The following is a 72,089-nucleotide window of genomic DNA, read 5'->3' on the forward strand; positions in this document are numbered from 1 at the left end:
TAATCCTGTCCGCTTTTCTTAGACTTGAGGTGTGCAAACGGCGGACTACTCTCAGAATTTATATAAGAGATAGACAGACGTGAAGTGACAACAACAGGGATTTAAAGTGTTATACCACTGATGGAAGCTTCTTCTACAATATAACTGCCTCAGTGATATAATAATACTCAAGAAACGGCAGCTTCTCTCTATTAACTAACAAAACATTTTCTTCTAAATTTATTGAAGGCATGTTTAAGGTATGAGCGTTTTAATGATTGAAAACTGTTTGAAAATTGCAGGAAAGTATTCAGTTATTTATGAAAAACCTTTTACCTTAAGATGTACCAGTACATACAAAAGACCATTCAAACCATTATCTTAATTTCCCCTATTTTTTAAAAATGGGGGGGGAATTCATTAAAAAGTCCAACATAAAATATGTTTTAAGTTCAGAATACAAAACTACTCACTTTTGTATATTTTTTTCATAAAACAAAACCTGTCCATACATCTGGGAGGAATACACATAGTGAACATTGTCTACCACAAATCCTGGTGCTGACAACACCTACTCTGATTTAACATCGATTGCTGGTACATATCTGTTTACCAAAGCAATAAATCAATGAGGTAGAGAGGTTATGTGTCCTGAAAATCAAAACGCAGCTCGTCTGTGGCCCCGGAGTCCATTTTGTAATTGTTTTCTAATAAAACTATGATAGCAGACATCAGTACAGGAATAGTTAGTAAGAATGGCAAAAAGGTACTCTGGCCTTGAAAAGTAGTAGTTTCAACACAACTTGGTGTATTACCATCTTTATTAACAATTAATATATATTTCTTAAAATGCATTACTCATACCTAATATCCTTAGCTAATTTCACCAGTGTGCTGAGGCCATTTACTTTTCAATTTCCCATTTAAATTAATTTTAAAGCTTGCGGTGTCTCTTTCTGTGTGCTCTCAGTTTCAATACGACAATTTGCAAAGCAGGAATGTTGTCACAGTGGCTACATTCATCTTCAATAAACAGCTTCGGTGTGACAGTACAGTAGGTAAGATGCCGAAGTCTAACCAAAGATAAATAACTCCAATAACACTAAAATACATAAAAAATAAATTCCCTGGTCAACAGACAAATGTTTTAATTTTAAAAAAGAAAGAATCTGCACAGTACTTATCTCTTTTTCACAAAAGCAGAAAAAAACCCAGTCTTGTTGTAAGCGGATGCCTACAACAAAAAATGTGCAAAAGTTAAAATAATTTGAGTTGATGAGCAGTAAAATATTAAAATATGTTTCTTCTAAATCAACTGTAGAAATAAACTCACAAAAAATACAGGCAGTCTGATATTTTGCCCATCTTCCCTGCCACCTCTGATAATAAATATTTAATTTATGTTCTATTGTTGCACATTTTAGAAGAATACTGACCATGAAAGACAGAGATGGTGCCTTTAGTTTCTTTAAGCCCTAGGTTATGCCTGCAGGAACAACCTTCACCTATCAGAAGGTCCTACAGTAGCCGGAGGTAAAAACAAGGTCAAGGATTAATGCTTATCGACAGCTCGGTGTCACTTCAAAGGCGTCAACTTGAGCTGTATCTGTTCTCTGATAGAAACTGACTAAACTCGTGGGAGTCTACGATGCAACTGGGGATCAATACCTCACATCAAACAAAAGATAAAAGTCTGGGTGGAATTTAAATAAATGATGACTACACAGGGCAGGTGAAACAAGTCTATTATCTGATCCTCTGTAGATCAATCAGATAGTGTTGGTAAAAATTAACTGACCCAACTTAAATCTCAAAGAAAATAAAATACTAGATGGTTCCAGCTTCTAAAATACGGGAGTTTGTAACATAGTCTCGTCTTGTTCTGTATTGAATCTCACATTTTAAGATGAACAGCAGGAAGTTAAAATGGTCGTCTGTAAATAATAGTCAGCTGCAGGCCTTTGTACCGCACAATCTGTCGATAATGAACTCCTGTCCAGTCAGTGCGGCTGCGTCCCAGTTGGAGATTTATTCTAGTAGCTCCTGTCACAAGACAAGAAAAAGGGAGGTTGCATGAGAAGAGGAGGGTTACGGCTGTGTTGACTTGTGCTGGGGGACAGAGAAGAGTGAAAGCTACAGTGAGAGATGCCACAATGCACTGACCTCGTCTGACTCCTCTCCCACAGTGGAGGGCCCCCTGTTGCCATCTTCCTCTGTCACCGCCGACTCCTGATCCTCCATGCGCCTCAGCAAAGAGTATCTGTATGTCGCCTCACTGGAATGAAGTTACGTGACAGTACAGGCTGATGAGTTTCTCCTGCGTTAATGGTTTAAAATAATCCCGCCACGGCTCATTAATCAAGCCTGCTTACTTGACTGGGAAGCAGTATTTTCGGATGATCAATACGGCAGCAGCGACTGCCGCCGCGCAGACCAGGATCACCGATGCAATAATGCCAGGGTGAAGCCTTAACCCGGCCTAAAAAGACAAATGAATCCAATAAGATGTAACAGTGGGGTAGTTAAAGAGCCCATAAACCTAACAGCTCGGTTCATGATGTGTAGCACAGATAAAAAGGAAATACACGCAGGAGATATGACAGCTGAACAGCCATGGGTTATAAATCATAGCGAAAGCTCCGCAGCAGGGTTGTGAATCTCTGAGTAAGCACAAAAAAAAGTGACACTTTCTTGGACCATCACTAATCATACAAATCATCTATTATTCCTTGGTGTGTTTAAAGCAAGGGCTGTGCATGGGATCGTTTTGTAATGTGGACTTTGTGAGTATTAGGGTTTGCAGCAATAATTAGAAAGCACAGCGAGCGTGACCGAAGCACAACAGACCCTGCAGGAACAATTTATCACGTGTGGTGCCGTCAGACACGAGAAACTGTGAAACAAAGACGAGGCTGGATGGAGGTATGACACTTGTAACGCATCACTTAGCGTTGTTTTTCCAATTGGTAGTGTACAGGGTCTTGGAAAAATATTCGCACCTGTAATGAAGAAGTCTTAATTAGTGGGACCAAATCCAGAATGGTAACTTGTACAGATCTTTGAAAGAACCTTTGAACTTTTTAAGCACTGCACTTAGTAATAGATTTGCACTCAATAGCAATATGCACACTAGAAGTTTTAACCATTTATTGAATATTTCAATAATTAGCATGTAGTCTTTTGTTCCAGGCCCTGCACAGCTGCTCCTCATTAGGAAGAATGGTTGTCTGTGAGGAGAAAAGAATTGTTACTTGCAGCAAATAAGGTATAGTGTTTAGAAAAACCCCAGACAAATGTTTGTGTAAAGTCTAAAGGTAAAAGGGGAAGTGCAAAGAAGTTGCTTAAAAATGCTAGGATGTGATTACTCACCTGTCTTTTCTGTTCCTCTCCAGGGTGTTAAGACAAATGTTTCCCCAGAGGTCTGGAAACCATTTAAAGGTTCTGAGAGAGGCCATGGAATATGAGAGTGTGGGAAATTTCTGTATGTGGGTTTTATTGGCATTTCCATAAGGATGATGAGATGCAAGAATAAAATAAAAAATATTTTAAATAAGTAAAAGGTGGGATATTCATCAAAGTGTATGCTATGTTTATAGATGGAAAATGCAATTTGGTAAACTGAACCAAAGCATTTCCACGTAATAATGTTGCCACTACCATGTGTCACTGTGGAAATGGTGTGTTCAAGGTGATACATAATGTTAGTATTCTTCCACAAAAGCGTTTTGAAAGAAGGCAAACAGATATCAGTTATGATCAGCCCACAGTTTTTTGTATTTTTTCTTTCTTTTCCATCATTACGATATCCTCGCCAATCTCTGTGAGTTGTGAAGAGTAAAACAACATTGCAGTAGCTTACATAGATATATTATTGGAAAGCAGAGTTTTTATGAATTTATTTTGAAATGGTACAGCCAATGTTGTAATGTGATAGTGTGATTTTTAATTAATTGATATTGTACATATTGTCAAGTATAATTCAGTATATTGCGCAGATCTAGTTTTCACCTGAGAAGAGAAACTCTTTCAATATGTCTGCTTTGTCAGACCTGACTTGTGACTAATAATTCGCTACCAGTAATAATGGCAAACTAATAGTTAACTAATATTAACTAATACTAAATTAATATTTATTACACTTCACAACAATGATCCATTATATAAAATGTTAGTAAAACATACTGACATTTGTGGTTGAAAGGTAAAAAAAAAAAAAAAAAAAAAAGAAGTTATTTGTAAAGTACTTGTGTAAGATTAACTCTAGGGTGCAATTTTATCTCTATAGGGATTGTGTTTTTGTTCAGATAGAAAGTTGTAGGTACTTCAGAGATTATATTCTTGTCTAAACATACGTCCATAAAGCTTTACCATTTATCAATAATTCATCTGTATTTGCAGACAAATAATGGGGGACAGTAAACTGTGAGTATTTACCAGAAAACAAATTAGAAACAAATGAGGAACTTAGTGCTGGTTAAACATTACTTGATGTGTACCCTCTAATTCAATTGTGTTAATGATAGGCTAATGGTAAGCTAATTAAAAATGAAGAAGGACACAAATTAGGAATTAGGCTTGATAATTACTTAAACCAAAGAGCTTGCATAATGCTTTCGAATGGATCTGGACAAACTAAGTACTATCTTCCTGCACTCTAAGTAATAATATATAACTCTGCAAAGTCCTGATGCATACTAAGCAGTCCTTCATTACATCACTGATAACTTGGTCTTTAAAGCAAAGTGCTGCGTTAGAATGAGAAGCTGCTGTACGTCGAACCTTACATCATCATGACTGATCTACTTGTTAGACTGCAACTTGTATCTATAATTTAGACTCAACAAGTAAAATATTCCAATGCATGATTTAGTTTTCCCTTTTAGGTCTTACTAATTTTGTTGTCATAAAAGAGGCTGATCAAATTATGATGAAATTATGGTGTTTAAGCTTAGTCAGCGAGGCCATGACAAGTGAAGACATGGATTATTGGGATTTTATGCATTTTTAGCTGTAACGAAGCAGTTATTTTTCGCTAAAACACAAAAGAGCGCAAGGAAACTTCTATGTTGCGCCACTTCAGTTGAAGGGGTCAAAAATAAGGATGAGTATTCTCCGGAGTAATGAATTACTTGGTAACAGTATTATCAAGAGAAGAAGAAAACACTACTGATGTAGGGGTAATTATTAATGAGTATCATTAATACTTAAATGCTGCTCAACAGTAGAGTTAATGAGGAAGCTTACATAATGGAAGTTTCACATATTCAAGTAGTAATCTTTACTTAATGAGTGATTAATTTATTATCTTCTAATTAATTTCAAATTTACCTTTCATAGTAAAGCTTAACAGAGTATTTATCACCAATTCTGTAATTTGTATAAATCGTTGCTTATTTTAGCAACACATTTACCAAACATGCGAAGAATTAGAGCTTTAACAAGAGTAAACAAGCAGCTGCACTTCCTCATTTGAGGCTGTAACTTGTAATTCCTACATCAGAGTCAGCTAAAGTTGCAGAGGATCACAGCACTTTCTGTTTCTGCGCCTAAAAATAAAACTACATTTAATAACAGATCAGTCAATCAAACAATGACAAATCGGCGTATGATCGAGAATATTCTGTGGAAAGCCTCTTTGAGGACTATTTCCCCTTCATAGACTGTGGCCTTCCTTTCTAACAAACGACCTACACAGAAGTCAATACCAAACACTCTACTTATGAATTTAACGACAAAATATGCACGTCATTTGCTTTCAGGAGGAGGTCAAGACTTTAAAAGATGTACCTGTTGCCCTGACATCCTGGAGGACTTCAAAGCTGGGTTTTAAAATGTTGTCATCGCGATGTAGTCTAACTTTTTCAACAGCGAAAGAGAACGCCGTTCCAACAGTTTTTTAAAAAGTGTAAAACTAGCTAGCAAAAATGTTTTCTTTTAAAGTCTACACGTAACGTTTTCGAAGCCAGCCATCGTTGTTTACTTCCTGGTTCTGGTCGAGGCTCTCACCTGTTGCCACGCCCCTTAATGACGTCAGACAAGTTACTAGGTACAGACGTGCAGCTAAAAGTTTTACTCGAGTAAAAGTTGCTTTACGTCAATATAATTTTACTTAAATAGAAGGAAAAACATAAGGGTCCCAAAAAAGTGACTTAAGTAATAATTAAAACAACAATGTTGCTTGATCACAACATATGATTTAATTTGCTAAAAAGGATTTTATTGAGACAAATTGGCTACTATAAATAAGCTCAAATTCAGATATTTTATAGGATAAAAAAATAATGACTAAAAATAAATACAATCCAAACAAAAATACTTCAAAGAAACACATTTCCAAATTTAATTTTGCTCACAATAAAATACTTTTTAAACCAAAACGTAAGTAGTTCCTATTAGACCAGAGTATATTTTTTAATAGATGTGTGTCAATGTTTGCTGAATATTTGGTTGAAACATTTTCAACAAAGTAAATAATGTAGCTGGAAATCTACGTTTCCTAATCTCACAGGTGTAGACTTGTCCCATTGAGAAGACATACCATATACCATATACTTACTTGCCTTCTAAATGCCACAGCAGACTTGGCTGACAGAAAATAACCTGAGATCCAGGAACGTTCTGTCCAGGCCAGGATTCTTGCATCCTGTGTGGGTGTATCTGTGCATTGTTGGTCAAAACATGATTGTTCACTATCCAGTTAATTGACCAGAAGTTCGTACATTAGCCAAAAAATATTTTACAATAAGAGTTACTGCAAATAATATTCAGGAAGTAGAAGTAATTAAGTACTGTGCAGTAAAACTACTCTGAGAAGTACCCTTTGAAATAGAAGTAAAATATAACTGGCGAATTCAAACTCATTATTGACCTTCGGAACCACTTCAGTTGAGTTTTACAAGTATGCCATCATCGATGTATCATCTATATGATACATCTATATCATCTATATGTTAAACAACAATACAAGAAGTACCAAATACCAAATATCTAAAAAAAATTTTGCAAAACAAACACATGCAATTAATTTTCTGAAATATAAAATCAAAACAGTTCAGTCCTTTAAACAGATTCAAATTCATTAAGCTACATGCACAATTAAGTCCTAGTTATTACACAACAGAGTCAAGTTTATTTTGCCAAATAGTAAAAACGTTTATTATCACAGAAACCCAGCAGATTCCATCAAGTCGTGAATGTATGAGCATGTGGTTGTAATCTGGAACAGAAAGAAACCCGCAGCAGAACCCAGCTCAGTCTGAACACCCATTCATCACAGTCATACAAGCTCACAGAATTATGCAAGTGGTTTCACTTGTAGATGAAAATGTTGCCATTTATCAATTTTAACATTTAACAATGATAATTAGTCAAGTGTTTATTATGCATTGGTGCATGGTAGTTCAACATTACATTTATTATATTTCCAAATAATATGTACCTGTTTTTGTAAGTACCACTACAGGCAGTCAAGTACCTCCAGTGGCAGCAGTACCACAGTTTGAGAACCATGGAATATCATTATAATGACCCCCAAACTTATGCTTGAAACTAAGGAGGCCAAACTCACAGGTAATCCCTGGACATATCCCACTCAGTCATGAATTATGATATAAAACATTGAGATCATGTTTAAAATGTATGACTTGTAGTTAATTTATGACGGCTCCTTATGTAACATTCAGTGTCTTTTTAACATCCATGCTGCAGCACAATTTCCACTACCTGTATTTTGTAAGTTATGAGAGCATTAGAAATCAAAATTGCTGAACTCTGTTTCCAAGGTTTTGTTAGAGGTCAGGACTATTAACTTGAAACAATGAATTATTAAACTGAATATTGTAACCTGGATGTTGTGCTGAATATATTTCTAGTTGGAAGTTCACATGCAGTCATTATGGGCATCAAAGTCATTAAACTGGATCTTTTAATAATGGATTTTACCAATAATATTACGGTGAAATTATTATACAGCAATGATTTTTAAATACAGCAATTAGTTTGAATTTATTGTGGGTTTTCATTAATCCACACAAGATAAATAAAAACAAAACAGACAAACAAAAATTGCTGGCTCAAATACATACATGATGCAAATATTTAGATAGATGTCCATCAGCAAGTTGCAGAGAAAACAAACTGCTTATAATCATTAACAAGGTTTTGGAGTAGATGTTTGACCACACTTCTTATCAGAGATAGTGGAAATAATTTAAACGGTGTGGTTTTAAGGCCTGCTCCTGTTCATTTTAAATATAACCTCTGCTTTTTCAATCGGGTTAAGGTTAGTGCTTTTCCCAGAGGACCTTAACCTGTTTTTTCTCTACAAAAAATGTTTTATTTTACACATTCTAAAGATCATTGAATTATTTGTACACCAAGTTGTTTCCCAGTTTTAACTCAGTTTCCCTCAGATACAAGCAAACCGTTCATGTTATTTAACAATGCAAGAAATGCCAAGTTCAAAGCCTATTAAGTCCACAGCAAAATGATTTTAATACTAATACTTACTGATAGGAGGACCAATAGCAAAAGGCCTCCTCAAAAATTAAAAGAGGAATTGAAAATTGCAGCTGCCCATACGGACAAGTCAAATGCATTCTGGAGGAAAATTTTATGATCAGACAAAGACAAAGCTTGGCCCACTTGAACAAAATGACAGGAACTGTGTGAGGAGACAAAGTAAGTTTTTCAAACCCAGAATGACGTACAGTACTAACTGTAATGCATGACAACTTAGCTGGTGCTTTTCACCAAGTGGATGGAATCCTAAAACAGATAACTATTACATTTTTCAATCTCACTTTAAATCAACAACCCAAAAGGTTAAAACTGTTGGTGGAGAACAATAATGATTCAAAAAACAAAGAATAAAGCTGGTTTTAATAAAGCAGGTTGATGATTAAGATTGTGGAACTACACCCACCTCAACCGTAATGTAAATTAATGAACTTAGTAAAAATGCCTTGTCCGTGCCAGGAAACGGACAAATTAAATGAGTGCTTCCATTTCTGATTACAGGGTTTAGACTAGAATATTATTAAATTATGTAGCTAAAATTGCTGGAATAAACCTGAAGGACTTTACTGACATGTACAAGACTAGACCAGCTGTAAAAGAAAAATAGATATTAGAGCAACAGGATCACCCTCTCAATAATGACTTCCAGTTGCTTTCATCTGGATGCTGGTATCTTCTTCCTAGGTACAGAGCAAACAGATTAAAATCTCACTTGTTCTTAGAGTCACAAAGTTGCTTAAAATAACAATTGTGCACATGCTATCACTTTCTACTCAAGCTTATTGAATGAACTGAAGTGTATTTAGAACAGAATAGATAAACATTGTTTTTTTTTCATTTTTTGATTCATTTTGTGCAGTAATTTTATCAGCCACAAAAATGGCGAATCAATACCCCATGGCTTCAGGTGTGACAAGTGTTGTGGGGCGGGGGGAATTGGTGAGACCTGCCAGTCTAATCAGCAGCCCACCAGCTGCCACTCCTAGTTACAGCTAAACACCATGAAAAGAGCCTGGAGTATCTTAAATCCAGTTGAATGTATTAAAATCAATCATCTTTCATCTCATTCTTGTATTCTTGGACAGCTCTGACTAATTAGAAAGAAAACAAACACAAGAGACCGGAACCACATTTTTCAAATCAAATTTATTTCAGCTACTAAGAAAACATCAACGTATTTTGATGTTTTTTTTTTTTTTGCATACATTCAGCTAAAAAAAACAAAACCTCAAAAAACCATAAATCTTTTCACTATTTAAATGTTAAGACACTGCAACGTTAAAAAGAAGCGACGGCAAATTCTTTTAGAAGGTTTCCATATTAACTTCCAAGCCAAGACTTATGAAAAGCCTGTCTTTGTCATCAGAAGTGAATGAGCCCTCACTTGCAAAAGGCCATGTGTTTGATTTAGAGAGTTTTCCAATACCTTACAATCTAGCATGACTAACCACACATGGCAAAACAAAGCTGACGTTAGTTTCCAGGAACAAAGGAGCAAACACAGGAAGGGGTTTTGGTGAAAAGGGAATTCACTTCCGATCAATAAAGCTCAGCTCAAAAAAAACAAAAAGAAAAGAAAAAAAAAGTAAAATCTCAAAGCAATTCATCTCCTGTTAATGTGATTTATTCATTCTGATGGTAATGGGCTTTGAGTTAAGCTAGTTCATAGTACTTTCCTGACTCAGGATCAAAATAGCAGTTGAGGCAAGGATCATAGAGGAGTTTCAAATATTCATCTCCATTCTCCTCTTCTTTCACCATGCTACCCCCTCCTGTAGTAAAGCCAAGAAAATCACAGTGAAAACCTCATATTTAGAACATGCAAAATGAGACAAGAAAGCATTGATTAAAATCACGATTGCACAGATTTATTTAGGGTTTTTTTTTTTTTTTGTATTTTCAGTAGCACTGCAGTGCCAGATGCGAATAAAGGCCTACTCTGTCAATTTTTAATAGAATACAGCTTGTATGGTGACCTTCAGACCCAGGTGAATTTAAAAGTTTTCTGCCGCTGCCATTTTTTCCCTAATCAATCAAGCCCTAAGACACCCAGACGCAGAACCAAATTATGAAGCCGTAAAGAGATTCCCTGTAATCCCCCACTACCTTAAAGTGCAGAAACTGAGCTGTTAAACTGACAGGCAGTTAAATGCTAAAAAGGTTATGGAACGCATCGAGATGAGCATTTTATCTTATTCGAACGTGGGCAACAATAATGAAAACTAATTATGTGACACGTTGTGAGAGTTTTAAAAGTGATGTAGTAAACTGGAAAGGTTTCATCAGTTAACCTTGCGGATGTGTCTGGGGGGGGGTACAGGCCTGTAATGAGCCTGTCTCTTCTGACCTATGGTGTTATGTGAAGGACAGAGAGCTCCACTCATGACTTCTTTTTTTCTTAGGCCTAATTAGATACACTTTCAGTTGCTGTCCCATCTTCCTGCTCGCATCCTTGAAGGAAATTTAACATCTCTGAAAGCTCTTTCAGCAGCGACTGTTTCCATTAGCTGAATGCTTTCGTGTAACTAGTCTTAAAGCAACAGACTGTTTGCCATCTTCCCTACTCCCAAGGACATAAAAGGCAGAACGGGGGTAAAAGGACTAAAATGAAGGTTACCATACCTCTGAGTAGACTTTCCCAATTGTTCTCTGTGTTGCCTGACCTTCTCTGCTGGCTGGGAGGCATAATAGGAGGGCTGAGCACGTCCATCCACTCTCTGGGGAAAAGACCATAAAGCCAGACAGTCATGACAACACATACCATTACACTCACCATCTTACCCCATGACATTTTAACAATGGAGTCCCATCATCATGCACTCTCAGAAGCCCATCTTAGATTCCATTGTCCTTGAGCCACTTCTCCCGCAGCCTCGCAGATTTACCTGAAGGATCACTTATTAAATTCTGACTCCAGCTGCGACTTCCAAGCATCATCACATTGTGACTACGAGTCAGGGTCCTAACCTCGCCTGTTTCTGTGGGAGCATGACTTTATTTCTCCCCAAATGAGTGCATCCTCCCCATCCGTGATGTACGCAGGGAACAACTATAGATCTTTCACTTACCAGTAAATGAAAACACTGCTCCTTTAGCACGGCGTGAATGATTGCAGCCAGGGAGGAAATATCGCAAGATGAGTTATTACTCGGAAGAGATGCAAGATTCATTTGTTAAACAGCATCCATAATCATTTTTGGGCTATACATCAGTTGTGCAATCAACCATTAACATCTTGCGCCTCTGGATAAGAGCAAACCAGAGCATATTTAATGTGGAATTACAGTATAATCTTCTGCACAATATTCGCCTGGCAGCAGGAGATTCAAGCGTTTGCCTCTGGTTGGTCTGCCTTCTCATCCAGAAGTGCAATGTTTGCTGCTGTCGCTCTTCCTGAAAACAGTTCATCCACTTAGAAGGCAAATTTTTCATGGTTTGTTTACTGCTATATTTTACAGCACACTGCCAGCAGCATGACATATTTAAGACTGCTGTCAATTTAAAAAAACAACAAAACAAACTATTTTGCATAAATCCAAAGCAGATTTTTTAAAAATCTACAAAAAATTAACAAAGCAGATTTATTATTACAAAATTTTGCCTGATTAATGGCACCATAATGATGCTAGTTTATTTGGTAATTACAAGAAACAACTAAAGCAAACATCCACCAATTTAGACTAACAGCTGCTAGAAGAATCAAATATCTCAGATTCAGTTGAATCCTTTTACAAGTCTTCTATGAGCATTAGCATTTTGTCCCTTCCTTTTTCTATCTTGTGCCTGGAAACAAACCATTTTGTATCTATGTAATTAAGCTATAGTTTAATAGTTTACTATTCATTGTAGTAAAGAATTTTCAGAAATAGTCATTAAAAAGTCCATTCATCCATCCATCCATTTTCTTCCGCTTTATCCGGGGTCGGGTCACAGGGGTAGCAGCTTCAGAAGGGAGGCCCAGGTCATTAAAAAGTCTCACATGTAATTATATTTATTCTTTCACTCATGCCACAGTGCAGGTATTGCCCTGATCCTCCAGGCAAGACTTAAGATGGATGGCAGTCATAACCATAATCAAGAAATAAAAATAGTTAAATTCAATTTATGGCTTATAAACCTTGCATGAACACTCTATTCCTACTTTTTTTGGTTCTGATCCTCACTTGGGTCAGTCTTATAAGGCCTAATAAATTATGACCTCAGATAAAGCCATAACACAAAGTGACTTCCTGCTGGTAGAAATCATTTATTGGTCACATAATGTAGATTTTCTGATAGAAGTCTATGACTGGATTCTAGAAGACAAAAGCAGGCACAAAACAAGCAAATGTTCATGCATGATCCGGGCAAAATGTCCTGCAGTGGAGGACATCATTTATATCCTCAGAAAGGTTTGGTACAAAGTTGCAAAACTGCAAAGGAACAAAAAAAGTGAAGAGGCAACATCACCAACACCAAAGTAAGTATTCTGTTGAATTTATATAGTTTTATATCTTTATAGATATGACCTCTCCATTTATATGAAAATGAATAATTTTATTTTTGTTCTAATTCCTTTTAAGCAGTTACATAAGTGAACTGTTCTAAAGAGTTGATTTTTCTGTATAACAGAAGCATTTACCTCTTTCCAAAAACCACTTTGACTGTTTGATGGGCAGGAACATTGTATAAAAGTTAATGGAAGCAATTTTCAAGGACAAGGGTCCCTGCAACCGAAGTGTAAATTGGACCTCAAAATGTTAAGTGGGACTTGGCAAGAGTGATTAAATTCTTGGAATTTTAATTTATTACACTCCAAATACAGGCGTGGGATAAAGAGAATAATTCCTCTTCATTTAACGTGTGCAGGTACACTGCCTCTGCAAAGTTATTCCGTGTATTGAAAATATGCTTTCCAAATAGCTCCCAGAAAAAAAATAGAGACTGGTTGCTTTACACCTTCGCAACTCCACTAAAAGTTCAAACTTGTATTTGTTTAAATATCTTGTAATTCTAATTTACATTTAAGTATTGATCTAATATCCTTATTTGCATTTTCTCATTTGTGCACCTGCCGACATGAGAGACCATAACAAAACGCATGTCATCATGTTAGATTTTAAAATAAGCTGCCAAAGAAAATACATCACATGTTACAAAAAAAAAAAGGAAGCCATGGCAACATAAAGCTCAGAGACTGGAGCATTTTTGTTGTCAAGGAAGCTGTAGCTCTTAGAGAGAAAGAGTTGCAGTGGTGCCAGGATGCTCTAAAAACATTATAATAGTATTCACTGTAAGGGTGTATGAGGATGCAAAGCCTTGAAGAAAACAAAGAAAACAAACAGAAATCCTGCGCAGCTGCTATTTAATATGTAAATCATGACTTGCCTCTAAGTCTAATTTCAGCATTACAGCTGTAGATGCTGTAGAGCTCCCAGTCAATACTACTATCCATTTCAGTGGACATTCAATCAAATAACATCCCTTCACTGAGCAGTCATACAGTTTGTTGGTTAAATACAACAAAAAGGAAAACATCTATCTTGTTTGTTCCTGCAGCTAAGGAGATATTTTACATCTGTTCTTACAAATACCACAAAGACTATTTAAACACATGGGAGACAACATGCGTTCTCGCCGGGGTACCTTCCTTTTCATCAATAAATCAGAAGCGTTTGGGTGGGTGGTTGGAGGGAGTTGCATATTTTCAGTAGCGGATCTGTGATGCAACCCCTTTGTCTTCCTTTGTAACACATCACATGGTTGTGTACACCCATAAAGAGATGGACAAGCACAGAGACGTGGCTGTGCTTTAGCGAGTGCTGGCGCGATATAATGTCTGCAGAAGCCTCCAAGGACAACTGGATCCATTCATACCCTGCCACAGCAGGGTGCTCAGATGGATAAATAGTACACAATACAGCCCAGATAAAGGCTGGGATTCAGTCTCACTGAGACCGAGCGGTATACTGTGACATGTTTGCAATGCTAGATTATTTATCATTCTTTGTTTTTATTGTTTTTTTAATGAAACCAACAGATGTATTAGAGGAGGTTTTGAACCTATTTTAAAATAACTCAATTCGCTAAGCTTGCTTCTCTCTCTGAGGACCAAAACAAATTTGACAGACAGTGATCATAAAGAGATAGCACAGCCCTGTTAGAATGCTTATTTTCTGTGATGTAAAAGACTTGAGGCCAAGATAAATAACTTCTGAACTTTGTATACCTTTATTGTGACCTAGAACCTATGCCACTCAACTTAACAAAAAAAAAGACATTTTTAGGAGAAAAGAAAGGAAGTAGAATATTGGTTTTAGATACCTTATAGCTGATGATGCGTCTTTTCATTTTGCTATTGTCTTTTAGGATAGGGGCCCTATCAGCATCTTGACTTGGTAATATTTGCCCTCATCTCTAAAAATCAGATTCAGGTCTAGACTCTGGCTGGCTCATTCTAAGAATCTTCTTCTGTTGAACCCACCAATTCTTTAGCTGATTTGGACATATAGTTTAGGAAATTATTTTGCAGAAGGTCGAAAGATGCAATTATTTTGCATCTTTAGTTTTCTAACAAAAGCCTGTTGGTTTTGCAGCAACGTCGAGCTGTAATTGGAACTGCTTATAATTCCCTCCACCTTGAATTATAGTCCCAGTTTGAGCTTAAGAAACAAAAAGCAGATGCTCCCCACACCCTGCTTCACTTTGAGAATTAGTTATTTTTAATTTTATGATGTTCAGTATTATTTTTGCACCAAAAATGTGTCTTCCACAAATAATTATGTTGTGTTGTTTGTAGGCCACAATAATGTTGGAAGCAATTCTAAATGATTCACATTGTTCTCAGTTTTTTAATCTACTCTGCTTTAGGGTTATACAATTAAATTTTTCTCACCATTTTGTGAAAAATTACAAAATGGCACATATAAATGATAGGTGCGAAACATTTCAGACAGTGTTTCCCACCAGTAAGAACATTTTTGTTATGCAGCAGAATGTAGTTCAGCTTTAAACTTAAATGAAGACAGGAATTAAATTCCTTCTCCTCTGGTAGCAAGAGGTTACTACTTAAATTTTTATTCTTTTGGAATTTCACTTTAATCTGCAGGCAAGTAAAACGATGTGGGCCATATCCAATTGTTATTCTGCATTAAAGATTCTAAAAAATACTCTTTAATATCTTTTTTAGGACACAAGGAAAAGACACTAAAGGAAAGACTTGCTCTTTTAATTTTCAAAAGCCCAAATCAAATGTGTACCTCAAATTTCCCAGCAAAATTAAACTTCTTATCAAATAGTTTCCAGATATCAAGCCTGTCAAGCATAATAATCTGTAAAAAAAAAAAAAAAAGAGGAAAAAATGCCATTGTGAAAATGACAACAGCAGTTCTGGGAGAAGAAAAGCACAGTACCTGACATACTCCAAGTTTATTTGGAGTCTTCTGAGAGCAAGATAAGCCCCAGCCTACACATCCATCTGACAGTTGACATTTAGAGTAAATATTGCAGTCACTGGTAACCATCTGATTATGATTTTCTAACTTTCTTTTTTTCAATGCCTAACTCTGGGCTTCAAGGCCGTTTGTTTCTAAGGCAATGCATGATGTACATCAGTGGTGCTTACAATTTTATAAACTATTGTCTTCTCTTCACCAAGGCTATTAATAATCCAATACCCAAAGAGGTTAGACAGCATATCAGTTCTGTTTAATGGGAGCTAGTCTTTTCACAGTCAGACATTGAAGTGCAACGCATTTGAGTGTGCAAAAAATAAATAAAAATCTATGTCTTCATCTATCCCAAAAAGTTTGTAGTTTATATTGTATTTTTTGGCTCTAGTGGTCTTTATTTGATAGTTAATTGACAGGAAAGTGGGTAATGAGAGAAGGGCAAGATATGCGACAAGGGTTGCCAGGCTGGGAATCGAACCTGCGACCGCCACGTCAAGGACAGGGGCATCCATATGTGGGTTGTGCTTAGCCCCTACGCCACCACAGCACACCCCATTTATATTGTAGTTTAAACAAAAAATAAATAAAATACACGTCTATAGTGAGACACATGCTTTTACCTTGGGTTTGATTGAAGCAAGGGGTTCATTTCCTTCTGATAATGATGTCCCTGATTCACTGCCTAGATGAAAAAAAAAAATGTCAGAAGCTGCTTTAAAATGTCACCGATGCTCAAGTTCAGCACATTTCCAGAAATTCTTATTATTTTGTCATGTCCATGACATGTCAGTGTGAAGAACAGTACTAAGTATGTGATTTAGAGACAAAAAATAAATACATCTGCATCAAGAGAGAAATATCTTTTTTTTGTCCCAATGAGTAATGAAGGTCACTGTTTGTCAAACATTGATGCTTCTAAACAGAAAGTGGCAGTTTTTCAAAGATAATTGTCACAGGGCATTTAGCCTCTCTTCTGCACAGAGAGGATTTCACAAAATCAGATGTTTGTAGCAGTTGTATATTAGAAAGGATTGAACTTAGAAATTGGGTAGGAAGTGGACGTGGTATTCCAGTAAAATATTGAGGTGTGAAGAATTTTGCCGAACTTTACTGCTGTTGTGTTATACTCATACTTTAAAGCTGATCTTCATCAGTGTGAATGAGATTCACTTTCCAACACAATAACTTTGCCGCATTTTACCTTAAAAAAATCACTGGCTGCTGCTGTGAATGCTTTGGGTCACTGCCTATCTGTTCAATGAAACAATGTCATCCGATTTGCTGCATTTGGGTCTATCAGAGCAGAGAGTACATCTTCTTTTCCTACATAATACCTTTGAATGCTTTGGCCCAGCGCATCATCAGCAGACACTTGTGACCCGGTGACAACAGAAGCCATGTGTGTCCTTGCCATCTTACTTTCTCCACGTTTCAAAGATGATATATGGTTCAGATCATAAGCTATTTAAACATTCCCCTTTCCTATTTTGTATTCAGCATACTGGTTAATGTCGATCTTTTGCCCTTTAAAGAATGTTGTTCTTGAGTAATGGTGAATGAATGATTTGCACCTCAGGGTAAACTCTCAATATTTGCACTAATGAAGTTTCATGACAGATGTGGATAACGATCCACCATTCTACTCTAGAGCATTCTTTTCTTAACTGCATTTTCTGAGGAGCTTTTGCTTTAATACTGAAAGCTTTGCCACCACAGCTGTCTCCTATGAACCTCTAGGTCCTTTAATGTTGTTAAACTCAAAATGCACTTTTTTCTATCACAGAATGTACCAGGCTGTACTGTTTTTTTTTTCATTCTCAGCATTCCTGCTGTCTCTCTGATAGATTTTGATTTGTTTCTGCAACCTAAGGATGGCTGGTTAAACTCGCACTGAGAGCTTGTTTGACTACATATTGTGTGTCTGCAGCAACAGTTTCCAAATGTAAATGCATCAATTTCATAGCTGTTCTTTCCTAAGTGATGAACAAATAACAAATAAATGTTGTGTGCGATCTATAAAAACTATCACAGTTGAAAGTACCTGTTTTTTTATGTAGTTCTTTTGAAACATGTTTTCTTTTTTCTAATTATACTGTGTTGTGTTTATAATGGTAACTGTTAAGAAAGAAAACTATTAAAATGTTTCTTTTGGTAAATCATAAATGTAAATAGGATACAATGTTAAGATTTTTAAAATGCTTTTGTATTATATGTTATATTAAACAGTTAATTAATGGACCCTGCCCCTGTTGAATAAAATAATAAATTAAACTTAAGGATTCTTTCTATTACAGAGCTATAGTCACCAGCCGTTTTATTAGGTACACCTTGCTACAACTAAGTTGGACCCCATTTTTCCCTTCAAAACTGTTTTAATACTCCTTTTCTTCACAGATTCAGGTAAGTGTTAGAAACATTCCTAAGAGATTTTGGTCCATATTAACATGACAGCATGAGCATCTCACCGTTGCTGCAGATTGGTCGGCTGCACATCTATGATGCAAATCTCTCACTCCACAGGATCCCTAAGGCTCTGATAGATGAGATCAAGCAACTGTGGCGGTCACTGGAGTACATTGAACGTATTGTCACAGTCAAGAAACCAGTTTGAGATTACTTGAGCTTTGTGACATTACCCTGCTGGAAAAAGCCATCAGAAGATGGGTATACTCTGGTGAAAAAAGGATGGTCAACCAGCAGTACTCAGCTAGCTGTGTGAATTAAAGCCTTGGTTTTGTGTTCTTAGCTGACAGGAGTGGTACCTGTGTGGCCTTCTGCTGCTGTAGGCCATCTGCTTCAAGTTTTGATGCACTGACACTGTTGCTCTCTGGTTGTTTCCTCTTATTTGGACCATTCTCTGTAAATCCGAGAAAAGGTTGTGCATGAAAATCCCAGTACATCAGCAGCATCAGCCATGCCGCCATTCAGCTTCACTTAAATTCCCTTTCCTTACCATTCTGATGCTCGGGTTGAACTTCAGCGAGAAGTCATTAGCACCTCTAGATATCTAACTGAATTGAGTTTCTGTCATTGGATTTGCATATACACTATTTGTGTTAAGAAGCAATCGAGCATGTGTACCTAATAAAGTGGCCGGTGAGTGTATACTTCTCTACAACCTGTTATAAAATTATTGTTTAGAATCACAGCTTTGAAATTAGGCAGCTTCAGCATGTTTGGGTAAAAAAAAAAAGTCAAATGTGTCAGAGCTAAAACATCTACAAACCCATTTCTAAAGTGTTCCCCATATAAAACTATAGAATCCAGAAGGCAGTACACACTTGCTTTAAAGTCATAAACCAGCCCATCTGGTTCCTGACCTTTCTACATGACGAGCATACACTCTGGAAATCGCATTTCTTCTGACGGGGCCCCACCCATGTTTTACATGGGGTCTTCAAAAGGTTGCCTTGTGGCAGGTGCACGTGCAGCCCTGCAGCGAGGGCAAACCAGAGGAAGACAGCTTTGAATTCATCTGCTGAGATGTACTTTGATTTATTCTCTGCTTTACAGCATGTCTTGCATCCTTGAGAAATGCATATAGAGCCATATTATCTGTATTTCCTTTCGCATTTGTGGAGAACCATGACCAAATTCAATGCACTCTTGTCTGAGAATTAAACCATGCCAGTGTGGCTCCTATTATCAGCGGAGTAATTTCTGTATTTCTGGAACATGTCCCTCAGGTAGGCATTATATTCAGTGTGAGAAGTGTCTTGTGGAGACACGGTTCAGAATATCAACTCACGTCTCTAACACAAACTGTACCACTGGAACTACTCAACACAAAGGCACACAAGGAAATGAAGAAGACCTAGAGGGAATTCTTACAAAAGCCTGTAGTTCTTTAGTTCCACATTTTTATGTAATTTATGTATGCATCATGCTGCCTGGTCAGATTGGGGCAAAAAAATATTTTTGTGTTGTACAAGTATATTTCATGGTTCTACACGAAGATACACCGCCAAAACACACAATCTTATCAATTGTTATTGTCTTAGTTTTTAGTACAAATATCTTAGTAGACTTGAAATAAGACTAAAGTACAAGTAACTTTTCAGTAAGACATCTGAGCTTGTCTTAAGTCAAAAAATCCTGAGTGGAGATAAAAACTATTAGATCCATTGGCAGATTTTTTTTTTTTTCACTTTTGAGAATAATGACTTGTTTTCTGTTTTTAACATTTTTTAAGGGCTTTATTTGAAGTGTAACAGGCTAGCAAGTCAAAAAAGCTGGGATTTTTATTGAAACCAAAGAAAAGAAAAGAAAAAAAAAACAGAAACACACAATAGATCTAAGAACCAGAATAAACGGGTGGGCTGTGAAAGGTCAACACAATGAGATCAAGGCATCCATAAAATAGAAAAGAAATAATTTGATGTATAATTCAAAACAAAAACAACTGCAAGAAAGGCAGAAACAAACAGACAGACAGATCTTGCTGAGGCTAAATACCATATTAAAGTCTCAGGAGTGTTTTTGAGTGTAAGGGCTATTTTATTAGAAGACTTTGATGAAGAAGCAGGCACACTGGAGCTTTAGTCTTTGCATTGCTTGATTTAATTTGGTCTGTCTGAGTTGTTCCACTGCCTTTCTTTATGTAATCTTGTAGTAGAAACTAAAATTGCACCCTGAGGAATTCCACAGGTAAAATGGACTGATGATGACATGTTACCTGTAGAAGACTAGGAAAGAAAAACAACCAGAAACTGAAGGTTAGGAACCATTTCAGTATTCCACTGTAAGATAAAAAAACAGCCCCACATCTCATCATGTAAACTTAGATAAACTGGAATTTCAAACAAATTGAACAGAACACAAAAGTGCATCTGCTGTTCTCTGACGTACATCATTTATTTTGAACAAACACTATTTTCCATTTGCCTGACAGCAAAATGTGGTTTGAAAGTTCAACTCAGCAGCTGTAGCTGAGGCACTGATGGCATGCCTGACACACAAGTTGCTGCTGAGTTTCTCAGAAAAAATCATACAAGACGACTGGCTTTTACAGCTGACATCTCAACTGCTTGCATTGTCTCACTGTGTTATCATCAGTGATCATGGAGCTGTAGTTTATTATCGCTCCACCTCACTCCACTTTTGTACATTAGGATCTTGCATCCTGCAAAAACAGAGAAAACCTTAAGAGCTGTTTGTCTCTGGTAAAATTAGGACTTTTTGGAAAGACAAAAAAAAAAAAATAATTAAAACATTCAGGAAGAAGCTTTTAATAAAAGCATGCATTGCATCCCCATAGGCAAGCATGTTTAAATAAACCGCAGCAGAAAATTACTGCTTACCTCAAGAGCATTTCTTTTAATCAAGGCTGTTTTCAGGAGTTGAAAGGTGGTCCAACTTCTGTCTCATGGCTGTTCTCTTTCATTTTCTATATATGCAACTCCAAGTGTTTACTTCCTCTGCTTACTTCCCAAACAAATTTACAGGCGAGGCAGTAACAATGAATATTTGCTCCTAAGTGAAACAAATGTGTATTGTGTAGCTCTCATTGAAACCTTACTCAGCCACGGCTTTTAAATGTAATCATATTACAAATTCAGTGTAAATAAAACTTTATGTAATGTAATACAAAATACAAGGAAAATGTAATACAAATGTGTTAATTATTATGGAAGGCTATTTTCTAACTCTCTTATCAGTTAACTATTTTTCATAAAACATTTTTTTGCCTCAGCATACATCTTATTTTACAAAAGGACGATACAGAAAAGTCAAACTGTATGATTAGAAAAACTGTGTTAACAGTACAAAGATTTAAAAAAAGCAGAAAAGAAAAACTGTTCCATATCATTTTCTGTACTCAAAAGTTGACGTGGGAGGTGCTGAAGTTGGAGTGTTAGAGAGGGCAGGAGGTTCTTAAAGAGACACAGGCAATTTCAAAGTGTCAGATACAACTATAATGCAATGTCAAATTTCTTTCAAGTTGTTTTTGATATATGCAGCATTTTCATAACAAGTGATGGTAGCATAGTTACTTGATTGTACTATAAAATTACACTATGTACCTGGGAAATGTATGACCCTCCCCCCTTTATTTATAAAGTCTCAGTAATGTAGAAAAAGAAAGTTATGAAAGCTTTTGCTGTTATAAATAACAGCAAAACCAAAATCAGCTCAGTTAATCAGTTAATACATTCTCCCTTCAGGAGGACAGATGCAGATTTGATCTGACTGGAGTGTCTTTCTACCCATGTGTGGGTTTTTCTCACTGGCCTGCAGCTACAGACAACACAAATCTAAAACCAAGCATGTTAGGTTAATTACTGATTCTGAACTGGGTGTGAGCACAAGTGGGTGTCAGGTCACCATTTTGGCCCTGATATGGACTTCCAACCTGCCAAGGGTATACTCCACCTCCTTCCTAAAGAAAGCTGGGAAAAGATCCAGCTTCTCTCTTATAAGATAAATCACATACCACTAATGGATGAATAGGTTTAATTTTTACATTAATATTTATATTAGAAATTTAAGTTTTCACAAACCTTTTAACCAACATGAAATATAAGTAATGAGACCATTGTGTTTACAATTTAGCAGTAAATTGGACTTTTTCAACACAAAGGTTACATTAGGGTTAGGCTACATAGCCTCTATATTAAGTGCTTTTATCCACATAGTGTTGTATCTGAACACTGGAGTCTCTTATCTATTCCTCCCAATGATGAGAAAATGTTTGTGGCGGCATGTGACCTCCTATAGGAAAAGTGCTGTGCCAAGCTGTTTCAGAGCTTCCTCTCCTTTTATTCTGTCAAGCTGATACAAGTACTTTAGGTAAAAAAAACCTAAAAAAAAAACTCTACTTTTTTAAAAGACGCTGATGTCATCACTGTTGCTACTTCTCAGGCAGCTCGCCATAAACATAAAAAAGTCACCTTAGCAACTACAAAATGGAGCCGAAGTAAGTCCGCCTTGAGTTGTTGTGGCAGGATCGGTCAGAAAGGCGTTTTCATAACAAACAAAGGAATGCCCCATTTGTTGGGAAAGATTGTCAGGGCACTTTGTGTTGCTGGTGATTGTTGAGCTTTTATCATCGTGCAAGTTGCAGGCTTGTCATGAGCTGTTTAGTCAACACTGACATGTAAGAAAGCTCTTTTGATGAGGCGACTGGATGAAGCTCTCTACAAACGTTTTTGTGGCATTTAAAATACCGTCTAGTCTAGTCATATGTCTTAACCATTTAAATTCTTCACAGCAACTGTCATAGTCAACTTGGCAAATGGTTTTGGTGCAAGGAGAAAAAAAGATCAATTTTTGAAAAAAAAAAAAAAAAAAAAAAAAACATTTCTTGGTATTTTTCATTTGTTATATGCTTTTGTGCATTTTTGGGGTTCTGTTGGAATCAGACTTTTATCTGTGGTTATTATTGTCAAGATAAAAGCAAAAGTATTAAATTCGTTTTAGCTTTTTCCAATATTTTCACTGAAAACACAAACTTCAATGTCATTTGCCATCTTTCAGTAAAGATAGAAGAATAGATGATTATCATTTTTTCATTAACAAGCAGAGATCCAGAAAATGTGACATATGTATTCAGTCCAATTTAAACAGATACCCCTGAATAAATTTCAGTTTCAACAACTGCCTTCAGAAATGACATATTTAGTAAATAGTCCACCTATGTGTAATTGCAGCTCAGTATAAATCCAGCTTTTCTGTGAAGGCCTTAGAGGTAGGTTTGAAAACGTTACTAAAAGACAACATCATTAAAACCAATGAGCACAGCAGACAATTCAGGGAGAAAATTGTAGAGAAGCTTAAAGCAGGGTTTGAAATAAGCCAAGCATTGTCCATGTCACAGAGCACTATGTTGTCTATAATTTGGAAATGGGAAGGCTATGGCAGAATCGCAAAGTAGTCCAGACATCCACCTAAACTTAACAGCCCTGGGAAGGCGATCATTAATTAGAGAAATCAGCAACCACAAGACCCATAACTCTGGAGCAGCTGTAGAGATCTACAACTCAAGTGGGAGAATCTGTCAACTGTTAGTTGTGGACACTAGATTGTGGTGATTTTGGACTAGTGTAAAGAGAAAACCAGAATAGAAAGAAGCTCATAAGTAGTCCCATTTGCAATTTGCCACAAGCAATGTTTGGAAGGTAGAAAACATCTTACAAGAAGCATTTTTGGTCAGATGAGACCAAAATTAAATCTTATTGACATACATGAAAAATGCAATATGTGGCAGAAAATTAACATTGCACATCACCCTGAGCACAAGAGCCCCACACAGATTGTGGCCTTATTGCACTCTTGGATTATTTCTTTGGCAAGGAAAGGGAAAATTATTTAGAAATTATGGGAAGATGAATGGAGTTAAACACAGTTCAATCTTGGAAGAAAACAAGTTTCAAAAGACTTAAGACTAGGATTTAGTTTTTCTTTCCAGCAGGACAACAACACTACACACTGAGACTAAAAGACAACGCCATTGTCTTTTAGTCTCAGTATGTCTGAAATTAAAAGATATATTTTTAGTCTCATACTAATAGTACAAAGATAGCAAAGACCAAAACACCTTGTAGATGTAGTTGTGGTAAATGACGGTTTTGCAAAGTGTTGAATCAGTATGCGCTGTATACAAATGCAAATAACATTTATGTAACAGTTTCCTTCCATCTTACAATTCTGCACTACTACATATTACTCTAGCAAGATGCTGTAAATAAATCCACTGAAGGTTATGCATGTTCGTTTCTAACTTCAACTTCTTTCACTTTAATTGAGACAGCCTGGTGGTTTCAAAATAATGAAAAGGAGATCTTATTATCAACAGAGCTGACTTCTATTAGTTTGCTTCTGACAAAATGAGAAAAATATACAAGAAGAACAAACACTTTTGCAAGGCACTGTGAAAAAATGCCACAGAAAATTATGCATCATCATGTCTCACTTTATGTTATTTAGTTCTCAGTTTAATTGAGGGGGTTCAAAATAATAAAAAATAAAGAGCTACTCTTTTTCTGAAAAACATGTTTTATCACAGTCTAACCACAGAGCAGAGTCCTGATAAAATAGGAAAAATATTTAATACATTTGAAAGGCAATGTAAGACTCATTTTTGCCCCCCAAAATCCCTTACCTATAAAGTCTGAGACCACATGTAAATGTGACACCTAATTTCACACAACTGCTTAATCTACAAGTAGACTGCTAGTAATGCAAGCCTCGCACAGCATCGCCCGGGGGAGAACTTCTGTCTGGGCTCTTACAGTGGCTGCTGAAGCAGTGAAAACCAGCAACAATGGCACGAATGACAGCAGTGGGAATCACTGAAATCACAGCATCCAGGGACAAGAAATGGCTTGTCATTTCCTGTGAGTGCCTGCCTTTTCTATTAAGGTTCCATGATTATCTTCTGGTTCTAAATGCATCACTTCATTTTTGTTGGAGGTTTTATTTGTTACAGTGTCTCCAAATCTATATCCGCTCTCACAATGTGTTGTACTGTGTTTCCATCTTCTCTTTATTTAAAAGCATTTTCCCTATATACTGTTGGTGGTGCTGTTGTCATACTGTGCATATTAAGACTTTTAAACAATGCATCTGACTAGAGATCACTTCTGTAAATCTCTCTCAGTCTTTCAGTAAAGGCTTCAGGAACTTATATATATATATAAAATTGGTGACCATATCTGTTTGTCCTCACACTAAGCCACAAGATGAAAATCCCTTTGGTACCACTTCTGTTTATGTGTAGCTAGAATCCCAGTACTTTAAAGAAAACCTGCATGTATAGAGTTGCTAACAGCCCTAGAACCTGAGCTTTTGTGATGATTTTTATTCACTGGGGATTCTACAGTGAAGCCAGCAGTGTTCTATCTTCATAAAAGAGTCGTGCATATGCTAATGGATCATAATATAATGACCTTCAGTAGCCAAGAGCAAACTGCACCATCTTTGAATTCTGTAAAGACTTCTGGGGGATAATTTCAACTGACCTAAATAATTTTCAGTCACTGAGGGTGCTGTGGATATGATGCCAGTGTAATCTTAAAAGCAGGAAAAGCCCAATAAAAGTGCTACTATCTTCTCCATCCTTTGTAATGCAGAAAGCACTGTAGAGAAGAAGATGCATTAGCACTTCAGGGTGGCATATGTAGGGGCTTGAAATGGAAATTAGCAAGAGTGAGGGTCAACTAGGGTCAAAGGAAATATTTCAGACAGAAGGACAACCTACTAATGACTACATCACTCTGCTGAGCAAGGTTTGTTAGGAAAGAGTTAACAAGGACTGATGGAAAGTATCAGAGCATGATGGCGCATACTTGTGAGATGTGGGTCCAGGTTGAGGCATCGTCACTGCTCAGGCTGATGCTGACATCACACTGGCGGACTTGAGATGCGCTGAGGACAGGAGCCCTACATTCATCTTCGTCCTGCTGTCTTTGCAGGCTTGCCAGCATTTGGAGTTCCTCGTCATCGTCTTCACACATCCTTGTGCTGGTGTGCAGTTGTGAGACACAATTACTCGACTCAACAGTCCTCAGCATCTCATTTTCTTCTTCCTTTAAATTTATTATCCATAAAAGATAGAGATCACTTATTTGGAGGCTATCCTTTTTTTTGGCAAACTACACACTAAATTCAAAGATGTGACTATTAGTCCATGTTTATTACATACCCCTTGAACTTTTCCACATGTTTACAACAAAATTCAACGTATAATTTACCAATAAAACCAAACAAAATTCATACTCATTTATACACCCACAACCCGGTTTTGATGTAAGATGTTTGTGAGAAACAGTTTCCACTACAGGCTCTCAACTGGGCTGGGACGTAAACTGCTCATTCTCATGCATCTTAACTTTCTCAACTTTTTTTTTTGGCTCTGCATTTAGTTCCACTAGTCTTTCCATTAATGCTGACCAGCTTCTCTGACCCTCTTGAAAAACAGCATCCCCAAAGCATGATAATGCCGCTCCCAGGTCATACAGTGAGCATGGTGTTTTTAGGTATTTAGTTTTCTGTCACTGCAATTTCAATGCAGAACAAAAAAAATAACTTGATTTTAGCTGACCCAAGCACCTTCTTGGATGTTTGTGCCCCTTACATAACTTACATATTTAATTTACAGCAACCTTACACTACCGTTGTTGCTTTTTCTTTTTTTTTTTTTACAAATCCTTTATTTTTGGAGGACTAATAGATATCATGTCAACAGATTTTCGCACCTCAGCTGTTTGTTGTCTAATGCTCTCTAACGAACCCATGAGGCCTAAGCAGAGCTGTATTATGTTGGGATTACATTGCACACAATTACATTTCATTTACTAATTAGGCGACCTGAACTGCATTTTTTGGGCTTATAAGGGCAGAGACATTTTAGATTCTTGGCATTCATTTTCCTTCCACTTAATTTTTGGCCCCTTTGTGCTGGTCTATTTTTATTATTACAATAAAACATTGACATTTGTGGTCGTAATGTGGCAAATTGTAAAAAGGTTCAAGGTGTATGAATCTGTAAGTACTGTATTCTTTGCAGTCAACATAGGAGTGAAAAGTTTAACTGCAGCTGGGATGCCAGGCAGACATTAAGGTAGTGCTGGACTTGCTCTGTTGCTTTAACCCTCTTTAAACAGTGTATCTATTGATTTAGGAGAGTCCTATGGTAACTTGATTTGTCAGACAAAGTGTAAGGGACTCTGGTGGTGAATCAATGGTAGTCAATACACTGGAGCTGCAGGAGGGGAAACAAACCCCTTGTCATATTTCTGACAACATTTCACTCAAAGCCATCACTGCGTGCTGCCTGCTGGAGTTGGCACAAATCAGCGGTGAGAAGTTGCACTGATGAAGGATGCTGCGATATCACTCAGCAGAGAGTTGTGCGCATGCAAAAAGCAACAGCTTTGACTCAGAACTTGCTTCAGGCCTTGAGATCACTTCAGCTGACTCCTCTCAGATCCTAGATGTGTTCGATATAAGAAAGGGACTCCTTCAATTGTAGCTATAGTTTAATCCTGAAAAACATTTTTGGTAACCCCTTTAGTTGTCTAAAATAACAGTGATCATAGTGCTGAAGTAGAAACAGGTAGACAGCTTTACAGGAGTATTTGTACACTTTATACTTTTACACATTACCTTAAAACTACAAACAATAATGTGTTTTACTGGGATTACTGCACAACACAGCACATAACTGAAACCTGGTAAAAGTCCATTGTTCTCTGCTTTGCTTCGTACAGAGGGTCTGAAACCTCGTCTATTTAGAAAAAGATTGCTTGCTGCAGACGTGGACCACGTTGAAATTTAAACAATTGGATCTGATTGTGCCCAGTTACTAACATTTGACCGGGACATTTGTAATGCGCCAGCTCAATTGTGAAAGAAGCTATGCTATGAGTTGTGTGCACTGTAAACAACCATACCCCACTACAAAGAGAGAAGCTCCAAGTTTAATTGTTCAATATCTGAAAGTGTGGCCAACATGGACTGAATGGCTTCGTTCACTTCCTCTGCTACTGTTGCCAAGCTACAACCACAGTCAGACTACAATTCAAAAACAGCACAGAACTCATTGTCATTATTCATAACTCCTCCTTCTGTTTGCTGATTGGCCAGGGTGAAATGCATTCTGAGAAATAAAGCTCAATGGGGCAAACACACGGAGAAATGAAGGGAGATGAGAATAGAGCAAAATTGTGTAGGAAGGCATTGGCCAGGCCAGCGTAGCTATGAAGTGGAAGGAAAATTAAACATCTTAATCTTTTTTTTCCACACATAAAAGTCTGAAAAGTGCAGGATTCATTTATACTTAGCCCCATTAAGCTCACCACCATCTAATCTAATTGAGCTTGAGCTACTGTACAAAGGAGAATAATTTCAGTCTCTACATGTGAAGAACTGGTGGAGGCATACCCCAAAAGAATGCAACTGCAGCTAAAGGTACTTTTAAAAAGTATTAAACTGGCAGGATGCTAACTCAGGTTACATTTTTCATGTGTTTTTATATGTGGAAAATTTCAAAATTCCTCTCACCTCAAACTACACTATTTTGACATAGGCCTACATACAATCCAAATGAAATACACAAAGGTTTGTGGTTGTAACATGAAAAAATGTGGAAAAGATAAGGATGCCTAAAAACTTTTGTAAAGCGCTGTAAAAATATCATAACATGATTTAATATGACTGTTTCTTATGAGGCTTCAAAACATAAATAAGAAATTTACTGGAAGTTCTACAACACACAGGCAGCCCGCTTAAAGGCAATTATGTTTATTTTGGTTCATTAATCATCCTTTGCGGAAATTAAACAACAGCTTTCTGTCTTATCCCACTGTCGCGTCCACAAAACTCCCCACAAGCATTTGGATGTTTGATTAAGCCAGCTCTGCATTCACCTGTTCTTCTGTCACCTCTGTCTGATGTTTGATGCAGGACAAACAGTTTACGGTGGATTCACCCGAGCTTTTTTTAGAGGATCGGATGGCTGCAGGCTCTGCTGACAGTGGCTCAGAGTCAGGTTTTGACTGTTAAATATATTTACAGAAAAATGTCCTCAAAGAAGGTTGTAACTTCTGCTTCTTCTGTGCCCATCTCACTTGATCATTTTCAGTTATTCTATAAAAATTTCAAGCTTGAACAGCTATATAAAATTATAAAACAAGAAGAGCAATGACAATACTGAACTTAAAAAGATTAACTTGTTTGGCTTTGAACTGAAAAACTACTACAGTCAAACCTGATTCAATAGTCATCTTAGTGAGGATGCATTTCTTGTGAATCTTATCTGGAAAGCACTGTTTTGCAGCTGTACACTGGAACATCAAATATGGGAGCTCGCAATGGGGGTAACAAGGTGCAGAATCTCATCTACATCCATTCAGTGAATTATAGCAAGGGAAAGGAAAATATTATCCATAAGACCACTTTGAGAGATATAGTGTAAAGTGGGTAATAGTCTTTGAGTCCTACCTTATGCTGTATGGAGTCATTGAAGTGAACCTCTTGGAGAAAGCTCCTACAAAGTGAAACGGTGATATTTTCACCCAAAACCTGATCTGCATTTTCAAACTTGTGCCTGCTTCTGCTGGGTGAGCGGCAACGTGCAGGGACCATCCTTACTGGTTCAGCTCTCCCGCTGCATAGATACTGCATGCAGGTTTTAGTTAAATCTTGTCTTGGTGATGCTGGGTTTGTATGCGGAGATTCAGAAACTAGAGGATTCTCTAGCTGCACATGCTGGCTTGTATCAGCAGATCTTAGAGTAGAAGGATAAGACACACTTTGATGGTGGAACTTGATGTAGCTCACATCCTGAAAGGAAAAAAAGGTTTTGGTCAGGTAAATATTACATTTATGGCTTCGGTATGTCAAAATGAAGTTGCTGTTTTTTTTTTCAAAATTGCAGTCAATTCTCAAGTCACTAATTACTACAATTCATTGAATTAATTATGAATTTAAAATCATTATCCATAATACATAATGCATTTAGAAAATTATGATATAATATTAACCCAGAAAAGGAAATCTAAATATTTGTATTCAGGGAAAAATAGGATGATATCAGTTAATGCTATATATATCTGAATTCATTAAACAGGAAGTGCTTTTATTTTTGAAGAACCAGAAATGTATGTGTATTGAGCAAGAGAATAGAATTTTATTAGGTTTTTGATATACAGGGCATACAGGGTATACACTTCCTCATCACCTTTGTTCCCTTAAACATGTTGGGTAAAGTCTGCACCAATTACCAATCTCTCAACTTTGCATCACTCTAGGTCGCTCTAGAATTTCTGCTTCTCTTCTTATACACACCTTACATGTAGGGCATAACCACTAACAACATTAATAATAATTTCTTCAATTTTGAGCTTAAGTCTCATCAGCCCATCTGACACCCCTTTCACTTCCAGAATATTCCTAACAAATTCCTCCTACAGGATAACTCCTACTCCATTTCTCTTTCCTTCTACACCAGCATGCTAGAAAAAGTTTAATGGTTTTCATAAAAATGTGTTGATAGTTCTGAGACTGGATCAGGCATCCACTAATTTGTATTCATACAACTGACACCAATAAGGTTTTGTACTTGTGGTAACACATTCAATGTTTCAAACTTTTCAACAAAACCTGCGTTCATTAATATCCAAAGAATTAAATACAATTACAAACTCACTTCAAAAATTATTTTAAGTTGATATCACATTTCAAAAGACTTAAATGTGGTAATCTGCAAAACTATGAGATTTAGAGTTAGCTCTAAACACTCCAGCTATAGATCTGTGCCAACTTGTATAATGTAGGACACTGGATGTTATAAAGGCAATGCATGGTTCTTTTTTGCACTGAAGAAAAACTCATAGAAACCACAATTTTGAATACCAAAAGTTATCCCAGCAAGCTTCAAAGATGCATGATGCTAAAAAGTTTGAGACTTGCTCTTTTACTGGGGGTTTGCAGCTGAATTAACAGCACAGAACTCAAAATGTGACCCACTTTCACAGCATAAGAAAAGGATATTAAAAATCTGACATAAATTTCCTCAAAAAATGTTATTTAGATCAGTTGACCACTGCACAACCGTACACTTGAGACAGGCATGTATTGTTTGTTCAGATATGTAGCAACACAGGTTAGCAAATCCATGACAAGATGTACTCTTTAACTCATTCAAGGCCAACAAATGTTCAATACAAATGCTTTATTTGGACAAACCCTCAGTAATTATGCAGAAAGGGTTATGGAAAATTTCTCTCCCTTCTATTGACAGTTTTTTCCTCAATGTACAACTGGGTCGCCACAAAAAAAATCTATTGCAAGGGTTGTGAGACAAAGCTGACAACTGCTTCCATCGTTCTCGAAGGAGTAAGCTACACACATGAGGCACACTGTTCAAGCTTACACTGCATGAATGTTTCATATCGAAAGCATAGATTTTCTGTGGAGCATTAATTTAGTGTTATTCTGCACTATTGGTTACAAACTGACATTGATTTAATATCCTAACTTGATGAATAGATGCATCAAATTCTATTTATATTTTAATAAACCATGTTTTCAGGGATACTGAGAATTCCCAGCCTAAAACCAATGTTTCTCTAATTATGTGTCCTCTCATTTTTCTCTCCAGCCTCTGCAAGTTCTTCAGAAAACAGGGAGTCACAGCTATTGCATGCATTTAGACTGATTGCTAGCATATGTACATTTATTACGCTCATTGTATAGGCATTATTTCTCTCAAATTAAGTCCTCCTAGTGTAACTTCAGCACTATATCGCTTCCTTCTACTGTCCTTCATCTCTTAGGATTGTTTAGGGTGAAATGTTATCATAAGCCCCTGGAGGTTTGACGCTCAGTGGTTCCACATATTATTTTCTCTACTCTCTTTCTTTGCTTTATCATTTTCATAAGTTCAGGTGAATAAACAATGAAATACATGTATTATTGAAAGGCCGGATCTGGGCGTGTCTGCAAGCATGAATGAGCCTTACTGAGCTGCTCCGCTGTCCATTGTTTGAGGTATTTTTACATCAAAACAACTGCTTTCGGCAGAAATTATAACAAACTTTACCTTGGTCCATTGTTTCTGATATATTTCAAAGTGTTTCATATGCGGAAAGTTTGTTGCTTTGTTCTGCTTTTAATATTTCTCTCTGTTTAAAAACTAATGTCTGCTCAAGAGAGTTGCATGAACCTGATGCAACACGTTGAAAGATAATAATGCTCCAAGTTCAGAAAACCGACAAATGAATAAAAATCAAAATCAGGCTGACCTCTGTTGGATGTATAAACATACAGTTTAATAATATTGACAGGGTAGCAACACAGTGGCTTGCAGTATTAGAGGAAAGAATATTTGCCTCAGTTAATACTGTTGACAGTGTGTGGATTCCTATTACACATACAGCTGTGGGTAAAACGTGTTAGAGTCGAGCGTAGGCTTTAGTTGGCTTTTTGATGATTAGAAATCAAGTTTAGTTAGAGTACAGTCTTTTTCAGAAACTGTGTTTTTTTTCCAAGATATAGTAAAGGGTGTCTGATTTTTCTATTTATGATGTTACAAGTACTCATCTCTTATTGGTTTTGAAATGTGAGCATTTATGATTGTGTCAAACTTTTATGCCTGTTCTTGTTATGAAACAAACAATCATCCTTTTCAAAGCCGAAGTAAAAAGTGGATGACCAAAAGCCAGGACTAACCAGCGGAGATCACTGCTTAAAGTCAAAATAAGCATTATCAGCTGCCTTATATCTCCTCCAAACTAACAGGACCGAAGTACCAGAAAACTTCATACATGTAACAACAGAAAGTTCAGGAACCCAGAAAGCAGGATAACAAGAGTAAATACACTTTATTACAACTGCACCACAACACTGACTGATAAAGACAAAATGAAAAGTATACCAATGGATGTTATAGCAAACAAACAATAGGACTAGAAAAACTAAGGAATAGTAGAAGATGAAAGAAAAATAAACAGGAAAAACAAACTTCAAAAAATAAAATATCTAAAAACTCCAACATACAAAACACAGTGTAAAAATGTTTAACTCAAAAAATGATCAGATGGTGAAAACTGAAAAAAATCAGAGACTGAAATATTATGTCCTGTCAACATCTATACCCACATTATATTGAAATATGTGAAGTACTAACTACAAATATAAACCTTCGTTTTGTGAAAAGCTTGGGCATCAATAAATTAGTAACTCTGAACATCTTTAGCCTGGAAATTTAAGACATTAGTCACTAAATGTAAAGCTATTGGTCAAAAACAACATAATGTTCATATTGTGTACAAGTCTGTGTATTATCACTTTTCTAAAATAACAGCCTAAGTAATTTTTTGTCAGAAGTTTTTTAAGAGCACATCTATCTTGAATTACTTACAGTGTATATTATTACAAGTTTCACTAAATCATGATCTCTATAAGCAAAGAATAGCTCCAACTAGTTATCTAATTTCCTTCTGTGTAACTTTTTAATTTGTGGTTTTACCTAAATTTAATTGTCAAAATACTTCAACATTTTCTTTAACCAGCTCCACAGAATTGTCAGTGTTGTTCTTATTCTGGTCTTAACAAATCTCCTTTTTGTGACTTTATCAAGATCCTCTTATGGCTCACTCACAGGTGCTTATGTAGCCATCACTGAAGCTCAGGAAGGTTGCATGTGAATTACCAGATGAGTAGGACTGAAAGGTACTTAGACCAATATAGCAAGGTTTCTGAGTGCATGAGAGAAATGTTGGGTTTTTACAGTGTTACATTAAAAGCAACACTGTTTCACTTACACGTCTGTAACAAAGCTAACTGACTAATCTAACAAAAGCCCTTCAAACAGGGTATTTGCTATAATATACCCAATCCAGAGTGGTTTCCTTAGTTTTATTAAAAGTTGTGCAAAATTTGCAGGACTGTACTCCAAAATTTTGGCACCTGTACAAATATTTTGTTTTATATTTTGCCAGCTATAAAAATTTGAAATTTAAACACACAGACTTGAAACAATTTCAAACACTTAGTTTGTCTAATTTCATTGGGAAATATTCATAATTTTTTAAATTGTGCTAATGATCATCACAGAGCACAAATGTGTGTAAATGTTCTTGTGGAAAATTATGATAACTGACACAAAGTTTTACAATGACTGATGAAGTAGCAGTGACTTTCTAAATTGGTTAGGATTTTGGAGGCATTGTTCGTGTTTTTCTAGATGTTATTGGCATGTTTTATGCAATAGATGCATCAATAATACAGAAACAGCAGCAGATAAAAACAATTACATACAAAACACGATACTGTATTTTGAAAACCTCAGGGCGTCCACTCGTACAGCGGTGTTTGTTTCTTTTGAAGTGCTCTTTTTTTTTTGAAGTGTTCAGACAGATTCAACGAAGAGGCTACATGATCATTTGATTGCATAGAGAGAAAGATGCTTTCCTCTAACAACCTGTCTCCATGTGGGTGTGTAAGTGTGTTTGTGAGAGGGTGTGTGGGTGTGCAGTGAGTTTGCGCATGAGTATACCATGTGACTCTTCCCCACATACAAAGCAAACACTTATACTGAGCTCTTTCTTTGCATTTATACTTTTCGCTTGCTTTCCATTATTATATATATATGACCCCTGTCCTGGCCTCACTTCACTGGCTGCCGGTATATTTTAGAATTCATTTTAAAATTCTTATGTTTGTTTTTAAATCACTACATAATCTTGCCCCGGCTTACCTCTCTGAGCTTCTTCACCCATACATACCTTATCGGTCTCTTAGGTCCGCAGATCAGCTGCTTTTGGAGGTACCGAGATCAAGAAGGAAGCTCAGAGGGGACAGGGCTTTCTCTGTCATGGGCCCCAAATTATGGAACAACTTGCCTTTGCAGGTCAGGGAGGCCCCTTCACTGTCCACTTTTAAAGCTCGTCTTAAAACCCATCTATTTTATTTGGCTTTTAACTCTAGCGGGATCTAGTTTTAAATTGTATGTTTTTTTTTTTTGTTTTTGTTTTTAAACTGTAAGTTTTTATTTTATGTTTTTTTTATTGTTATGTTGTGTTTTGATGTACAGCACTTTGTATCAGCTGTGGTTGTTTTAAAGTGCTTTATAAATAAAGTTGGTATGGTATGGTATGGTATATATATATATATATATATATATATATATATATATATATATATATATATATATATATATATTTCAGAACAAAATCCGTGCGATAAACAGCTATGCCCTGCCAGTAATCAGATACCCTGCTGGAATAATTAGCTGGCCAAAGGAGGAGATAAAAGCCACGGATATTAAGACTAGAAAACTACTAACAATGCACGGAGGGTTCCATCCCAAATAAAGCACCCTGAGACTGTACACGAGCCGCAAGGAAGGAAGCAGAGGACTAGTGAGTGTGAGAACCACAGTCCAGGACGAAACAACTAAGATCCATAAATACATCAGGGACAAAGCCTCAACAGACAATGTGCTCAGTGAATGTCTCAGACAACAGGGAACGGAGGTTGAGGTGCCAGAGATACCATCATGGAAGGACAAGCCCCTACATGGGATGTACCACCAGCAAATAACCCAAGTTGCTGATATCAGTAAATCCTACCAATGGCTGGAAAAAGCTGGACTCAAGGACAGCACAGAGGCCCTCATCCTGGCCGCCCAGGAACAGGCCCTAAACACCAGAGCAATAGAGGCCCAGATCTACCACACCAGACAAGACCCAAGGTGTAGGTTGTGCAAGGAGGTCCCTGAGACAGTCCAGCACATAACAGCAGGGTGCAAGATACTGGCAGGGAAAGCGTACATGGAACGACATAACCAAGTTGCAGGCATAGTGTACAGAAACATCTGTGCAGAATATGGACTGGAAACCCCGAGATCAAAGTGGGAAACACCCCCAAAGGTGGCGGAGAACGCCAGAGCTAAGATCCTGTGGGACTTCCAGATCCAGACAGACAAAATGGTAATGGCGAACCAACCAGACATTGTCGTAGTGGATAAACAACAGAGGAAAGCCGTTGTGGTAGATGTAGCAATACCAAGTGACTGCAACATCAGGAAAAAGGAGCACGAGAAACTAGAGAAATACCAGGGCCTCAGGAAGGAACTGGAGAGGGCCTGGAAGATGAAGACCACAGTGGTGCCTATGGTCATCGGGGCCCTCGGGGCAGTCACCCCCAAACTGGACCAATGGCTACAACAGATCCCAGGAACAACATCAGACGTCTCAGTCCAAAAATGTGTAGTCCTTGGCACAGCCAAGATACTGCGCAGAACCCTCAAGCTCCCAGGCCTCTGGTAGAGGACCCGAGCTCAGAGGATAAGAACCACCCGCGGTGGGTGAGAAGGGAATTTTATATATATATATATATATATATATATATATAGTACAGACCAAAGGTTTAGACACACCTTCTAATTAAAATGGGTTTTCTTTATTTTCATGACTATTTATAAGGCAAGAAATCCCACTTATTAACCTGACAGGGCACACCTATGAAGTGAAAACCATTTCAGGTGACTACCTCTTGAAGCTCATCAAGAAAATGCAGAGTGTGTGCAAAGTAGTAATCACAGCAAAAGGTTGCTACTTTGAAGAAACTAGAATATAAGGGGTATTTTCAGTTGTTTTATACTTTTTTGTTTAGTGCATATTTCCACATGTGTTATTCACAGTTTTGATGCCTTCAGTGTGAATCTACAATGTCAATAGTCATGAAAATAAAGGAAACTCATTGAATTAAAAGGTGTGTCCAAACCTTTGGTCTATACTGTATATATATAACTTATCATAAAGTATTGAATACATTATGTAAAATTACAGCTTTGAAGAGGACTGGCCACTTCCACCTAGATGCAGGGGTATTAGATATACAGTGCCTTATCAAAGCATTAATTTCCCATGAATCTTTTTCACAAATAATTAAAGGTAAGGCAATGCACAATATTATATTATTTGTAATAAATCAACAGAAAGTAGTGCTTCTCTTAACTCAAATACCCCTAAATAAAATCCAATCCAACTGTTATAATTGCCTTCTGGATCCAACTAATTAGTTAGCAGAGTTCACCGGTGCATATTTTAATCTTAGTAACACCATCTCACAAAACCACCATCTTAGATCAAATTATATGCAAGTGTTAGAAGGAACCCAGAAACTTCCAGTCCTAAATCAATTTAGAGTCTGTGGCAAGACTTGCAACTGTATACGCTATTTATTCTGACTCAACTTAAGCTATTTTGCAAAGAGAAATAGGAAAAAAAATAACTAAGTTTGGAAAAGAAATATCTCAAAAGGCTTGCAGCTGCAATTACAGTGAAAGATCATTCCACAAAGGATATACTCAGGGGAGCTTAATATAAACATTTCAAATGTCTATTTGTACATTTTGAGAACATTTATAGTTTTCTTCCTGTCTCAAAATTATACACTAATTTGTATTGAACTATTATATCATATCCCCATACAAGATGCTTAAACTTGTGGTTGTAATGTGACAAACTGAAAAGAAAAATAAAAGGGAATAAATACTTTTGCAAGGCAGTGTAAAAACCTTCTCAAATCTGACTAGAAAGGGAATTCTAAAAGTAAATGTCAGTTCAGTCAAAAATTTTATGGAAAAAAATGTTATACCTGCGGTTCAAAAAGGTCAGTATAAAAGATTCAGTTATTTTGAAGTATTAAAATGTCCTACTAATGGTTTAGCAAAGACTGTGAGTGCCTGATTTCTGGTGTGTGCATGTGCTCTAGAATCTTTCTGTATGGTTAAACCGGCTCCTGTATTCTAATGACAAAGACCAACTGCACAACAAAAAGGTTCTTAGCTGTGAATTATCAGACTTATTACCACGTTTTAAATAAGTAAAAGCAATTAGCATTTCTTTGAAGATAGATCTTCATGATTTTATTTCTACAGTTTTAATTTCCCTGCTCAGCATAAAAAATCCTGCTCTTTAATACAAATAGCAGAGTAATTAATATATGATGTGATGACGAGCAACTTTGACTTTTGAACTGAAATGTGCAACAGTAAACTCTTCACTTCAAATGATAAATGCACAATTAATTCTGACTCTTACAATTGATGATGTAAATGTCTTAAATTTTAACAAAGTAAACTTAATTTAACTTTAAACATATTGTAGGACTTAACGTGGGTCACGTGTGCTAGAAAAAATTCAACTATGCTGCTTGGCAAAAAATGGCAAGGGCAGCTTTAAAATCTACTGCAACGCTGTCAAAAATAGTATTCTCTGTGACATAAAGCAGATGTTCTGCTTGTAATTAGTTATCTGGTATTATAGAAAGCACATTAAACCTTTGTGATTCTGTGGCTCACAAGAAACGGACATACCTCATCACTTTCACTGCCGATAAAGTCATCCTCAGGCTGCGCTTGACGCCGCCCCCCACCAGTGCTCTGGACCTGACTGTCTCCCAGATCCATCTTCTCCTGGTCACCCTGGCTTTGCCCTCGCTTGGGTGAGTGGGGCTGAGATGAGAAAGTGAACACCTCCTTCTGCAAAGTGAGCTGGGGCTCGGACCCCTCATTACTCTCCCGGCTGTTCCAGACCTCCGGGTCAAAAGACAAACCTGATCGAAGTTGAGACTCCACTGGTGTGGGGGCGGCTTCCATACTTGCATTGGCAGGGCTGCAGCTCTGCTCATCTAGAATTATAAATACACTCATTTATTCTGCGTTCCAAGTTAATTTACTTCTTAGCTGTTTTTGATGAGTAATTTCTCTATGAACAGAACATCTTTTTCAAGATGGTGTGATGCTATTCTTATTGATAATACTCACTTAGCAATCTTTGATACCAGTATGCATAGTTGTAATTAATTTCTCTGCCTGGAAAAGTCTACCTTCATTCCTGGCATTTGTGGCCATGATATGTTAAATTCCTTTCATGTATTTATTATAGAAATCTCTGAATGAGGTAACCATGTAAATATAAATAAAACTACAGCTATGGTGTGTGCTGAGAATGTATTAAGCCTCACTAAGTCAATGCATTGCAGAAATATTTTTTTCATTTCAGCAACAGCTTTGCAAGTTTCTGCCTGTGCTTCCAAAAACGCTCACACTCAATCAGATTGAATGGGGAACATCTGTGAACATCAATTTTCAACTCTTGCCACAAATTCTCAATTGTATTTAGATACGGACTTTGACTGTGCCATTTTAACACATGAATATGCAATCTAAGCCATTCCATTCTTGCTCTGGCTGTATGTTTAGGTTTTTCCTGCTGACTCATGACCCTCCACCCCAGTCTCAAGCCCTTTGCAGCCTCCAATAGGCTTTCTTCCGTTAGTATTTCCCCCAATCTTCACATCTTATCTGATCAGTCCCTTTTTAGCAGGGACTTTTATGTCAAGTATGTTCAAGGAAATGCGCAGTTTTAAAATTGTGTGAAATAATTATTGTCCTGTTGATAGAGTCTTCCACCTGAGCTGTGGCTCTCCACAGTTGGTTGTCTTGAATTTGACTTATGGGTATCAATGTACAGAGGGCCAATGCCCTCTGTAAACAGAACTATTTAATTAGGATTTATAAAAAATACACTACTCTGCATTCGCCTATCACATAAAATCATTAAAAATTACCCAGAAGCTTGTGGGTGTAGTGTAAACAAGATCAAGGTATATGAATACCTTTGCAAGGCACTATATGCACAATCAAGGGGAAAAAAGCTTTTACAAGCTTAAATGAAAGTTTCTTCAATGTGTAAGTGCAAATAAGACACGGTGAATCTTTATTCTCCAAGATAAACCTCAGTTAAAAGACAGAGGCACCTAAATCTGAATGAGTGAGCACATTTGAACCTCTCGACAGTATAATCACTTCCTCTAATTGCCCACTGTGTGGCAAACCCTGGGCCCAGGAGATGTCCCTCTGACTTTTATTTAATGTGCCACATTACCATTAATGAACTAACTACTTTCCATCTGTGGGCAGGGCTGCACCAAAGGAGCTTACTGCTTGTGGAGAAACCTCCATAAATGAGCTCTCAGAACACATGCACTCGTTTTGCAAGGACAATGGGAGTGTGGGTGTGTGTGCACATGAGGGTTACGTGGGGGGATGGCGGTGGGGAAGAGAGCACAGGTTGGAGAGAGGAGGGTCATGCAAGTGGCCCTGATGTGGGTTATGTAAAATTTAAAAGGGGGAACAAAAGCACATATGCAGCATAGAAGCATTAAAATTCATGCAATATTTTGGAGTGATCTAATTTATGAATTATCTGAAGAGTGGGACTGACTATTTTCTCAAGTATAAAGTAGCCGTCTAGGAAAATCAGAACATGCAAAACCATCCAACCTGCATATCAATATATATATATATATATATATATATATATATATATATATATATATATATATATATATATATATATATATATATATATATATATATTGTTTTATGTTCTCATCCCTCACTGTCTTATTATGATACTGTGACTTTTGCTTTGTCTTAAAATTCACATCATTTTTATTTTCCCTTACCCATTACTAGGTTGGGCGACATTTCTTCTTGAGTTTGAAGTTGCTGGCTGCTCTCTGGCTGACTGGATGGAAAAGGGCTATTATCCCTCCTTCCACTGCTTTTACCACCAAATTCAGCATCTGGGGGATATAACCAAAAAGTTCATTCTTAACTAAATAAAAACACAATACAATAAATTGATATGTGTATGTAATGTACCTGATGATACCCTCTCTCTTCCAGCACTCAGGATCCGTAACTTCTTAGATCCCTGCTTACCAAACACCCTTTGTTTGGGCGGGTGGGGTTGTAATTTGCAAGATTCTCCTACAAATAATAATTTGAACATCAGAAAATGGTTTATAACAATAGATTCAAACAACAATGTTATTAAAGCTTGCCAGAAGCATATCTGTGAACTGATTATGCACTGTGAAAATTCCTAATAATGAAGGCATTTCGGCAACTGAGCTTCTTACATTCATTCATTGCAAAAAGAATATATCCAGCTGCATTATGTTCGGCTGAATTAAGGAATTTTAATCAGCCAGATTTTGCATTCAGTCGTGCTGAAAGGATAGTGTATTACCAATCATAAAGGCTGTTATTGGATGCTCGAGAGACTTCGTACTCTGCAGAAACAGGGCTTATTTTTTGTTGCCCTATAAGTAATACTTCTGAAAGGGCACGGAGCTTGGAAGAAACTGAATCATTTTCTTAGAAGGATTCTCTGCCACAGGAGATGCCATGTAATGAGCCAAAGTTATCTAGGTTCCTTGCAGTGGCAAAGTCAGTGACACTTTCTTTTAATATTTTTACATTCATCCTATTACTGTAGATATGTCAAGGGTGTACGTGTGCTCTCCAACAATTCATCCTCATATTTTCTTTTTCAAGGACCAGTCCACAGCTTTACTATATATATATATACATATGGACAAACTTGTTGGTATCATTAGAGCTTATTGAAACTGTCATTGCCTTCTATGCAACTTTTTATTTATCTTAAGGTTAGCAATTTTACTGTGGCCTTTTGTGTTGAGGTCAAATATTTCAGATAATACTTAGAGAGAAAAAGCTGGCATATAGATATTTAAAAATGGTAAAAATGTACATTTCAAGTGCGCTTGAAAGGTCATTAAGCTGTATGGAAAGATTTTTTTAATAAAGAGGATGAATACAGTATGTTTTTATGGTATAAAAAATATAGTGGTTTGTGTATGTAAAAGTGTGTTTTCATTGTCTAAAAATGTACTAAAGCAATTACATTAACTTGGCTAGCCTTGCCTACCTGGGCCTGAGCCCATTATGTATACCTTTTCAACTAGCTTAGCCTATCCTTTATGTTTGTAATGCAAACTGCAGTTGTTTATGTTTAATAAATGTCAAAAGTGGTGCTGATGGGCGTGCCGTGGTGGCGGAGGGGTTAGCGCGACCCACATTCAGGCAAACGTAGCCTCGACGTGGCTGTCGCAGGTTCGACTCCCGGACCCGACGACGTTTACCGCATGTCTTCCGCCCTCTCCTTCCCCCTTTCCTGTCAGCCTACTTTGAAAAAAGGGACACTAGAGCCCACAAAAAGACCCCTTGCGGGGCGATAAAAAAAAAAAAAGTGGTGCTGATAAGTCAGAAATGCATTATTATCCCAATGTAGTTTATGACTGGATATTTTTTTCATATATTAAAAAAAACACAAAATAAAATCCAACATATGGACATTTTTATTGATATTTTCTCTTTTTGGGTTTCCCAGTGCAATAAAATTTAAGATCAGTTTGTACCAAAAGAGAAATGTGTGCAGTATTTTTGCGGTCCTTATTCGGTTTTCTTTTTTTATTTTACTTCTTATAGTGTGCTATTAAAGAAAGCTGCCAAAAAAGTTAGGAACCATCAGTCTCAGTTGGCAATAGTTTCTGGCTAGAGATGCAAAAGCTCCCGAAAAGAAACGATGAATAATTGTATCACAGTCAAGTTTTAAACTAAGTATTTAACCTTGAGTACTATCACGTTTGCTATCAAGCATTTTATTAGCTATGTAGTCATTTAAAAAGAAACAAATGTGCTGCTGGATATTTCGTGTTGTTTGCACCATCATGAACATGAACCAGAGAGAGCTTAGAAGATCTATTAAGGGCTACAAAAAGATCTTAAACAGCTATAGCATATAACATGATCCTGTTACTAAAAGCAAGACTAAATGTAATCTTGGGTAAATAGTCCAAAAGGTAGAAAAGAGCCAAGCTAAACTGCAAAGTAAAGCTTTGTCAAATCATCTCATGCGTTCTGATCCATAATGAGTAGCAATGAAGAAGCTCTACAAAGGCTTCACCACTTACAAGAACATCCAACAAAGACATCTTTATGTCATTTGCTATTATGCATGTTGACGAGGCCCAAAGTTTCTGGGGTATATTTTTTAAACTAAAATGACTGGAGCTAAAATAAAAACTGGAGCTCTTTGGCAAGTCAAATCAAGTCTTATGTTGTGAAGTACAGAGGACACCTACGACAATGACTGCAGCAAAAGATGCTGCCACGAAATAATAAAGATACTATATTTTACTACCTGTTTAAATAGTTGAAAAAGTTAACTAAGCACCAAAGTTAACCTATAATCAAATACAAAATCTTGCTTTTGTTAATCGGGGACCTATCAAACTTTAGCCAGTTTCACATTATCTCAGAGAAAGTTGTTTTGCTTTTGATGTATTGTGGGGAAAGGTAAGAAGACATTCATTTGAGACTCTGGATAAATTACTAAGGATAAATAAATTATAACCATCAGCAAATCCAACATCATTATGGCTTACTGAAGATGTGGCAGCAGTGACATCAGTAACTATTTCCTTTTCTCCTTGGGTATACATATTTTTCAAGGACCATGTGAAACCTTTCATGATTGTTTCTTATTTTTTCATTTTACTGACAACTAACTGTACCCTGACAAATCTAGATTCTCTCCATTTTTGTGTTACAAACATTATTGTGTATTGACTGCTGTATCCTGAGTTGTTAGTTTAAGCAAGTACACAACAATGCTCACAAAGGAAAAAAAACAGAGATTTTGATAGATGAAATAGCAGAACAAGGGCATTCAAAATTGTTGAAAATGTTCACACAATAAAAAAACAGTTGGATATATACTCAGATTTACCTTTTACCGAAGTAAGGGACTGTTGACCCTGGGAGAAATGCTCACCAACCATGGTAACATGCTGGCTCTCAGCGGGCTCCTTTTTATTCAGTCTACATGATGGAGAAACCTGTGGTACAATATCAAAAGGTACATACGGTAAAGGCTCGATAACACAATTTTCCTACATTTTTGTACTCTAATGACACAGATAATTCACAAAGAACTACATCGATTTGTGCAAAGCCTTATGCAAAAAGGCAGGCAATTAACCATATTACATGTTTAATACCTACTAAAAGCTGCCCAGAGAAGGTTATTCCCTTCTCAAGGGGTCAGAGTAGTTTGAGGCTCTGTGACATGTTTTACAGTGAAGGGTTGTCTGAGCAGTTAGAATTACTAATCTACAAAGTGCTTGAAACACTACTTATAACTCTAATAGACATGGTCACATGGTCCATTTTTAAAAATGGAAGGACTTTCTGGTGGCAGCAAGTCATTCTTGAAATCCAGAATATTAGATAAAGCAGAAAGGAGTCTTTGTGCATATTGGAGAACACATTGTTTGGACTGAATCTTAAGATTCTGCTACATTATTTCTTAATTTGCCACAGATGGTGACATATCTAAAAACATTTTTTACTTGGGTTGAACAGTATTGTTTGCTCACTATACACAATCAATGTGTGCCCACAAGCAGTGAAACACTTATCAGATGAATTACCAAATAGACAGAGTCAAGTCTGCTGATATTAGCTACTCCAAGCATTCGACGGGCCAAACTGAGTTATTCATTCCTGGAAACAGCTTTCCTGGCATGCATGGCATACAAAGAGATCTCATAACGTTTCAGCAGCACTTAAATGTTGTAGCAATGGCAAATATGGTTTTTGATATGTACAATGCCTGAGAAGTTTTCTGCATGTTTAAAATATTCATCTTAGTTTGGATTAGATACAGCTCATATTTTATATGCTGGGGTATCCAATATATTAACAGGCAACACAAGAGTGTTATTTTTTTAGGTTGTGTATCTTTATATGCATAAAAAATGCATGTAAAGATAATAGAACTATTAGGATTGTGAATAGAACTATTAGGATTGCAAATATTATAGTTTAAAGATAAATAATTTTAACCGGAAGTTGGCCTATATGGGCTTCTTTTGGTTTCCAAATTATTCAGACAAACAATGTCTGACTGAACTTTCACAAGCTGACCACAAAGAACACTGTGTCTGTTAACTACCAGAATAACAACAGAAATCTCTAAACCCGATCTTTTAGTAACAGAAGTTGGATGTGATCAATCTCCCTTAATATCAGGGTGTACAAATAGTCAGCATACAACTGTGGGTTAGATTTAAGCAGGGATACTATGTGTAAAAATGATTGAAAAATATTAATCTTGTATTCTAAGTAATGTTCAGATGGAAAACATTGGTTGCAAGCAGACAAGTTTATGCTTGATATTACTGATTGGCTCAACATTGCTCCAAATTGAATTAACATGACAACAATTTTCTCCACATTGTTCTCTCTTTCATCTGAATAATGTTTCTGAAATAGTTTGAACATTTTAAAGTATTCAACAATTCCACATTTTATTCCAACAGAGCTTTTTAAGGGATGGGTTAAGTGGTGAAAAAGCGACACTAATCCGGCCCTCAGATTATACAGAACAGATTTTTAAGGAACTATATGCTTGGTGTTTTTACAATTAAGCATCCTAAGAGGGTTTCTGAAGTACATGGCTCTGGGGCCACAGCTGTTTTGAGAGCACAAAGAGAACCTTAGCTATTTTAGCAAAGTCTTTTAAGTCCACTTTCCTCTGGCATGAGATAGATTACAGTAATGTAAATAAACCATACACTTCTCTCCATTCTGTCCAAGTGTGCAATGCTTGTTCTTCCAGTATTTGGAGATGCTGAAGAAGCTCTGGAGCCCGCGGCTGTCTGTAAAACACCCTGGGGCTTGGTTCTCCGATAACTAGTTGATATGGCAGTGGAAGACTGATCAGGTACTGCAAAAAGAAAGAAATTTCCACATCTCATTGGTGCACAGAACGGTCTATTTAAGGTCAGAGAGAAGCAGTGTTTTGTCTGGTAACAAGGCCTATTAAAAGTTTCTTTTTCACTGTAACTGAAGAAAAAAAAACTTTTAAAACAAACATGTTTAGCTTATACACAGGAGTATGTTTAGGATGCAAGACATTGCAAACTACCCAATAATAAACTTTAAGCATTTCATGATACAGATGATCCTGTCTTCATCAACTAATAGCACTTATGCATAAAGATACATAAACACCTAATAACTAGATTTCAGTTAAATTGGAGTTTATCTAATAGAGTTGAAAGATGTGTTTCTGGCTATCAGTGCCATTTCATCATGTGAAAATAATGGGCTGAAGTGGGAGTTGTTCTGATATGGCATCAACCTGACCTTGCTGTATCTGTGCCAGGGCTAATCAGGACCACCTCTGCTGAAGCTAACAGCAAAACACACGTTCTATCTGATCCTCATCAAAGCGCACAGCAAACACTTTCAGTCCGCAAGACAAACATGATCGACAACATGATACCGACCGAGCTTAGCTGGACGTTCTAAGAAGGAAAGAGGAAATCACACTTCTCTGATACAGCAGATGGAACACACTGAGCTGTACCTGTTGTGTGAATAAATTTCAGTGTGCTTCAAATCTGCAAAAGCCCATAAAGAATGGGATAACAGAAAGGATTACAATGAGATATAGGTATGATAGCTGGCTCTGGAGAAGTAGTTTCAACAGTGATTTGGATCTGTGAAAATTCATTGACCTTCAGCGCAACAAAGAGTCTTTGGTGTAGGACTGAGATAAACAGGCATTGTTTGTTGTCGCATGACAAAAAAAAAAAAAAACGAAAAGAAAAACGTAGCCTTCCTTGTAACAGTTTTTGACAGTTTGGGTACTGAAGGAAATGCATTCAACAAACAACTCTGTCCTAGTTAAATTGGACACCTACTTTAATAGCAATCGTTTTAATTATGATTAGGTATGTTGTGTTAATAACGTAGATGCTAATTATGAAAAGATTTTTCCCGTGTGTGGTTACTGCTCTCAACTAAGGCCAATACTGCTTGATTCAACATGACTTGGACAGCTGTCAGAACAAATAAATATACGCTGATAAAAAAAGGCCACGAAGGCAACAGAACTGGATTACTGGTGCATGTCTTTCGGTTTGAGGAGATAATTGCAGCTTCTCAAGAGCAGGTAAGATCCAAATAAACACAAAAATGAGAAATAAAGGAATTTCGCACAATAAAAAGTGTTATTATAAACATGCAATCCTCTATACAAATGTATTAACTGTCTATCAGCTTTACTCTAATTACATAAAATGACATCATTGGAATGTTTTTTTCTAAGCAACATCTTTGCTATTTCCCATAGATATATGCCTGTCATGTGGTTCAGAAAATGTAAAGGTCCTAAAGTTTGACAACTTTATTTTATACTTGGACTGCTTCCTAAATTCCAATTAGAAATCTGAAACAAAAGAAAATTACATCTTCATAATAAGGTCTCTATTATTCAACATCTATATGTGTACCGCTGACTTATATTTATTTTAATTACTCTAATATTTTTTGTCACCTAATGAAAATAATCTTTTACAGTCTCTAAGCACATCTTTAACTGGATGGGTCAGAATTTCTTCCAGGTTAAGGCAAACAAGAAAAACGTTTTTGTTTTTTAATCAAAAGACACAAGGGCAGAGATAACTATCATTAAACCAAAATTGTTTATACACTTATCTAGTTTATTATCTATTTCCATTCAATCAATACATTCTTGGTCATAGGACAAATAAATCTATCAAAAGATAGTAAAACAATATAACATGGGAATCAATGAAAAAAAAACATTTTAGCAGTTTTTATTAACATTGTCTTACAGTATATAGAATGCGTAAAATGTCAAAAAAAACAAAAACTCTTCATATCCTTCTCAAAAATCAACAAAAAACTTTATTAATGGCACCACAGAAAACCCTTGTTACAATTAGCACCCATAGTTTTTCATGTTCCAACTTGTATTTTGATGGTTTATCTTTGGTAATGAACTGAACGGCTTAGGTTAGAGTAATATTACTTCAAATAATAAAGTAATATTTTAAGTAATTCAAATATTACTTCCTGTCTAAAGAAGAATGTTGACAAAATTAAAAGATTACATTACATGTAAATCAGGTAAGGGTTTTAATAATTTGGACTTAACTGTAGCACTTATCTTAACTTAATGAGGCTCAATGTGTTGGCATATATTTTAACATCCCAATGAAGTCAATTACTAAGCCAAGCTATGATTTTTAGATTTTTCCCTGACTCACCACACCTGAAGCAAATAATGGTTTTCTACTAGGCCATAGTCCTACATTTTTGGATCAATTTTGTAGGAGCAAAAACAAGTAGAAAACATGCCTTACAATTTGAGATGTGTAAAACTGTTGACTGCTTTACATAACTGTTAATTGTGTGTAAAGGAGTCACAGCTTCCTCATTTGTGTCTAAGATTATTATTTCTTTAATTCACTTTTATCACCTGAACTATTAATATGTTTATATTGGCATAATGTATAACATTTATTTCATGTGATGTATTCATTTTTACTGTAATTCTTTTAAAATATTTCTTACCTTATGTGATTTCCTATGTTTAATCTGCTGTAAAGAACTGCACTATCTTGAATGTTGCTGTACAAATAAATTTGACAAGCTTTGCTGTCTTGTCTTATGAATTTGTAGTATAAAAGGTTAAGACTGTGCACATACTGTCCTGGGTGTCTTATTCTATGATTTACTGATGACTTGTCCAATTTGTACTAACTCTCTACCAATAACCATAAAAGGCAGCACCCCCCACCTGCCCACATGGTGCTCCAAAGATTTCGGTTACATAAGATGGTTAGAAGTATCATGGAAATACCTTCATCATATTATTTATAGATGTTGAGCACGTCACTATTGCTATTTTTTCTGAAATAACATCCCTTTTCCTTCAAAGAAATCTCTTCAGGCAGCAGGGATTTCTTTCACTAGAGCAGTGGATCTGGTCAGGTACTGATGCTCAAGATAAGGGCCAACCTCTCCATCCACCGCCAGTTCATAGCAAAACAAGGTTTAGGTTAAGATTTCAGGAAGAAAAATAAGCTCCACATAAAACTTACACCTGCTTTGTGCATAGGGTAAAGTCAAGCTGAAACAATAAAAGGGCCTTCTCAAACTGCAGCTGCAGAGCCAACTGCCTAATACCACTGACTGAGCAGGCAAAGTCCACCACAAAAGCACATAAAACTATGACGATGAGCATAATCTGTTCTATTGTGTTTTTTTGTATTGTTAAATAACCTAATGTCATTTTTAATTGAAATGGATTGTTTTAGAGCTTTTGCTTTTGCACTGACTTATTTCAATTCTGGGGTTTTGTCTTACTTACCAGAGGCTGAGCTAAAAGGATCAGACTTCACTTCGGCCTTCTGCAAATTCTCATAGTTCAGCATGTGAGTAATTTGGTTCACATCCGAAGGGTACCAGAAACTGCAAGGGATCATCTCCATGAGACAAGCCCCATTAAGAAATGTGTCTGCAATAGAAAAAACATGAAAAGTTGGAAAAATTCTAACAAAATGTGGGGATATTTTTGGCAAAACAGGCCAAAATATATCATTGTGACATATTATCATGTCACAAAAAACAAATTAGTGGTATGGTGTAAAAAAGTACTGGCCAGCCACATCTTTGCACCTGGTACTATTGTGCATTTTCACTAAATCTACCAATAAGCTTTCAGCAAACCATCATAACAAAAACAGCAAACTGTTTCCAAATCTAATCTTATACTTCACCATAAATACACAAGATGTGCATGCATACACACACTCACTGAAAACAATGCTTCAAGCTCGGAACACTGGACTCCTTCAGTGAACAGCAGTTAGTCAAATAACCAGATATGCAGATGGCATTAGGGCTAAGCGAGATAACTTCTAACCACTAACCAAACGCATCAGTATCACCTGACATGACTTTAGGGTCTGTTTTCATAGTGAAGATCCTCCGAACTTTACAGGTAGCAAACAAAGTGATGCCATCCAGAGTCGAAAATCCCTTGAAAAGTCCACTAGCAAAAGATTCAAGGTCGATGCATAAAGTGGACCACTGAGACAACAGATACAACATAATTTTAGGGTTTTAGTGATACAGTTCAGCTTACATTTAAACATGAAAAAAGATTAAAAAAAGTACATAGCCAAAAGTGCTTTTAAAAATTCATAATGAATGCATAAAGCATGAATTACATACTCACAGTATTCCGCTTCAGCTCTGTGAAAGGTATCTTTGCGTGCAAAAGTGTGGCAGACATCTCTTTATGCACTGTTGAAAAGCAAAGTCTTCTTTTAAGATGCTGTAAATCCGTTATCCTGTTTAAAGCAGATAGCACAACAGCACATAAATTATCACCTGCTACAACGGTGTCACTAGGAGATTCTGATTATACAAATGTTAAGCTTTATTGGTATCTAATGTGACTTCTTAAAGATGTCTTCACTTTAATAGAGCAGCTGTCTTGGTCCTCTCTAGGGCTACAGGTACAGCTCAGTCAATAGGAATTTCATTAAAAAGTTTATTTACTTTATTTATTTATGTTATATATTTACTAACTACACATAGAGTGAGCATTTTTCTGTTCACTTTGAAGATAATGTCTTACAGTTAGACAAACCAAAATTTTGTTTTTCCAAAAATACCATGCAATAATAATAATAATAATAATAATAATAATAATAATAATAATAATAATAATAATAATAATAATAATAATAATAATAAAAAATCTGAACTTAGAAATATTATGTAAAGACCATAATGTCCACAGTCTTCCAATCATAGGAAGATTGTCGACACATTGTCTGTGGTAGTCCAGCAGACAGCCACTGACACATCAAATAAGAAAAGTAAGCCAAAAAGGTAATCACTATGAAGGCATATGTGTGGAAGGTTGAGTGGAAGGAAACAGTTCATTAGAAAAAGGTGCACAAAGAACATGGATAACCAACATTTGAGAGGATTGTGAAGTAACAAATTTTGTTGAAATTCACAAGGCATGGACTGTAGCCAGACTTGACACTTTAAAAGTCACAACACACAGACAGATCCAGAACATAGGCTACAACTGTTCTAGTCCTAGTTTCAAAGCCACTCCTAAACCATAGACATCAAAGGAGTTTTACCTAGGCTAAGGAATGACTGCACTATTCCAGATAAATTTTTGAAGTACATTTTTCACTTCATTTAGAAATTAAAGTCTGAGAGTCTATAGGAGGTGTGGGGAGAACAGAATCCAAGTTTCATCAAATACAGTGGGAAGTTTCTACAAATATTGAATATTTGGGGAGCTATCTGATCTGCTGGTATTTGTCTACTGTGTTTAATCAGATCCAAAATCAGTCCTCTTCATGCCACACTGCAATGCAAGAAGAGCCTGAGTATTTTGTGCTTATAATGTCCGCTACATGACCACACTTTTCAGACGACCACATTTCTTCATTAAAGGTTAATTGCATAATATATTGTAATTTTCTAAGAAATAGAATTTTAGCTGTCAACTATAGTCATAAAAATTAGATGCTGTAGATGTAGCATGTAGATGCTTCAAAGATATAATTCCGTATACAGTAAAACTATTACATGTGAACCCAACTGAATAACTGAAATGAATTTTGATATTTTATTTTATTTAAATTAAGTCCCATTTTGATGGTTGTATAATATACAAACATAATTTCAAACTCTCATATACTTACACAAGCTCAGTAGAAAAGTCATGCCGCTCTGAAATATTTACTTGAATGATCAAAAATCGTTGAATAAGCCCAACTGCGACAAAGCAACAAAGTTTTAATTACCATGCAAATTTAAAAAACAAACAAAAGTAATGTTACAGATGGATGTATGAAAAGAATAATATTGACTTACGAGGCATCTTAGCATTCTTCGGCATTTGCATTTTGACAGTGTGGCTGCTTCCTTCGAGACAGTAAACAAATCCTTTAACTTCTTTATTATACTCCTAAGAGAGAACATAATTCAGAAGAGGTCTTACTAAGTCTGAGGCCTTTCCGTGTATGACTGTATACCTGTTGTGTAAATGTCCCTAGGGGATAACAAATGGTTTTTATGGGAGCATATATAAGAGGCTTCAGCTATAAAGTCTATGTGTCAAGATCAATTCCAGCTGTAAAAAGTGTTTAGTTGGCAGTATTGCTTGGCATCTATTGTAATGAAGGTAAGATTATTTGTCAGCTCTGTATGAAAAAAGCACCTGACCTCCACAAAAACTGTGTAGCAAACATCTGATCTGATTTATCAGGATGACACCATATGGCACTTATGCAGTGAACACTATGTTATTGAGCTGTTGTATAACATTTTTGGCTTTTTTCTTAGCATAGTGCTCACTGATGTATTTTGTTCCACTATGCTACATTAGACTGTACCATATATTGCATGAATGGCTTCTGCAACCCTGTAGTGTGGATGCGACAATAGCGTGACTTAGAGGACACATAGGCCTGTTAAAATTGATTGTGGTGTAAATAAAAAAGCAGAAATAGAAGCTTGCTTGTAAACCTCACTTTATGTATAGCCGAAGGTCCCCCACAAAGCTTCCATTTGGCTACAGGGTCCTTTCCTTGTCCACTGAAGAGATCAAACACAGCTCCCCCCTGCAACAAATAGAAGGAATTCATTATTTCCTCCTCCTTCTCCTTTTCTTCTACTACTACTACTTTGTAGTAATAATAATAATAATAATAATAATAATAATAATAATAATAATAATAATAATATAACTTGCAAACATTTAAATACCAAACAAATTGTGGCCTATGTAAGCCTAACAAATACCTGGTAATTGTTCTTGAACATTTCAATGACACGTCACATCAGCCAAATGCACCCAAAGAATTTGCTCAAAATAAATTCTCCGTTTATGGCTCGTCTGTTTCTGAAGGTCTAATCGTATCAAGCAATACAAATAAGGGTACTTAAATATTTAATATCTCAAAACACGATAGCTGGCAAGTCAGCGCAGTGCACAGCAGACAAATAGCTGTTTAGCTAACTCGGGAAATGTCTCCATGGTTACCTGACTCCAAGCCGTTACATTCCAGCGCTCGCGAGATATGCTTCAACCACCTGCTTAGAAACTGTGACGTAGCCAGAGCGTCAAATTGAAAAGTTACGAAAGCTATTGAAATGTATGTTTTCATAACCGTGTAGTCTAAGCCCTTCATAGGCTAGGAGTTTAGTGGACCCGAGTGGATCTTAATCTGTAAGTATTTTGCTTTTCCCCTCAAGCGGTATTTAATGTGATTAGAAGACACTCAAATTCGAATTTTTTTTTAAAATAAATATATTTTTCAAAGAATGGTAATATTTTTTTATCTATGTATACGGCTTACAACTAATACAAACACAAATGCATTTTTCTGAGGAAAGAAGACTATTATATATAACCAATAAAGAAAAAAATATTTTTTTTAATAACAGAAACATCATGCCCTGCTGGACAATAATCATGAAGATCACTGCTGATCTAACAACTATCATTGACATAAGGGTGGGATGGCAAAATGTAATTGTTTAAGAAACTGTCTGTTCACAGACTACAGCATCTACATTGTTTTAAAGTTTAAAGGAAGGGAAAATGCATTTGGTTTAAATATATGAAAAACAACAGAATTAACTGTTGCAGCCTTAAGGGGATTGTGAAGAAAACCTAATTGAAAAATGATGCATTCTTTGTGTTACTTGGTTTAATGTCTGACAATACTGTGCATGATTGGTCAGCAACCTTACCTGATATAAATCCTATGTAAACTACGCAGAATTGTGACAACACAGATGGGCTATTTAAGCAACCTAGGCAAACTAATTTCATGTACGCAACTCTTGCAATGTAGCTTGTTACGGCCCTGGGCCTTATGGGCTGGTTTGCAGGTGTCTTGTTGTCTGTCTTTGTTCTCCTCCCCTTTACAGGTGCTGCTGATTTGTTAATTTGGAGCACAGGGCATTTAAACCATGCTGTCTCCACCTTCTGGGTCGCCTTTGGCGTCCACTCTGCCGCTTGATGCTTGTGGTGTTTTGTTGCCAGGCCTCAGCTCCCCTCCTTTTGCACATTTGAGTTTGTCTTTGTTTTTGCACTTCAACACTTCCATATGCACTCATACACCACATCCAAGCATTTGGATTACACCACTGACATTCTCAATCCATTGTTGTTTTTGTTAATAAATATTCCTTTTTGTGCACTTTAAAAGCATTTTTGTTACGACCTTGAGCCAGTCATAACATAGCTGCAGTAATCCTTGCAAAAGGGGCCACAACCAGTGCGTACGGGCTGTAACAGGAATGTGAACAAAATTTTTCATATTGTATCTATATGACACAACAACAAATTAAGTCAAGCTCAAAATCATTATCCATTGACGACTCATATTAAACCAACAACTTTGTTTTACACAGGAAATATGATGAAAGTATTTATTGACTTTACAGTTGTTAATATTATGTCCAGTCAAAAATGTAAAGACTAAATTAAACATAAACTTGCCAGTGACATGAATAATTGTGGGCATATCTGTAAATTATTATTTCAACTGTTTGACTAAGAGGTCATGATTAAATAGAAATTGAAACCAACAACAACAAAAAAACTAAAGATAAAAAGTATGATTCATCTTCTTTTAGCATATTAGAATAATTACTCAGATGAAAGCAGCATTTTAAATTCTTCCTAGAAACAATGTCCACTGGACCTTGAGAACCTTAAGGGAGAGAGACCATCCACACAGTTAAAAATGCAGGATAGTTGCTGGTAAATAGATGCTTTTCTGCAAGTAACATTATCTAATCTTTGAAGGCATTATTCACGCTCAACTGAAGGTACACAGCCTGCTACTTAAATAATGTTTTGAAAAAAAAAGCCAGAGACAATAGAATTTCATATTCTGTTCTCACTATAACAACATTATTTGGGATTGTGGAAACTTTACCTGCCTTCTTTTACAAAGCAAACAACACAAAGTTCCTTTTCAAAATATGTGCACTAGTTGTCCTGAAATGCCAAGCCCCTATAGCATGTTAACAGATAAAGCAGGAAAACGCAATGCCAAGTAAGTCCATCTTGCATTCTTTTTAAAATGTTCCATTAGCCTTCAGAAATTCAAATAAATTAAATTCTCTTTATTTATATAGTACCAATTCATAGCAAATGTCTTCTCAAGGCACTTAACAAGAAAAGATGTGGTTGTAGTTTCAGTATCTGTTTTGTCAGCCTTCTCAAAATTTGTATTTATTTCTCATTGGCATTTTATTTTCTATTTTCTATTTCAACTTACAAGGCCTCATCCTGCCAGTTGGGTCAAACTGAAGCTTTTTGTGGTGAAAAACAAAGAAGTAGACTTATATAAAACTGTTCTTATAAAGTGGCAGAATCTAATTTTTTTTACTCTTACAGAGAGGCACTGAAATACATTTTTATACCTATTTTTCAAGACAAAAATGTTAAAAATAGGCATGGATAAGAAGTTTCATCTGCTCTTGAAATGCTAAAATCCATTACTGTGTCATTGTCACTTGCTTTGTTTACCCAAGAAGCACTGCTATTACAAGATCAAAAAGATGCCTTTTAATTAGCTACTGAGGGAGAATAAATCCGGAAGTACGACTGTATGTCTTACTGCTTATTAACATTTCTGCACGTCTCACTTCAAAAGCATAGGTGGTCTCAGTTATTTACGGATTTAGAACAAAAGAGGCCACACAAAGAGAAATATTTTCAGTCGCACCTACGACTACAGCAAGGTTTTATTGTTCCAGAACAAATGCTGCTGCAGAGTTTGTTACTGTCACTGTTTCACTGTGAGTTGATTCAGTTTTCAGCTAAAAGACTTTAGATGTTTTAGCTGGAGTAAACAGTCATATAGGACATGTCCAGAAAGGGTTTAATAAACACATCTCAGATTCCTTATGACTCGTTTTGATCGTAAGTAAAATACGATTGGTATGAGGTCATGCACAGTGGATCGTAGGATCTTGTTTTAATGTTTTGAGATGTTTTCCAGTTTAGAATTCATATCAGTACAAGTGGAGGACATAATGACCTGATTTCATGTAACTTCTTGCCTTAGCAAGTTATGCCTCCAGGGTCTATTATATTCTCAAGTTGGCATGCCTGTCATGTTCACATGTGGGATCACAACAATTATATTAAATCCCCCTGCTCTATGTAGGCCAGTGGTATTCAACTCAAATTAGTTGGCATGACAAAAAAGCTCGGTCTTGAACTTGAAATTAATTGCTACAGATATTGGGCTCTTTGTTTCTACAACTTTCTTGGTTGACGTTTCTTTGCCATTTGTTCTCTCTAAGTTGATACCTATCTGTGCTGAATTTTGACTGTTACTTTTCACTAGTGCAGCACCGGGAGCCAGAAACTTGTGCCCGGATATGTCTACATTTCCTTCCAAAAGTATCAATGCTCTTTGACATTGTGACATATCTGAGCATTATGATATTGTCTTCACGGTCTTCTTTGTTCATTAGTTTTCTCAGAAATTTCTGATGCCTTTGTAGAAAAGCTGGATTCTTTCTGATATTATATTACATTTACTAATTAGATGAATTTTGAAGGCATTTGACTTTATTTTGAGTTGAAAGAGTAAAAGGAGCTGAGTACATATGTGTAATAAACTTTATATATGTTTTTATATAAAAAATGAACATTATAGATCTTTGTCTTTACACTGCACATGTATGCATATTGTTTTGATCTCGCTTAAAAATATGATAAAATATATTGAAGCAGGTGGTTTTGTGACAAAATGTGAAAACTCATTTATTTTGCAAGGCACTGTATGGCAATAATCTGCATTGGGGTGGAGTCCTGTCCAGGGTCTACCCCACCTCTCGGCCATTGATTGCTTGAGATTGGCACCCACCACTTTGACCCTGCAAGGACAAGTGGCAGAATAGATGGTTGGTATGCTAATAATATGAAGCTGCAGCCATCTAAAGATGCTTATCTTCTTCACTGAACTACAGAATAGGTATGGTACTAAAACTATTACCTATACGTCTCCAACTGACTTGTAATCACTCTAAATTCCCTTCTCTCTAAATACCTGCTGTATTAAGACACTAAACGAGGCATTGTGTGTTAGATGAAAAAAAGCATCAGCAGAGCCTGGCACTTTGAAAGCTTCATAACTGACTTCTCTCTCTGCAATAAAAAAAAGTGGTTTGATGATGATTGGGACAGACAGCGTTATTAAAATAAAGCCTGGCATGCAGTGAACACTGACGAAGCCGGTATGGAGAAATCAGTTAATAAATCAGCTCTTGTTAGCATACTTGATTATAACTAATTATCTGCTCATTATTTTCAAAAGAATCTATTAATTTAGACCAATCAAAACACTTCAATTAGAGTTGGCAATGTTTGTTATGACATACTATGGAGGGACAGTCACATTAGATGTTTTGCTTTACAGCTAAAATGGTCATATTTATGTCCTCCAAGCACTAATGGATGCATATAATTTTTCTTCACAGGTGAATCATTGTGACCAAGTGCTGTATTTACATAGCATTTGAATGCAGATGGCATTTGAATGCAGGCAGTGACCCTTACAGGCGGGTTGAGAAACTAATGCATCTCAGTGCATATACAGGAGCAGTCTTCTACCTTAAAGCTATTTGTATTGATCCAGTCTGGGTTTTTCTTCCAAACGCTCATCAACGCTGAGGCGTAAGCTTCTTACTTCTTACATCATAAAAAATGTAACCATTCACCACAAGACCCTGCAGAGAGTGTAATCCAGTAGGCCAATGAGCTAAAAAGCCACTCTTTGCCAAAGGTAAAATCACCTCCTTGTATGAGTGGATTACCAATTTCACCCAGTCTAAACTAATGCGGGAATTAATAAAGACTACCATTGAAAAGCATTCATTGTTTGCACATGCATTGGTAAATAACTTTTGTAACCTCCAACCAAAGAGCATACATTTTTCATAGAGAAGATAAAAAATAGATTACCCAATCCTCTTGTGGCAACGTTCATAGTTTGCAAGAAGATTCATGTGTTTGTTGGTTTTTCTCATTACTTTGGTATTGATTTAAAACCGGGAGAGAATGTGTTAAAAGCGTAAAATTTTAAGTGACTAAGTTTGCTTTGGTCTTTGTGTATTTACTTTTATGTGTTGGATTTTTTGGCCTGTATGGTATATTGTATTTTATATATGTTGTTTTTTTAGTGTTTAATAGCTTCCTGACCACATTGCAAATTGACATGAGCCTAGATGGTACAATCTGGCACAGTCATGTAAACCCGAGTGCTCATGTTCAGCAGTGTCAATTGTTACTTATTAAATAAAATCTGATAGATATCACCTTATAATAGTTGGGTTTTTTTTTCAACTTCTAAGATGGCCTTTATTGTTCTGTTTTTTTCTTATTTCAATGAGATGTCTTTCTAAATTTCTTTGTCAAAAGAGAATCACATCAATTAATAAAATACATACTTTCAAGACATTTTGGGAATGGCTGTGAATGACATTAAGATATAAGAAAAAACATGGAATCAATTTTAACTCTGTATGTGTAGCAGTAATTGTCTCCTTGATGAAGCCATTAAAAGGCTGCTGTTGTCATTTAGTTCATATATAAAATTTCCTTTGTTTTTCTTTTCCTAGAAATTCCCCTAGGTTATGAATACATGTGTTTAGCTTTGTTGTTTTTCTTGATGGAGGAATGAACTTGCTAATGTGCCCATTTACTTAGCACTTTTTCTTAGTATTTCTTTCACATCGAGAAGTGCTATTTACTTGATGCCTCTGTTTTGGGTGTCACTTTTCTTGACTGAGTCATGACATGAAAGACCACATGACACCATTATATATTTAATATAAGTTAAATATAGATTTAATTTGTATTAAATCTATATAAATAGATTTATATACTGCTTTTTTTTGTTTTCCTATAGAAAATGTCATACTTCTCACTGTTTCCTGGAAACAGCCATTGACAGCATTAGTAATGCCATTAATTTTGTGTTCTTTACCTTTACTCCACTGGTGAGTACTCCTGGATTAGTTCTTCTGTGCTTAGCTGTATCTCCTTCCTCGACTATGTCATTGACAGAGTTATACTGCCATTAGTTGTATACTTTATAATCAATTTCTTTTTCGTATATAAAGTACTCCTGGTTTAGGACTCCATTGCTAACAGTCTTTATATAGTTTATTTATTTTCTTTCCAGCAGAATGGACTTCAGTATTTAGCTGTGTCTCCTTTCAAAAAGAAGCCATTTTATAAGCTATTGTGTCCATTATTATTAAATACTGTAAGTTGCTTCTCTTTCTTACATTATGTTTCAGTCAATAGACAAGTCCCTCTCCTTGTTGAAGGAATTATCTGAGCAATTGCTTTTACTTTTATATACAGAAAATATTGAAGGCTTCATTGTTTAGCTGTCATTGTTTGTCTTTCCTAAAAGAAGCCAATATTGGAGATATTGTACCCACTACATACTCTCTTTATTTCAAAGTACTTCCTGGCTCAACACTTCATTGTTTAACCATTTATTGTTTTTAAATAGAGATTCTGACTGAGGTACTGGTGCCATTTTGCTTGTTTAGTCTCTTTATTTTATTAAATTTTTTAAAGAAAGTACATTTGACTGAATGTTTAACTTTTTAGCTGTCTCTTTCTTGAAATTCAATTGAGCCTGTTTGTGTGTCAGTGTGATGAAACAACATTTTTGTGACTTATCTAAACTGAATTAAACTAAAATGCTCAGCTTTGAATGTTTAACAGCTATCAAGAGAACATTAGTGAAAAACCGTCCGTCCGTCCATCCGTCCATCCTATTACCACTCTTCAGGTCCGTCTGAGGTATCCCAAGGTTTTCTAACACCAGGAAATGTAGTCCCTCAGGAAATTGTGGTTCTGCTCCAAGGTCTTTTTCTTATGGACCATTTCTGAACCCCCAACAAAGCAAAGCACCAGGAGGTAACTGATCAGATATTAGACTCACCTCATCAGACTCCTTTCGATGTGTAAGAGCAGTGACTCCACTCGACATTATCTCAAAGGCATAGAGCCCAGACATGCTACAGAAGAATACCATTTCTGCTGCTTATATCTGGCTTGTCACTCTGCAGTGATAAATCTTTACACTGTTTTGCTCCTGCTGAAGGGAAATTATTTGAATGCTTGGTGACCTTTTATATTCCAAAAAAGTTATTATTCCTTAGTCCACAGATATGAAGAAATCACAGAGATATTCATAATTCTGTTTATTTATGTTTTATTTTACATATTATTCCAAACACAGCACATCATAAGCCACAGTCTTTTTCTCAAACCACCAGCTTCTCCTAATCTCTTTTTCTGTAAATGTTTTTTTTCTTTTCTTCCTTATTCCCCAGATTCAGTCAAACTTTGCTTACAAACAATGGCAGGTTTTACAGCGAGTCCTCCGCTGGCTCACTGGGAGCTTGAGCAAAGACTCAGCCTCTGGTCTAATAAACGCTATCACCTTGAAGGCCAACTCTTCTGTTATATCTGAAGACATATTTAGGTCACACTGTTCTTTGTTTTACTCTTTATGGGCATGTATTCAGCTACTATGCCAAGATTACCACTGGCTAAATGAACCCATAGCCCTGTTGTATGACTCCTGGAAATTTAACTTCTACTACCAATCTTTTTGAAACCTTTCATTCAAGCATGATATATTGCAATAAAAGCTCTTTATTTAAAAAACTGAAATTGTCCTGTTATGTTATTATTAGTAATATCAGCAATTTTCTTGTCATGTCAACTTTAAAACATTTATTGGGAGAAAAGCCTAATGGTGGTCAATTGATTGAGTTGACAGGTGATAATTTAGTTTTGTCAGGGAAAATTTGTTTCAAAATTAGTTTTAGCGCCATTATGCCATTAAAGATTGAACTTATATGTTTTTCCCATGTACCAATGACTTTTTGATGAATCACGGAGACTGCTGTGATGTCTTACGATGAAATTAGTGGATATAATTCAAGAAGGTAATTATCATGTCATAAATGTATTTTATCTTCTGCCATTTTTCTTAGCCATTCTTGATTATAACTTAGTGTGATCCAATCAAGTATGACCCCAGAGGAAATCGTACAAGAAAGCGAGCCGGAAACAGAAAATGGGAAGAGGACTGTCATTCAGTAAAATTAGCCCTAGGCACATAAACCAAAGTCAGTGAAGTCATAAAAGGGGGGTTGATTAAGCTGTCATAGTATGCTGTTTCCAAATTGCATTTCAGCGTTGCTCAGAAAACGTGGGTCCTTCTAATGACAGGTGATAATTCACACGCATGGTTGGAGACAGACATGCTGTTTTCTGTATTTAAGGTTTTGAGCCTCTGAATCTGGATAACAGTCACGTTCGTCATGAGCTGTGTAGCTCTGCTGGAAAGGAGGCAGATAAAATGGCCGGAACACACGTCTGCGCCTCTGAAACACCGTCGTTCTCTGTGTGTTTTTGTCTTCAACGCGACCCCGCCCCGAGACAATTTTTTGGAGCGGCAAAGAGTGATGAATGTGTCTGTTGAATGCAGACACGAGGCTGGTGGGCTTTGAATTGGCCAGGACCATGAAGACACATGATGAAAATGCATTACCTTTCTGATGTTTGTGAAAGTAACTGGAGAGCTCTGCAGGTTACAGTAGAAACGATCCTAAAAGGAAATGATGAAAAATGCACTAAGCCATATGCTCAGCCCCCCCTCCAACCCTTTAGACTAATGTTATTTTCCACCCAGGAAGATGAAAACATTCAGCATAAATCATGCAGTTACCATGGATCCACAAGGCCTCCCCAATTCTGATCATGCTCCCAATGTTTCTCAATTCCGGTCCTCAGGCCCCCCTGCCCTGCATGTTTTAGGTGTTTCCCTTCTGCCACACACCTGGATTGAATCTTTGGGTGATTAACAGGCTTCTGCAGTACTTGGCGGCTGCAGAAGACTTCATGCAATCATTTGAATCAGCTGTTCTGGTATACAGGCACATCTAAAACATGTAGAGCAGGGGGGCCTGAGGACTGGAATTGAGAAGCACTGCGCGCGGGTCTAGCCCTACAATCTTTTGCAAAGCGCTTGTTTCAATCTTTACGCCCAAATAGTATCCTTTTTCCAAAAGCAAAACTCTTTATCACACATTGAGATGTAATAGAGTGACTCCTCTTGATGTTGACACTTGAAATGCTTTGAACACATTGACTTATTAAAGGAAATGCTTCACTTCTGTTTGACACATGATGAATTACAGAGACTACTGATGATAGTTGCTGCATTAAAACAACCTGTGATTTTACACGACACACTTCAAGTCTGAAGTTTACAAACACTTATCATTAGCCTGAATATCATTCATTTTGCTCTCCTTGTCGGAAGTAGAAGAGCTCATTTTACTTAGTCAGTTTCTTGGCACAAACTCCACTTTTAAGTATATTCCATAAATTTTCAATGGGGTTGAGGTCAAAACCATTCCAGAATTATAATGTTACGCTGCTCTACTCATTGTACTGCATTGTATTGGTAAAATAGTATAACCAAAAACCAGCTAATAGAAGGTGATTTGAGGTGAATGGGAAGAATTTCCAGGTATCCCTTCTTTTTTATTGTTTTATTAACTCTGCGCAGTTCCACAACCCTATGGGTAGTGAAACTGAAACCAAGCATGATTCTGTTACCATGCTTGGCAGCTATTACAATGATCTTCTGTTTTACTGCAACATCTTGGTTCCTCCAAACATTTTCTTGTTATTGTGACCGGTCAGTTCAAACTTTGTCTTTCTGAACATAAATATCTTCTACAGAGAGCTATCCCGTTTGTCCATGAGGGAAGCTGCAGCTTCGAGCTGTGTTTAAAGGGGTCTGTTTTGGAATTCTGACTTGCTTAGCATCTTCAAAGTTTAACTCTTTTATTTAAAAATTACATACTGTCTGTTGCTCTAGCACATAAAATCACAATAAAAGCATTGAAGTTTGTAGTTGTATTTTATCATAAAGAATCAGAAAACTTTCATGTGGAATGAATACTTTTACAAGAAAGCATAGTTTGGAAATGTATTGATGGCCATTATGGTTTTCTATGACCTGCTAGTAAATGTTTAACTAAATATTAGAGAAAGTGTATTAATATAATATTTGAGCATATAATTTTGGCGCTGCAGAGATTCACTTTAATTCTACTTTCTTTTTTTAAAATAAAAGATATATCTTGTTTGATCTTTACAACCAGAAAATGAACATGCGGCATTTGTTGCCAGGATATATGACTAAAATCATCTGTGTTTTTTATAATGCATAGGGTGCACAGATCAACTCCTCATATGGAAGCCTCCGTAAAAGGCAACATATAACAGTAGTTACGCTAAAAGCCCAGAGTTAATATAACATTCACCTCCATGATGAGTTTTTGTTCACCTCTGACCTGAACTGTTTATGATTAGATTAATCAAAACGTAAAACATATGCATCAGGCAGCTCTGGTTGGTTATATTTTTGTTTTAAAGCAAGAAAGTTCGTAACATTTTTTATGCTTTCTACATTTAAGTCGGATCAGTGAATATGTACAGTTAAATTAGAAGTTCTTGTGCTACTTTTAAGCTATGTCTCTGCAGCTAAATCAAGCACAGAAAAAATAATAATTTATTTTTGAATCAAATTGATTGATTTGGCCTCAAGCTGTTCATATTAGAAGACATAAAAAGCTAACTCACCTGTATAATTTAATGACATAAATAGCAACTGTAAAAGCAAAAACCCACACCTCATGACAACAGCTGACAGTACCAAGGCCTGTATGTTGGTAATATCTGTCAGCAGGTTATGTTAATGTTTTGGCAAGGCAGACAAGTGGCAAGCAAGACAGAAAAAAATAGAAAATTAGCAGGCCTCATTTACTTCCACTCTAATTGCCATCTCTGGATATTTTCACCAGAGCTGCAGAATTTGATCATTTTGTTTCGTCTCGATGGGAATCAGATGTGTTAGTCACATGATCGTAGTTAAATAATCCTTGTTATTAGATTAAGGAAGCCATTTGCAATAATTTATCAGCATATTGCTGCTTGTGTTACTGTCAGGTTTGGATAATCTCATGATTAAATAAAAATGGGCCGAGTATATTTATGAGTTGCAGACAGGTCCGTCGCAGTTACGTGTTGCAAATGTCTGTGGTGACAATGTGTAACTAGAATACTTGCACTTGATTTAACAATCTCTTTAATATTGAAAACATCTTCAGAGCTACTGGAATGTATGGTATAAATAGATGGAAATAATTATGCATGTGAATATGCAAAATTTTACTTCAAAGCTAACTGTAATTTTTATATACCACATGCATAAATTTTTTCATAGCGTATACGGTTGATTGAGAATAGTCTTTCACCTTCTGTGTTTATAATTTTCTAGCACTTAAAATTCATTTCCAGCACTGTGCTTCAGTATCTACCTGCCAAACCCAAATACATATCAAGTTTGATTTCACATGACCGAGAGTTGATTGATATTCATAAAAATGCTACAATGTGCTCCGCAGCACTGTGGTCTAGAACCTGTTTGAAAAAAAAGAAAAAAAGAAAATGAGAAATCGTTCATCCCACCGATGTTAAAGATAAATTTATTAATTGAAGCAGCAGTCTATCAAACTGTAATTGTAAGGCCTCTTTGTGCTCGTTTAATGAGAGGTAGGCCCGCCGCTGCAGAGCGAAGACGACCAAGAAGCGGTAAAGGAAAGAGCAATTTTTCTAACTGGCTCAACTCCTTTCATGTTGTTGGACAGCTGTGAATAGATTAAGGACTGGTTCATCCGACCCCCCTCCCTTTTTTTTCTTTTTTTTTGCAAAAACGATGGATTTTTAGAGGCATGTGTGTGAGAACAGGAGACAAAGGGAGAATGACAGACATCCAGACAGCCTGACAGAGAGAGCTGGCTATTTCCCGTTGTAGTTGGCATAGCTGGGCCGAGAGCACAGCGGTGGTTTTGTTGAGTCCCGATATGGCTCAGCGGCGCCGACAGATGCACATTACCGGCTACCCAGCATACCTGCCAGTAAACAGTGTTCCACCGTTTAGCAGTGATTATTGTGTTTCAAATGTCATATTTATTTCGACATGTCTCTCCGTGGAACTCATCTTGAGTTTGAGTGCTTGTGAGATGAGCTCGCTAGTGTGGTTGTTAGTTACTTCCTGCATGTTGAGATAGCTCACATACACAGAAGGAAGAGAAAACTATATAGATCTGCATTGCAAGTAATTTAGCCAATGGGCTGCTTTGTTGTTGTGAAATAACCCCTGTTGTTTGTGACATGGTGCCACGTTTAGAAAAAATACAGCCCTTGTGTAAAGCATCTCCTTCCAACAATGTGCACATGTAGCCTTGAGGGTCAGTAATGTAGAATCACTTACTGTGTGTGCACAGGGGGTGGGGGATATATGTGGTAGCTATTTTGCTGGACTATGCCCCTAGAGCGGTGCAGCCCTTTGTGTGAAATGAAGCAGTAACACAAAACAACGCAGGCCCAGTATTCTCTAGCTCTACATCAGTTGAGAACATCATAAAACACATTCACATAGGAGAGTATTTACTTTTGCTCTTCTTTAAATCTTAAAAAAAAATGAATTTGGCGGTTTTGAATTAGTTAATTATTAGTGAATTACTAGATAGATAGATAGATAGATAGATAGATAGATAGATAGATAGATAGATAGATAGATAGATAGACAGACAGACAGACAGACAGACAGACAGACAGACAGACAGACAGACAGACAGACAGACAGACAGACAGACAGACAGACAGATAGATAGATAGATAGATATTTGTTACAGTTCAGTTCAATTACTGATGTCTGTGTTTGCAGACAGTGTCTGATGAGGAGGTGAGAGGAGATAGAATAGTTTGGTGAAAGGCAAGTATGATAACAGTGAGGATCGATCATTATTATTATTTCACCAGTGGATGGTGGCACTGAGGGGAGTCCAGGTGAGACTCCCCAGGTGAATCTGGATGTGGCACCGAAGAACGGCATGATGAAGGTTTGTTTTTCTCCGCGGGTTTATCCAAACTTGGGTGGGTAAGTGTGCAGGAGGGTGTGAAGGCAGGTGATAGATAGGGGAAAGGGAGCTGCCAAGGATGATGATCAAACCAGGTGAGTATACATGTAAGATTGCTCGAAGGAGGAAGTCACTTGACCCATCCAACAGACTCGGCTGCAGCTCAAAGAAAAAGTCTAATTTATTAAGTTAGTCAATAATTTTCTGATTTCTAAGTTTGTAGCTAAAACTTTTGGCAATAAGAGCAAACAAATATTCATATAGACTCTCATGCATGGCACAACTCTATTGAATTTAAACTATTACTGCACTATGGGTGGTTTTTGTGAATGTATCATAAGTGAAAATTGTTGGATTCACTCCTCCCATTCCGCTAGGGGGCTCTGTAGTTGTTTTGCATTGGTAGTGGAGGGGAGGTGAAACAAGAGAAGAAACTTACGGCAGGCCAGTAATACACCGAGACTGCCGTTAGCTGAAGCTAACAAGCTGAAGCTACAATAAAGTCATATTCTACTGGCGTTCATGAGTGTTGCCCAACGTGGTGAGTTATTAATGCTGTAAGCTGTGGGGAGATGAGTTTTTTGTTATCTGTTCTAAACGTGAGCTTGCTGAATTTGCTAGCGCTAATTAGCCCGATGCTAGCTGTGTTTGCTGCACTGTGATAGTTGAATGCCGATGTTTATTATATGACGAAGTGTTCTAAGAATAAACTGCCTTATAACTGGTTAGTCAAGCCTAGCTAATAAATCTATATTTAAGTTTATGTTGATTAAATTCTGCAATACTAAGTATTGATGTTTTGTTTTTTCTTACTTTATTTACAGTTTAACCGGACGGCACGCCCGTGTAAAAGCACTCGGCAATAAAATTAACAACAACAACAACGACTATCTTATGTTCTTTGTAACAGAAAATAAAGTATGAAATCAAAGGAAAAAAGACCAAATGTTTAAAATATATTGTTGCAACAGAATTCATGCTTTTTTCCCCCTTCTCCCTTTAGTTACAACATTTATCTAGTGTTCCATAAAAAATGTGAAGAATCAGAATATTTCTTCTGCTACTGCTCCAAATTTGCCAAGGACTTTGTGAATTTATTGTGTTGAAGAATCTGTCCTGCCTCTGTTTGTCGACCAAGAAAATATGCAAAGTATGTGCTTGTGTGGAGCAAGGCTGTGTGGCCTGCAACTACAGCACTGTAGCTTACTTAGTCTTCATTAGATCGGATATATACAAGTCCTCAGTCATGATTTATGGGTAGCACTTTTATTTTAGGGAAAAAAAAGTCATTCGACTGAAGTTCAATTAGAATTTTGTTTTTGTTGGTGTTGTTTTACTGAAGTATAGTAGCTAGGAGTTGATTTACATTTTATAACGCCCTACCTGTCAAGGAAAAGTGCATAAACTGTTACGGCCAATAAAAGATTTATGAACAACTAAATAATGACTAATAGCTCTTGGAAGGAGATCAGGAGTTGTGCACCTACAGTGTAATTTGAGGTAGTATTGGCTGCCAAATGGAGTGTGGTTGCTGCTTTCACTCACTTTCAACTAGAGTCTGCCAAACAGCACAACACACCTTTGTTTGAGCCTTTTCACCACACCATTAAATCCCCACAATCTCTATGTCACCTAATGCAAATGACAATTTAATCAAATCAAGACACATGTTTTATTCTCATTAGAGCCTAAAATGAATATTGTTTAACTTGGCTCAAGTTATTCTGTAATCCCTATCAGTCATCTTAAGTTAATTTACTGCTGACTTTGAGGCTTTTGCTGAGGTAAGCAAAATGTTGAACACATGCCTGCACATAATAATTTCCTCTCCACTGGGTGAAATTATTCAGCTAATTTGCTTGCTTTGCCACAAACTACGGCTATCGAACGTAACAGATTTCTACCTTAGTGGTACAGAATTTTCCATGACGCATGAAATATGGACTTATTGCACCTTATTTTCTCTCTATGTTAGTTAACCTAATGAATGCTGTAGGTGTTAAATAGCTCACTTTGTAATTTATTTATGGAGATAAATAAGCAGCTAGAGAGAAGAAACAGTTGTCAGGAAACTATTTAAGAAAAGGTGCGACATTATCTTTTGTGGACTTACTTTAAAGTTACTTTTGTCAACTGTTAATGCTTCCAATTGTCTACATAGACCATACTGATGTATGTGTGCATATATGTACACACAATATTTACAAAAAGCAGTTTTCAAATTATTAACTTATTTTTGAAGAAAGTAAACTATCCAAGCCTTCTGGATTTCTGTGAATAACTTCTTTGTGATTAAGCTCATTTCTTGAACTTTAGCTGAACTCAATTTGGCACGATACATGATTCTTTCCTGCCAACAACAAGAATAACAAAATCACCTAAGCAGGACCAATCCAACAACACAAAGCAAGCAAACAGATCTCAAAAAGCAACACACCTTGGTCCGATCCAATGATTTTTAAAACTGACAATCAAAATAATTGTTATCTAGTAGCTTGATAAGAGTTACAAAGTAATTTTTAGAACTACAGAAAACCACAGTAAGCACAACTATCCATAAATGGCAAAAACCTAGAGAAAATAGTGCACCATCTCTTCTTCTACCAACATTGCTCCAAAAGTGCATCAACAACTCATCGAAGAGGTGGCATAAAACTCAGAAGAACATAAGAAGCACTTCAGGTGCATCTGTCAAAAGCAATTTTCATAGATCAATTATAAGAAAGTGATTATACAACAAGAGCATCCCTAGCAGAGTTCTTAGCCCAAACACAAAAACAAAGAGCCATATAATATTTGCTAAAAATATCTTTTGGAAAATCACCTTTCCCAAAGGTGATTCTAAAAACCTCTGGGAAAGGTTTTTAGATTCCCCAAAAACCTTTGGGAAAATATTCTGTGTAGTGATGAGACAAAAGTGGAAGCTTTGGTAACTTATCAGTCCTGTTAGATCTGGATAAAACTAACATAGCATTCAGAAAAAGAACATTGTACCAACAGTCAAACATGGCAGTGCTGGTGTAATGGTTAGGGGCCACTTTGCTGTTTTAAGAACCTGGAAGACTTCCCGTAACTGACAAAACCATGAATGCTGGTCTCTGCAAGAAAATAAAGATGAATGTCAGTACACAACCTAAAGCTAAAATGTGGCTGGGTTATGAAGCAGCACAGTGATCCGGAGCACAAAAGACAGTCTGCAAATGACAAGAGAGTAAGAAAATAAAGCCAAAGTCACAAAAAATGCCCTGGATTTTTCTTTACTGCAATAATAAGCAAACAGAAGGAACAAAAAACAAGAAAATGTAATTATTTCTGAAATACAGTTACTTTTATGCATTTAGACGACCTACAGAGTTGCACCATATATGAAGACATATTTGCATAACATCTGTATCAGCTTCCTTTTTAGAGGAATAACTGTATAATTACAGAGGAACATGCTGTGTGTGGTCTGACATGCATCTTAACCTTTCCATCACATCCAATACCATCTAGATGTAATGTAAACAAGAAACGACATCCAGACAAGAAATCATTTGTAAACAAAGCAGCAACAGTAAAACTTAAACAACTAGCATATGTATGATTGCTATAACAACAATTTTAACAATATCCTTTTGGAATAAAACTATACTTGGTTACAAGTCTGATAAAGTTGTATTTACTGTAAATTAAACAACTTTTCTGAGGCTTCACCACAAACACAAGCAGAAGGCAGTGAAAGTGAAACTGGGATATTTCAGCTCCCACCAAGAGGGAAAAGCAGCTGTATTTTGGATTTTATAATGGTGCAGGGAAAGCTGTTTGAAGATGTTTGTGTCCTGCTGCATGCAGAAAGAAACAGCAGAAGTACAGTAGTCCTCCGCACCCAACTCCCACTACAGCCGCTTTCCATACATTTTGCCTAAAGTTAACTTTAAGCCTGTTGTATGCGGTCTTCAGAACTGTCTGGTTTGTGACTTTTCGTTATAAATATTGTCGTTGTGGCCTGCTTGCACTGGGTAGAATAGCTAAAAAAATTATGCAAGAATAGAGAGTGAAAAATTAGGGCGATAGCAAAGAGCTAAAAACAATAATTTAGTTTAACAGACAACTTTGACAAGTAAAGCTCCTTCAATAATACCTCATGCACAGTTATATAAACTTTCATAAATACAACTGATTTCAGCCTGATTCTTAACTTGCTCATTCATGTGTCTGTGTAGTGGCTGTCGTATTATGACCCATTTTGTGTAGGTAATAAATTTGTGTAATGATAATTTGCATTTTTGTCCAAAACACAAAAATTAGGCAAATAAGCACATTTCAGTATCTGCTGAGAATTAAAATGATGTAAACTTTAAAATTAGTCATTAAAAGTTTACAGTAAAAAAAAAAAGTGACAGTAGTCAAGGTTTTTAAAGAAGAGTTTTGCTTAAGGGGTTTAAATATTCATATAAGTATACTGTCATGCTCATACCCATTCCCTGAAGGACAGGCCAACGCAAATCCACAGTTACTAGCAAAAATATTTTTTTATGTAAGTTCTTGCTAACCAAACAAACTAACAAAACAAACAAAAAAAGAAAACTGAAATAGCATGTTCATTTCTTAATCCTGCTTGTGTACAAGTTACTAACAAACGTGTTCTTATTTACCCATAAGGAAGTGCTAGAACTGCAGCACAACTAATTACAGCAGGAAGTTAGAAAGTAAGAAAGTTGAAATGACAGTTACTGTATTAGAAGTTGTGGGACTGTGTATGAGCTGTTGATTTGTTTTTGTGAACAGAAATCATTTAAGCATATTATTATTGTAGTTCTCAATATTAGTTCTGCAGAGGACTTTGCTTTAAAACTGGACATTTATTGCTAGTATGAAGGAAGTTCTACCTGCAATGATGCATGCTGCAAAGCTCTGGAAAGGAGAAGCACTACTATAGGCACTATTATAGGACAAGTGCATTCAAAGTGTAAATATTTACTGTATGGTAAATCAGTTCTGAAAAGCTGTTGAAGAGTTGTCTTCCTACCTGCCTATCCAAGTTTGCCCACAGGAAAACAAATTGGAGAACTGAAGTAAACTAGGTGGAGGACATTGACTATTGTTGGCTTTTAACTGAGCCCAGCAATTGGTGTTTGGGCAAACATGGTGCAATAAAGAGCTTTTTTTGCCATCACTAAATTAACACAGGCTGCTGCCTGCCTGAAGCACACACAATGAAATACATTTTCCTCCTCCCATTCACTGTGTAGCTGTATTGAGTTGCTTGTAAAATTCAGCAGGTCTTAGTTCTTAGGTGTATTAATCCTCTGCAGCGCATAGCACAAAGAAAAGTTTTCATTGAATTGAATCTTGGATTAAACTTTGCAAGGTTGCGTTATAGTTTGTGTTATAATATTCAAAAGTTCCAACACAGTTCTCTTCTATATTTACAGTTAGATACAGAGTTACCATGACTCCTTTAAAATGTGTGATATCTTGAGGTCAACTCATTTGTATTTCAATATAGACTTCATTGTATTTGTGTTGGAGTTATTGCGTTGAGACAGTGGAAAAGGATTCTTCTCCTGAAAATTGACATTGTTTTCTACTTACCTGGACTCAGCGAAGGGGCTTGGCTTTGAGCTTTAACTATGACAAAAAAAAAACATTACCTTTTTTGCAAAAAGATTTTAGAGGCAGAAACTAATGCATATATTTATGTTAAACTATCCTGGCACACCAGTAGTTGGACTATAACTGTGCACAGACAAAAAAAGGCATATTAGATACTTAACTCCCAAAAAAGGTAACTATATATGTTCGTTAAAAAATTCTGATTTAGTCATCATGCACACAAATATCCAGCATGCTCTAAACAAAGACTGACA

General features: G+C 36.5%; 1 protein-coding gene across 1 annotated transcript; it reads right to left on the bottom strand.

Annotated features, from left to right (window-relative positions):
* Window positions 1-9,740: 9,740 nt before the first annotated feature.
* c20h3orf67 (chromosome 20 C3orf67 homolog) lies at window positions 9,741-53,150 on the bottom strand. Its single transcript, XM_023324670.1, has 17 exons — window positions 52,975-53,150; window positions 52,704-52,793; window positions 52,045-52,138; window positions 51,873-51,945; window positions 50,375-50,489; window positions 50,085-50,226; window positions 49,505-49,651; window positions 45,894-46,045; window positions 44,045-44,153; window positions 41,110-41,217; window positions 40,911-41,030; window positions 38,755-39,068; window positions 29,868-30,209; window positions 26,213-26,452; window positions 16,547-16,608; window positions 11,119-11,213; window positions 9,741-10,268 (listed from the first exon to the last, which is right to left on the bottom strand). The coding sequence occupies exons 1-17, from the start codon at window positions 52,993-52,995 to the stop codon at window positions 10,150-10,152; spliced, it is 2,343 nt and encodes a 780-aa protein (XP_023180438.1). The 5' UTR covers window positions 52,996-53,150; the 3' UTR covers window positions 9,741-10,149.
* Window positions 53,151-72,089: the final 18,939 nt, after the last annotated feature.

This window comes from Xiphophorus maculatus, chromosome 20 (assembly GCF_002775205.1).
Source record: "Xiphophorus maculatus strain JP 163 A chromosome 20, X_maculatus-5.0-male, whole genome shotgun sequence".
In the NCBI taxonomy this organism is placed as follows: domain Eukaryota; kingdom Metazoa; phylum Chordata; class Actinopteri; order Cyprinodontiformes; family Poeciliidae; genus Xiphophorus; species Xiphophorus maculatus.

Excerpts from the sequence above, each read along its gene's own strand:
- c20h3orf67 (XM_023324670.1), bottom strand. The coding sequence starts at position 52,995 with ATGTTCAAGAACAATTACCAG. Across the intron at positions 50,490-51,872 it reads GACTTTTCTACTGAGCTTGT|GATAACGGATTTACAGCATC; the intron begins GTAAGTATATGA and ends TGCTTTAAACAG. Across the intron at positions 41,031-41,109 it reads AAGAGAGAGGGTATCATCAG|ATGCTGAATTTGGTGGTAAA; the intron begins GTACATTACATA and ends TATATCCCCCAG.